The 67,096-nt window shown below is 40.2% G+C and overlaps 2 protein-coding genes across 5 annotated transcripts in view; one reads left to right on the forward strand and one right to left on the reverse strand.

The window, feature by feature from the left end:
- Positions 1–1,266: 1,266 nt before the first annotated feature.
- LOC146680770 (kalirin-like) lies at positions 1,267–60,351 on the reverse strand. 4 transcript variants are annotated; one of them, XM_085449889.1, is made up of 57 exons: positions 59,975–60,351; positions 50,210–50,284; positions 49,984–50,098; positions 48,335–48,527; positions 47,267–47,490; positions 46,705–47,029; positions 45,925–46,047; positions 45,644–45,835; positions 45,401–45,532; positions 45,182–45,316; positions 44,996–45,088; positions 44,602–44,724; positions 44,408–44,524; positions 44,244–44,318; positions 44,033–44,155; positions 43,857–43,909; positions 41,840–41,987; positions 41,565–41,761; positions 41,374–41,471; positions 39,195–39,358; positions 38,984–39,103; positions 38,314–38,393; positions 35,455–35,593; positions 35,075–35,209; positions 34,341–34,503; positions 34,073–34,188; positions 33,521–33,643; positions 32,691–32,873; positions 32,198–32,322; positions 32,041–32,107; positions 31,826–31,935; positions 31,557–31,626; positions 31,379–31,468; positions 29,557–29,649; positions 28,261–28,372; positions 27,067–27,257; positions 26,856–26,957; positions 26,611–26,765; positions 25,780–25,882; positions 23,501–23,662; positions 22,259–22,451; positions 16,380–16,436; positions 16,178–16,284; positions 14,953–15,084; positions 14,752–14,862; positions 13,453–13,523; positions 13,303–13,369; positions 13,090–13,193; positions 12,939–13,008; positions 11,659–11,745; positions 11,199–11,291; positions 9,005–9,055; positions 8,399–8,476; positions 7,679–7,864; positions 7,426–7,597; positions 6,705–6,850; positions 1,267–6,616 (listed from the first exon to the last, which is right to left on the reverse strand). In XM_085449889.1, exons 1-57 carry the CDS (start codon positions 60,027–60,029, stop codon positions 6,431–6,433), a joined length of 7,110 nt encoding a protein of 2,369 aa, XP_085306015.1. In that variant the 5' UTR covers positions 60,030–60,351; the 3' UTR covers positions 1,267–6,430. The 4 variants fall into 4 exon arrangements, with proteins under 4 accessions (XP_085306015.1, XP_085306014.1, XP_085306013.1 ...); XM_085449888.1 differs by having other exon boundaries at positions 14,752–14,865; XM_085449887.1 differs by having other exon boundaries at positions 14,752–14,865; positions 45,182–45,532.
- A 2,064-nt stretch (positions 60,352–62,415) lies between these two features.
- iqcb1 (IQ motif containing B1) overlaps positions 62,416–67,096 on the forward strand; it is a 9,854-nt gene continuing 5,173 nt past the window's right edge. Inside the window, exons 1-6 of the mRNA XM_085449933.1 lie at positions 62,416–62,624; positions 64,804–64,940; positions 65,034–65,202; positions 65,287–65,404; positions 65,488–65,563; positions 65,655–65,754. Coding sequence (XP_085306059.1) covers positions 64,817–64,940; positions 65,034–65,202; positions 65,287–65,404; positions 65,488–65,563; positions 65,655–65,754 — 587 coding nt within the window. The 5' untranslated portion in view covers positions 62,416–62,624; positions 64,804–64,816. The remainder of the gene's footprint in view (positions 62,625–64,803; positions 64,941–65,033; positions 65,203–65,286; positions 65,405–65,487; positions 65,564–65,654; positions 65,755–67,096) is intronic.

Here is a 67,096-nt window from a genome sequence, read left to right on the forward strand (position 1 = left end):
TTTGTTTTTGTTTCCAATGTCTCTGTAAACCACTTTGAACCACCTTGTTGTTGAATTGTGCTATACAAATAAACTTGCCTTGCCTTGCCTAGACGCCTTTGTTTGGTAACATCGATACACGAGCTGCTCATGTTGCTTCCAGGTTGGGAAAGAATGAAAAGATAAACCATTTTCAAGCTTATTCTCTTGCCGGTCGTGTGATCGAACATTGCAGCCGACCACACAGCAAATACGAACCATGGCTGTTGTGTGTGACTTCGCTCCCTTTTCACTTGCGCTAGACCCCCAAAATGGCGGATCGGGCCAAAATCCTTTCCACGCCCACCCCCGTGACATCACGCTCCAAAGCCCTATAGCGAGCCGGAGGCAAGGCTCACTAGAGCCCGTGAGAACACCGGACTCCCGGCAAATCGTTTTCAAACCCACCGCTGTCTTTCGCTGACTGTAGAAAACAGTCAATGGTCAGTACCACTAGGATGAAATTATTGTGTCACTAACATTTTAACGTTAGACATATAATTTTAACAGCCTCTGTAAACTAATAACCTGGCTTGCTCGAGGCTGCCGTTTTCTCTGATAGTTTCAATCAAAATTAAAAATGCTACTCTGGGAGACTGAGATAACTAATAGTGCTGCCTGTTGTGCAGTTAGTTTCCAAAACACGTTATTCATGGTTGCATACAGTTTTAGACTGATGTGGGCCAAAGCCTAGCATAGCCTGTAACGTTATTGTGACGGACACATTTTATGAGTGAACTTGACTTTAAGCGACTGACAGGTTTCTTTGAAAAAAACTTTCTTATATCCAGGATCTTCCTTTTTGCTGCCATCCTCCTCTCCTCCTCGCAGCGCAGGTTTGCCGCTGCTAAAACTAAACAGAGCTCCCTGAAAGGCACAGCCAATCACATTGGCCAGATTTGTCACATGACGTAGGACTCTAGTAGAGAACGTAATTTAACTCTTTCTGCACCGCTGGGTGAATGAGACGTTGACAGTTGTTTTTCTTTACTCGCAGAGATCAAATTATTGGTGGGGACAATTCAATAATCGCTGGATATTGATGGGGACACGTCCCTTCCGTCTATGCCAAATCTACGCCCTTGCTTGCGGGCCAATTAAAAATGGACCGCGGCCGGAGTTTGGACACCCCTGGGGTACATCCATTTTTTATATGCAAAATATAAATGGTTATAATGTATAAATGTAGTAATTGATCCATGTATTAAAAAAAAAAAAGAAGTCCAGATGAAGAAGCCACATACAGACTGTTTTGGATGAAAAATGACGTTTATTACAAACACAGAGAGCTGTTAGCAGTCAGTTAGCAGCTGTTAGTTCTGTACAAATAACACTGGTTGATTGGTTAGTTGAGTTTGCCAGTCGGCAACAAGGCTGGGTCTCAAACAGCACCCTATGCCTTTGTAGTGTACTATTTTTCATCCTAAACCTTAGTACACTACCTTTCACCTCAAACCATTCATAGTGCACTGATTTCTAAGCTGTGTGCTATTTCCAAACTTATAACACCTCTATAGTGCACAGTTATCCATCTTAAACCTTTAATCATGGTCCACATTTTATTTTAAGCTTTACTTTGTAGCACCTTCATTGTGAAATACTTTTAACTTTCAAACTCTTCATAATGCACAGCTTTCCACCTGTTGGAGTTCCTTTTGAAATGCTCGGCAATCAAATCGAAACCCTTCTGGTGCACTCCGAGTTCCAAAGTTGTGACCTTGCTCATGTTTTAAGCATTTTGAACACTATAATAATTTTTTTTTTTTTTTTTTTGCATTGACAGTTATCACACTGACACAAAATCCTTTGCCAGCTCTGTAAAAGGACCAAAGTGGCATCTGTTTTTAAGGGTCATTCACCTGACGAATGTCATGTTGATGTTAAGTAGCTTGAAGGTCTTTAAGGACTCGATATTAACTTATATTTTAGACAGTCATAATTTGTATTTGCATGTTTATGTGAAGAAGTGGATGTTGGTATTTATAATGACTATTACAAGACATTAACACTGTCTTTTTCTGCTTTTTCACTACAAACTTGGACATTTGTGTAATTTGTTTCCAGTTTCCTGAAAAGGCCTGCTGCTGTTTAGCTGCAAATTAACAAGGATTTTGAAGAAACCAGTTTATCCCCAATTATAAAGGAAAAAGAGTAACTAATCATCATATTCAACATTTTAATAATAATAATAGTAAAAGAAAATTCAGTATCAGGGAGTATGAGAAATAGTTTGTATACTGACATCTGTTTCCTTAAAAAGATGAGAAACAGTAGATTGGTCACACTATACTGTTTTGTTTTACTGTTTCTCTTGTGAGAAATCAGCACTATAGTGTTTTATCAGTCTAAAATACTAAAGAAAAGAATTTACACTGCTGAACGGAAGCTCAGATACAGCAGGGATAACCGCTAGCAAGGATGTTTGTTTTTTTTAGAGAACAGTTTATTAACTATTTATTAATAAACAGTTTATTAACTATTTTTCAGCCAGTATACAACAAGCAGACAGGAACGCTTCCCCTCATAATTACAGCCACGAATTACAAACTGTTCAACAAATGTGATAAAATGTTGTGTAATTTGCAGCTAAACGTTAGATTTTTAATATAATATTTAAGAGATTTAACACAAAATTACCCAGTAAAGTAAATGTTGCCAAACAGCGTAATATTTAACCCAAAGTACCATCTTGAACCAGAAAGTTATGGACAATCTGATGTCCACCATTCAGCTTAGAAAAATATTTGAAACAGACTGAATCAAAGCTATGCTGCCAAACATAGTTTGACATTTAGTAGAAAGCCAGGTTTGCAGTAGCTGGGACAAAAAGTCTAATGAATGTCATAGTCAAGTGCCATCGGTGTGTGTTGCCCTTTAAGAAAACATTAGGTTTCCTTCAAGTCTGTCTTAATATACTAGTCCCAATCACATTCCATATGCACATTAAGAGAAGCTTTAGTAACATATTTTCCTTTGAAACCTGCACAGGAATCAGGTGTTTCTTGGTTTCTGTTGTAGCTTTTTTTTTTTTTTTTTTTTTTTTTTTAAAACCAAAAAAGTTCCCAAACAAATTTAATAATCTGGAAATGCTACAAGCTACCTATTTCATTGGGCATTTATTGTTTACAAATGCAAATACAGTTTAAACAGCTAAATCATAGATGGTTAATAGTTTTGAGATTTGTATTCTGTATTTGATTTCTTGATCCTTAAAAAATGATCCAGAAAGGACAGACTGAGCTTAAGCTATATGCGTATATCACCATATGTTGATGATGTGATTCTGTTTTATTACCAAATTACACAAATCACTTCAAACCCACCCTAAAGGTCCAGCTAAGTGACTTCAAAATAACTAAGGTGAAACCTTGCAGACAGCTACACTATAGTCACCTGTCACTCAACAAGGCCCCACCCCTAATAACGCAAACATTAAGCCTTAATGCAGTTTAAACATGTGAGTTATGAACTAAATTCAGCCCCATACAGTTGTTACAAAGGGGGAAACTAGACCAAAACTGTTTTCTGTAGCAGGCTGAAGTTGGACATTTTAACATGGGAGACTAAGTATAGGGACTCATTTTTGCAGCATCAAGTGGACATTAGAGGAACTGAAAGTTTTGTTAGTGTTATTATAATTCTGCTAACAGAAACCAGAAAGCTGTTGCCAACAGGTTGTACATTTTTAGATCAGTTTAAAGAAGTTATATTAAGATAGACTTGAAAGAACTCAAACTTTTCCTTTAACACCAGTTAAATCATTCATAGTTTGCTTCATAGCTCACTATCCTCCACCCTAACCGCTCTTTAGTGCACCTGACAGGCTGCGCAGCTCCTTAAGGACCGGGGTGTTGTCTGAGAATGGCACCAGAGAAACAGAGAGAGAGAGAGAGGTAGAGAGAGAGAGAGACAGATAGAGAGAGACAGGTAGAGAGCGTGCTGAAGGTTACAGCTTCGGTTTTAGTAGAAACAGACAGTCACAGTAGGTTGGGCTGCTGAGAGACAGACCGGTTCAGTGTCCACAGTACATAGAGTAGCAGTTGGACGTCTGGTCTATATACAGGAACGAGAAATGCATAATCAGAATATCAAACTAACCAAAGCTGAGGCCACCTTGTTGACTGGAGAAAGACAGAGAAGGGGCGGGGCAGGAGGAGGGCGGCAGCAGCTCTGGTTTGCTATAAAAACCAACCAAACGAATAAACAAACAAAAAATGGTGTCACCGCAAACACAACGATTCGTCATGGCAACGCTACACCGGGACACCACCTAACTGTCGGTGGAAAAACACACACACACATAGGACGGCGTTACTAACACACGCACACACACGCTCTCCCTCGCTCTCATGCACACGCACGCAGTTATTAATATGACAAACATTTTCTCTCATTTTTTTTCTCTCTATTAAGGTGAAAAACAGATTCTATTATTCTTAATTATCTTCATAGTAATCTTCATCTGCATCTTCATCATAGCATTGGTGTGTGTATGAAGTGTGTGTGTGTGTGTGTCCTCAGTCTCTTTATACACACTATTAACAGAACGACGCGTAGAGAACTCAGTTCTGATTGGCTGATAGGTCTTTTTGCCTCTTCTCGTCCAGGAGGCTTTCATTTATTTATTTTTTTGACTGTCTTTTCTTCCTGGAGTCCCCGTCTGGATGGTGGTGATGATGACTGTAATGATGGTCATATGACCTCCCTTCCACTGACCCACGGAGAACAGTTTGTGAAGTCATAAGAGTGGGTTATTGGTTGCTTGGACCCTGACGGCAGCGTCTGATAGAACGAGGTGAAGAGCTGTGTTCTGGCTGAATGTTAAAGCACCAGGAATGAGGGAGGATACTAACAGTACCTGCTGCTGGGAGAGTGTATGTGTGTGTGTGTTTAAAGTCTAAAATGCTGAACAGTAATCAGGGTCTGAAACATGTCAGGAAACCTTCAGAGCATAAATGATGGCAGTGTCTACCTCTCCAGTTCCTAACCCTCTGATGGGTCATAGCACTGTTACATAAAGAGACAACAATGGAAAAAAATGTTAAGGTAGAGATTACTTTGTGAAAGAGAAAACTCTGAGCTGGTCCTGAAATCTGAGCAGGATGCCTGTTGAACTCCTCACCTTTGGGGTTTTTTTTAAGCCTAACTGAGGATGGACACCAAACTCTCTGGAGAGATTTGTTGTCTGTCGTAGGAAAACCTCAGGAGGCCCCCAATAAGAACTGGACCAGCCGAGATTAGTCCATTGACTCTGGAGTCTCTTGACACCATTGACAGTCAAAATGGAGGGAAATGTTACTACTGCTATTTGTGCTGTTTTGCTGAATCGATATGGTTCAACTTTATTACTGAAGAAAGTGATGGAGTCGGTTATGCTTTGGAAGGAAACAGTTTTCCTTATAGTTTCAAACACCGCAATCCACTCACTGTATTTGCATGAGAAACACGAGGCAAATCTTTGCTTTCCATTTGGATTGAGTTCACCACAAAGACCCACTTATATCCCCCACATGTTAACAAGATCCTGAGATTCTACATCAATCAACTACAACTCAAACACTATCTGTCCTTTTCTATTCATAGCCAACTGTGAATAGTGACCAAAGAGAGACCAAGGACCAATATTGGATACGAGGATTCAAGCAGAAGAAATTATAATAGCCCGAAGGGTCTGGACTGGATCAGGATCTTGGTCTTTTGGGACAGGCTCAAAGTAGAGCATCTATTCCACAATGAAAGGATCCACTTGTGGTTCATACATCCAACTAGGATCCCTGTTAAACACCTTCTAGGTGAGGTGTTTAGCAAGTTCAACCTTGCTACCTCTCTGGAGGTGATGCCTGAGGATATTAAGGTCTAGTTTATTCTGCTTAGTCTACTGCTATTGACTGAGAACAATCTTTAGGCATAATCACACCATTCTGGACTTCAAATAAGCTGCAATCAACTTTTTACAAAGATTGTTAGAAATTTTGAGTTAAAACCAAACAACCAACTAGAACACTAATTACACTTTAATTTGTTGATGTCAGGCAAGTATGCTCCAGCTCCACTGTTACACACTTTGAGGATCCATGAAGTTGCTATGGAGGGTTGCCCCTTGGACCCAGATGTAATATTAAGGATATTCTGCAATGCTTAAAACTTTCACATAATTCCTAATGATTGTTTCTGAAAAATCTCATCAGGTGAGAAAATGAGAAAGTGGAGGAGACATATTTTTGTCCAAAGTGTCAGACACGCAGACATTGCCATCGTCATGTTTACCTTTTTGCTGCACAAATATTTCCCAACATGCTTTTGACCCATTTTGCATTTAGTATTTGGAGTGCTGTCATTGTGTTTGTGTATGTACTAATAGTAAACCAGATTCTGACCCTGCTGCCAGTGTGTGTTTGTTCATGTGTAAATGTCAGTGTGTGTTGAGCACGCTGCGTGGCACCCAGCCCTCGGCGGCTGGCGAATCGCTGTTGGCCGGCCGATAGACCAGACTCTGACCCTGCTGGTTGGACGCCAGAATCTGAACCTTCTCCCCCCGAAACACAGAGATCTCATCCTCCCGCACCGCCACGAAGTCCTGCAGCACCAGAACCAGTTCCTGAAGGGTCAAAGGTCATATGGTCTGATGTAAGAAAGTTTTTCAAGAACTTATGGTACACAAGGAAAGTGAAAGGAGGGATTCAAACCTGATCTTCCTGTTCACTGTCAGGAGGGGGCTGAGTTGCGTGACCGTTGGGAGTTGGCGGTGCAGATGGCGGCCTTCCTGATGACAGTGGCCGTGTCACAGAGATCACGCCCTCCTTCCTCTGATACTCAATAGGAGACTGGAGAGCTGTGGGCACAGATTAGATGCAGCATGGATATGCATGAGCTGTTTCAGTGAGATTTAAGGTGATTCATAGAGATCTAGGAATGTTGTTCACAAAAATGATACTTTTGATTGATTCAAGGAGTTTTCAAGGAGGTTGTAAGGAAGACATTTTTGGGAAATTTGGAAATTGGATTCATTTGGCATTAAACAAAGATTGAACAGCTTGCAGAGGATTTGAGACTTCGAAAGGTATTCTAAGATTTCAAGGGTGACTTAAGGGGGGTTTACGTTAACACAAGCCCAACGTTACTAACATAACAGAGATGTTTAAGGGTGGTTTGGGGAAATTAAGGCTATTTAAATATGGTTTAAAGATATTTAGGGTAAAACAAAAAGTATTTGAGGAATATGAGAAAGATAATAAAAGATGTTCCATTGAGATTCAGTAGCATTTCAGTTGAATAAGAGATTTCAAAATCAGTGGTGATCCAATGACAATGAAAGGGAATTTTCCAAGGAGAATTAAGGATATTTTAGGACAGGTAACATAATGGATATTTCAGATATTTCAGGAATGTTTTTGACAAGGTTTTTACCTGACAGGAAGTTGTTCTGGGCATCCAGCAGGGAAGCAATGGTCTCTACCCAGGTCATCTTTATGCTGGCAGAAGATGCTTGGAGCGTGAAGCGCTCCGCCGACCCACGAGACCACAACACAAACTTACAGGGATCACCGTCCACGCTGTCCTGCATTGCCAGATAACTCACCTGAACACAAACAATAACACAATTACTCCTAATTCAGACCTCAAGACGGTGTCGAGTCTAAACAGTGCTGACCAGTCTGACCTTTATGCTGTTCTTGAACTGGTATCCTGGGTTGTTGGAGCCTTTGCGCAGCAGTTCGCTAAAGATGATGATCTGCTCGAACAGAAAAACTCTGCGCTCTTTGCTGCGAGACAGAACGCCTCCGTCCTGCTCCCAAACACAGAAAGTCTCCTGCTGCAGCAGCTTCCCCTGAGACGTTAGCTTTCCCTGGAAAGCACGAGGAGGTGAGTGAAGAAAGAAAGACCAATGGATAAGAGTCCAGGTACCCTGCAGCAAACTTTACATTTCCAGGAAATCAGCAAAAGTAAATTGTGTACATGCCTCATATATGTCATTGTTAATTGTTTGTATTGTGCTTTCTACACACATTTCTAATTTTTTTGAATTAATATGTGCCTGAAACAGGTAAATTGCACACAAACTACTTGAGAAGCTGTTGTTGTAGAGCTCGGTAGCAGCACCCACAACAACATTATTATGCCGTGTGTGCTGTTATCAATGTAATATGGTGTTCCTCTGGGTTCTGTTCATTGTCCTTCATCTCTGCGTGGCTCAGTTCTGCTTTTTGTCCATTTTGTGTTAGTAGACCAAAATGGAAACTTAAAATTTGAAATATTATCAAATTTCTTTCAGAGCTTTCAGTGTTAATTAGCATGAAATCAATTATGTTACTATGTTGTCCTAGTGACAACAAATTGCTAACAAAACAAATCAGCCGGACAGGTGGACAGACAGGTGTACCTCGTATCCCTGCAGGCGTCCCAGGTTCATCATGTCATTGCAGCGTTTTGGAACCAATGACATCAGCTCCACCGCTTTCTGTACACAGACCACACACACAGTTACTAAATATTACAAAAGTTTGTGTTAGTCCTCAGGGCGATGATTCACCATCTCGTGTAAATCATTTATAACGATCTTCACTATGCCAGAAGCAGCAGCAGCTCTTTGCTGTCTCCTGCTAGTTGGTTATGAGACAGAAACAGCTGTCTGCTGAAGAACAAAACTCATGTGTTTGTTGTCTTTTAGAGTTTTTTTTTACAACTCTTAGCAAAGCTTAAAAAATAAATATCTATTTTTTACAAAAAATTTAACAAAGTTTAAAGGTCACAAGAATTTGAATGAAAATATAATAAATTCAGTAAATAAACTGTTTCCCAGAATGCAGATCCTTTGTGCCTTTGTGTATTATCAGAACAGTTTGTGGCACAACACAACTGTTTTTATATTATCAAACTAAAACTGATCAATAACAAAAAACACGAACAAAGCTGTGGTTCAGTTGTTTGATGTTTCTGAAAGTTTATGAGATGATTTACAGAAAAGGAAAGCAAAGAAAAAACTTACCTCAATCTCCTCACAGTCCAGCCCTGCCTTCGACGTATACTTGAGGAAATCCTGATGAACAAACAGAAAAAATATAAGTGTTTGAATTTCAGCCAAAGTCATAGTGTGTCCTTAAAGTGTAACATCAGAAAATATCTTAAAATACACGCTGGTATGATGAACTGATGAGTTTATCTCTGATTTCTCACAAAAAGCTCTACCCAAAAGTACAAAATTTATGCCATTACTGTGATGTAGCATAACTTAAGCAGCAAGGAAGGTGATAAGTAAATAGCATTAGCAGACAATTGAAGTTCTTTTTAAGCATACTTTATTGCTAGCATCTCCCTTTTACCATAAAACAATCAATCAGGCATGCAAAAATCCCACTGGCTTTATACAAGACTTTGCCCATACCTGACCTCGTTAGTCCCTACCATTGAACAAAATAGGTCAAACCAAATAATACAATTCTAAACAAAGAACAGGAATAAAGTCATGCATGAAACTGACAAACTCATTTACTCAACTAAATGGTTTGTAAAGTAAAACACTGCATACAATATAACTCAAAAGGCTACTTTAAAGAAAACAAACAATACTATACAAAATGAAAACCCTCCATTTGGTTACACCCAGTGATCCAATCATTGACCTCATGACCCTATATAAACAGGAAGTAGTGGGCGGCCCTTCCCATACACCCGTCTCACATACAGGACCTGAATGCACAACATGGACACCATGGTAAGTATAACCAAAGCAACATAAAGAAACATAATTTACTAGACATGTGCCTGTAAACAGAAGAAAATTCAGATGATCTGATGGTTAGTAGTGTTTGCTTTAAAACACATGCATGGATGTAAAGAATGTAACTACTGCTACCACAAACAAAACCCGGGATATTGTGTGTTAAGAGAAGTTACACCAGCACTGTCTAAATTAAAGCATTATGGCTGACTGTAAAATAACAGAACACAGAATAACAATATACGCAAGTGACAAATGGCAAATGAATTCTGTCCTAGCCACTTTGTCACAGGTATGACGCACCTCCCTCATGTTTTAGTCAAGGCTATTACATATCTTAAATTTCAAACGGGTGCTAATGATGTGATTAGCCACTTTGTCACAATTACAAGGAAGGCTGTCATTGTAAACCAATCAGAGCGCACAGGTAATAACTGTTAAGGGAGTTAATAAAACAACCCACACATTTCTTGCCTGAGTTGAGTCCGAAATAATTTCTGAGTCTAATACTAAACCATGTCAAATCGTGGCTAATTTCAAAGACAACATTAGAATGAGTCAATTCAAGTCTTGAGGTCGGCTCCAACTCAAAAACAACAAATCCCAAGTTGCATCCCGAGTTGTGTCCTGAATCAAGTCCCTCAATAAAAGTTAAAAACTCCACCTGACCGAAGTTCTAATCCAAGCCTGGAGCAAGAGCCAATAGGTCTGTGCGATATGATCAAAATCTCATATCCCGATAGAAGACATTTCTCATCCCGATAACGATATAATTCACAAAATAGTGCATTTTCTGTAAATTCTGTGAATCTCTGGCACTCGACGCGTTTTCAGCTGGGCGTCCTGTACCTGGAGTGGAGTGTTTTGACCGATGTATGAAACTATATTTATTTTTAGTTGTATTTTAAGTTGTATAAGTTGTATTACATGACATGTTGCGAGGAAAAGCCTTTTCTAACGTTTGAGTCTAAGGTTTATTTTGAGCACCTGACGGCTCTTTTTTGCTTCTCATCTGTAAACTCTCTTCATACTTTTTCATGTAATTCTTGCACTGGTAGAAGAAAAAATTCACACTAGTGAAATTTAATTTCTTCATCCGATATATTTTGCCCTGAGAGCCAACCAGTCTATAATCAAGATCAGCACCTCCGGTCAAATTCCAAATTTAGCTTGGTTTTTAGTTTTATGCCATATTTGTCAGGGAAAATACACAAACCCTAATAACCCTAATAATAAAAGAACCTTTGTACCACATTTAGCTACTGGGTAATTGTCTTCTATGGTCTCTGGGCAGATGCATTTTTAAGCAGGATATAAAATACCCAAACTTACTCCACAGATACCAGCAATTCCATTGTAACATTCAGGTTCCACCAAAAATGCATTAAATATATTTTAAAATCAATGTTTCATTTAAGCAGTTAGTGTAAACACAAATCATGTTGACAGGTTCTTCACAGACCTTGAGCAGCAGCTGGTATTTGGTGATTCTCTGGATTGGTTTGATCAGATAATCACTGATGGACATCCTGCAGCTGATCTCATGCTGGATTTCCTACAGACAGACAGGCAGAGACAGAGATAGAAGGTCTGGTTCAGTTTCAGTTTTTGGCTGATTTTTACTATTGTAAGGTCCATTCAAGAACGTGCATTTTAGGAAAGCCTGCTCTTTCGATTTTTTTCCCCCTTTTTTAACTTTTAAGATAGTAATGTTTAAAAAAATCAGGAAAGGAAAAATAAAAGAAACTATTACGGGTTGATTTGATTATTTGTTTATGGCTTTGTGAACTGAAAACAACTTTCCATTGATGTGGATAATAAAGTTATTCGATTCTATTCTATAAGATAATCATTAAAAAAAAACAACAGAAAAGAATAGCCAAGTATAGAAATGAGAAAAAAAAAGAAAAGCGACGCATTACCTCGAAATAGGTCTCGTACTCAATGACGATGAACTCTGACCTCGGCTTATTCTGACAGTAAACCACATACATGTGTAGACGACGCTCCTGTAAAAAACAAGAAAGTAAAAAAGAAATAGTTGTATTAGGTCTTCAACACATCCTGAGTCAAGTCCCAAGCAAATAACAAGAAGTCCTGAGTTCTGTGATAACTCAAATCCTATGTGCAGACAACAACTCGAGCCAAGTTCAACCTCAGGAGCAAGTCATGAATTTAGAATTGAGCCCCATGTTGTTGTAGCTTCTGAGTTATTCAGCTCATGCTAGACCTTGACTCTCACCAGGTACTGGAACACAAACTTGTTTGGGACCAGCGAGGAGGTTCCCTCTAAGGCAGAAGGGAACAGGAACACACAGACGTAAACAAAGCTCTTAGAACATGTGGTTATCCTAACTGGGCCTTCATCAAATCAGTGAAAATGCAGAGGAAAGAATGCCAGACACCAACTAGGGAGAAACAGAATGACAACTTTTTCTGTTCCTGTATCATGTTTATTGGAAATTTTCTCCAAGCATGGCATCCCAGTGCACTTCAGACGTAGTAAATCTAGCAGACAAAAACTGGCTCATTGCAAGGACAAAACTCCTAAAAGCAAGATGAACATCATGGTATGCAGTGCAGTGCAGCAAGGAGGGCCTGGACCCTTTTATAGAAGAAACCAAACAGCCACTCTATAAATGTATGGTACAACATGGAGGAGTCATCTCAACAGGAAAAGACTCACCTGCATTTATAAAACATTGGTCACTCTTTCCAGGAAACCACTTTGGACTAGGAAGACATGTTCCCAGGCACGTCAACCCCCCGCTCACTTCAGTAGGTCACTGATGGTTTGAGGCAAGGTCTCACAGTGGTTTCAGTGGTAACCCCAGATCATGGTAATGATCCACATCTTTGTTCACATCTTAGATCATGTGAATATTCAAATAATCAATTGTGGGTCTAAGCCAGGACAAACAAGTCAAGTCCTAATGCAGGGACAAGCTGAGTCTTAAGTTGACAATTGAGTGAAACTTTGAACAAAGTTCTAAGCTAAGCCATAAAAAGTAATGAGCCAAGTCCTATTTGAATCCTGATTCCTATATCTTGAGACAAAAATAAATAAATTGAGCCCTGAATCTAGTTCTAAATGAAGCCCAAAGTCAAGACAAATGAGTTCTGAGTTGAGTCCCTGAGGTCTCAGGTCAGAGCCATGCTATATATTCTGTTTTGAACAAGTCATTTTGTTTGTAGAACTCACATGTCTGATGAAGAGGTCTGCGAGCAGGTCATGATTCTGAATACAACGCTCTAACTCCACCAGGAAGAAGCTGAAACAGAAAAACACCCAGTGAGCATCTTTGTGTATATAATGAAGTGTGTTTGTTCACGTGTGCATTTGTGGCACGGACTCGCGGTGCCAGTCGTAGATCTGCTGGATATTGCCGAAGACAATCTTGTCTTTTCCTCTCATCTCCTCTGGAATCCCTCTGACCTCCAGCCGGGACATGAAGCCCTGAGAAACGTCAGCAGAGAACATGTCGTACGTTTAGATTGACATTTGTAGAGTCTTTTGGGTGGAGCGTCAGTAGGTCCTTTCTTTCAGTGTGATGTTTGTGTCTCACCTCAACTATCACTCCCAGATCTTTTACATAGTCCTTCTCTGATTGGACCATCTCATTAACGACAAACCTGCACACAGAACCACAAAATTCATGTCTCCTTAAAAATGCATTCAAAACTTGGACTTTGTAATAAATTTGGGTTTGTCTTACATGCGTCCTCTTAGTGCTTTGTTTCTCTGCTCCGTGTCTGATTCATTTGATCCCTGATCTGAGTCTAGAGCCTGAAGAAATAGAAAAGGCTGAAATTAAAAGAGTTCTGTGTAACCTCAGAAAACTGTAATCTTTTATTGATGACAAGAAAACAGCGTGAATACTGTACACAGTTTGAAAGCTGAAGGCACCGCCTTGTACCTTTAAATACACTAGGAATCACAAGCAAGCCAGTAATCTGATAGTGTTCTATTGAGGCAATACGTTACTATGAGATCTTTCAGATAAGATGGGGCCTGATCAGTCAAGACCTTATATGTGACGAGAAAGATTTTTAAATATAATTGTGGATACAACAGAGAGCCAATGAAGAGAAGCCATTACAGGAGAAATATGGTCTCACAGTTTTCTTGCTGCAACATTGTGGATAAAATGAAGTCTTTTCAGGGATCTTTTAGGACAGCCTGATAATAATTGCAATAGTCCATCATAGAGGTAACACATATTGAACTAGTTGTTCAGCATCACTCTGAGACAGGATGTTTAGAAATGTAGAAATACAGCAAGAAAAAAAAACAGTCCGACATCTCTTACAGTGTGCCTTTACGGACATATCGGGTCAAGATTCCTAACAGGAAGCCATGGTAATGCCATCCAGAGTCAGTATCTGCTTAGACACCATGCTTCCAAGGTTTTTAAGACCAAGTTCAGTAACCTCCATTTTTCCAAATTTGGATAAAGGAATTATATGCCATGGAGGCTTTCAGGCCTTGAAGACATGCCTGTAGTTTAATTAATTGATTTGTGTCAACTAGTTTCATAGGTACCTACAGCTGGGTATCAACTCCAACAACGAAAATGTATGCTGTTTCCTAATAATATTACCTGTATGTATACAATGAAAAGTACTGATCCCAACACAAGAACCTACAGAACTCCATGAGTAACTCTCTTTAGTAACACGAAGAAACTGAAATGTACCAGATAGATATGACTCAAACCAGTGCAGGGTATTTATGTAACTATGAGGTCCACTGGCAGGAGACATATGAGGATCACTAGTATCTTCCACTAGTGCTCTATCTGTGCTGCATGCAACTCTGAATCAGGACTGAAAACTCTTCAAATAAACCACTCTTCTGTATAAAAACATTTAGTTTATTTTTGTAGTTATTCAAAAAGTTTTCTGAAGAGGTTTTTTACCTCGTGACTAAAGCAGCAAATACAATATTAAGAAATTTATGCCACATTCATCTTCAGCCATTAAACATTTCTAGCTTTAAACAGAGCCACTCTTACCTCAGGATTGTTAGGGTCTTTGATGATCTGCATTGGGGGTGGTAGAGGGGTGTGGCTTTCTTCCTCTGGCTCCTCCTCCCCACCACTATGCCCTGCCTCCTCCTTCCTCGCCTTCTACATAATTTAAGAAGCAATTAGTTTATGTTATCATTATTACTATTTTGTGTCTTTAACCCATCATTTGGATGGGTGTCTACACACCATTTGCGCATTTCCTGTGAGGGGTGTGGTCATCTCTGTCCTGTTGTCCCGCCTCCTCGTCCTGATTGGCGGTTTCTTCTGTCCATCGGCTTTTCCCTGACTCAGCCTCCGCACCGGACTAGTCAACCAGCGCTGCAGCAACAGTTAATGTAGTTACCGTTATTGATGCCACTGAGTATTGTATCACCAAGGCTACGGTTCATACAGCTGGTACAAATGGGACTAAAAACTCAGGAGTCCAGAGTTACCTGTGATACGAGCTTCATCAATGTCACCCAGCACGTTACAAATGTGGTCATCTGGTTTTAAACTACATTTTAGTTCATAGTGTGCTGATAGGATGTGCTGAGAACTGCATGAATCCAGTCCAAGTTTAAAATATGAAGAGCAATTTGTGGAGATTTTCTTGATCTACAGAAGGTTTTCCACTATCTGTTTTTTAAAAGAGCTTCTCTTAACTATTTAAAACACAACCTTAAAATAAATTTTGGCTCTTCACCAACAATTTTACTTTTCTTTTATATATTTTTTAACACTCATTTATGCACAAAACAAGATTCAGCTATGATTACACATCAACACTCATACAATTTAGACACAATGATAAAAACTGAGGAAACATTTCCTGTGAGCTAATGCTTCCAACTTTAATAATCCATTACATTTAAAGGGGAGCTATTTAAAGTTACAGTATCAAATGCTCATTTTAACCAAAGTTTCAGATTTCATGTAATGATGTGAACATATGCAAAAGTAAATATTATGAACCCAGAGCTCAATTCTTATGACTGCTCTGAATGCTGTGTTTCCAAAATGACACCTTGGCAGCTCTGGATGCTGCCCCCTCAGCAAGTTTTCAGAAAGACGCCCAAGTAGAAGTAAAAAAGTTTGTGGACTGATGGGAGACAGAAGCTAAAGTAGACTGTCTGAGACACAAATGAACTGCTTTTCTAAGACAAAGAAGGATTATTTTTAGCTGTGAATAATGCAAAGCCACTGGAGTGGAGTCCTAGAATAAAAACAAACACAATAACTCCTCTTTAGTATTTTTGACCATAAACCACAGCATTAACAAATCACAACAAACACACAAAGTGCATATCTGCATTTCCCTTTGAGAATACCAGAGAACCCACAATTAAGATAACTAAAGCCCTCCTCAAGCCGCTTTATGTTAACACATTTGACCCAAATTCTCCCATTTCAGTTCACAGCGAGCTGTTACCTTTAGAGTGTTCCCGGTTCCAGAGCCGCTCCGCTTCGCCCCCGGTGAGCCCACAGCGCCTCCTGCTGGAGCCCCTCCCACTCCAAACACTGTGGGAGAGGTGGCACCTGAGAGAAGAAAAGGCAGGGAGGGGTCAGAGGTGAGTTTTAGTGCTGTCTTTTCTGAGTGCAATGGGTGCTCAGAGTTATTACTGTGGTCTCACTTTGGCTAGTAGTCTGAGTCTGGAGGCCTGAACTTTCAGAGCTGTACAAACTCGACTCTGCAGACACAAAGAAAAACAGATTATCAGTCGAGCAGGGCGATATGACCAAAAATATTTATCACGATATACATTTGAAAATTTGTGATAATGATATAACTGACGATATAATTGACACTAGACAAAATACTTTACAACTCCACAACTTTATTAGTGGAAAAAAAAATCAATGTATTTTCACTAAACCAAGCAGCTGTTTTTTATGTGCATTAAAGTTATATATAAAAAACAATCAGTGAAAATGCAAATTCCTTGCTGACAGTTTAACCAAAAGGCGTTTTACCCATATTCTATCGCAATATTTCATTTTCTTATCGTAGCCCAACATTATACCAGTATTACCGTGAACGGTGTGCTATAGCCCAGCCCTAATTATCAGACTGTTAACAAGAAAAAACTGGACTGGAAATACCAGAAGGTGTGAGGTTAAATGAGAAAAACAGAAACTACTGTGAAGCCCGAAAGACACAAATAACACAGTTTCTTCTTCTTCTTTAGCAGAAGACTAAAAATTGTTGTATTAAGTTATATGAACACTTCTGGAAATCTAATTTCATGCTTTTTAAGCCCTCAACAAGGAAAATTTAACAACCTTAACTCAGCAAAAAAGCATGCACACCAGTCATGAAAGATAGTTGGTTTCTTTGAAGTAAGGAGGTATGAGGGACTTACTGATAGCTAGTTACCCTAGCTTAATTTAATTTTAATAGAATCTTTCGTTTAAACCTGAAGTTTAAAGTGATTCACAAGTAAAACCCTAAACCACACAGAAAAGTGAGCAAAATAACAAAAAGGCACAGAGACAGGACTCACAAAGAACCTGACGAATGAATGAATAAACTATTAGCATAAAACTACAAACACAAACAAAAAAATCTCAAAAATTACAACTACAGGCTGTAAAAAAAATCAAGTGCATTACAATATGATTTTGAAAACAGATCAATAAAATAATATTACATGTAAATATATGTGAGCATCTATGACTTAAAAGTTAATGCTTAACTTGTGAAAGTACAAAAACCTGCAAAATAAACAATAAATAAATATACAAACTGAGATTAAAAGAATCCAGTATGTTCAGCACACATGAAATAATGAATAAAAGTGATTAAAGATAACTCCATTAATAACAATTAATACATGCAGACACACTGATTATGATAGATTAGAACTGATATTTATTTTAATGACTTAAAATCAGCCGTAGAGTAGGTGTGTGGTATATTTAGATATACGCTGCCTTATTTGACCTCAGACAAGTTGTTACAACACTTTGCAGCCAGCAGAGCCCACTGACGGCAGCGTTTTACCTCAGAACAATTGAACTCCTGCTGCCTCCGCTTCGGTGAACCACTAAATAACAGTATTTAGTGCAAGTAGTTCTGACACATGAGATCTACTGGAATCAATATTTTACTGTAGAAAGAAGAGTTTGGGCACAAAGACTTCTTTGAGGGTGTTGTTTGAAGTTTTTCCTTTAGTTTATGTTTGAATGAGAATAATTAAATATTCAAAACGACCCTGGTGGAATTTTCCTTTCATAACTAAGAAGCAGCTTCATGTAGTTATCTTGCATTGTGTCTAAGACTAAAGTTTATTTAATTCTTACGTAATGGGACAATGTTCACTACATTTACTGTACCCCAAACTAAAGTCAATAGTTAATTATTTCTTTTTTATGGCCGTCACTGAGAGCAGACAACCTTCTGATGACATTTTTCAAGACTTCCCGTCAGTGTTTCCATGTTCTGATTCATGCACGTGTATCAGATAATAACAGCAGCCCACGTCAGGAGGTTGGTGGTGTCGGGGCAAATCATTTCAGATTTTCAGAGACCCGAGTTCGAATCATACACACAACAGATTTTTACAAATAATTTGTATTTTTGCAAGAATGTTATTTTGTTACATGTAACAAAATGTAAAATGTTACTTTTTAATGGAATCTGGTCAAATGAAATACATTCAGGTTACACTGAGCACATTTTCCTTAAAGAGTGAGCATTTGAATAAATAAATATTTGACTGATTTTGTGTATTTCAGTTGTGTTTTACCCAGAATTATTTTTTTTAAAGGTGTTATTACTTAAAAATATGACTTTCAGTCAGGTTTAGGCATTACAAACTCCTGTGTTGGATTTACAAAAAAACCCCGCTTGTTTGGGCTAAAATACAACTTCCAGATCTTTAAAGCTTTATTTCTTTGTTGCCGTGGTGATGCTTACCCGCTCTTTCTGGACAAAATCCACGCTTTTGACATTAAACTAGGTTTCTTATTGAAAGGTGACAATCGTCTCCATGCACACAAAATAAAAGACTTGAATCTGACAAATGGTTGAATGTTGCCCCTCGGCAAGCTTCCAGAAGTCCACCAATCAGAAGAAAGTGTGGAAGGGCGACATCAAAGATATAGGAACAGAAACATCTTGTTCTGGCACATCCTGATCAACAGTTTTGACCATACATTAGGAAACTTTGCTCAGTCAAAATTATATTAACCTGGCAGGTGTGGATGGAAACAGGCATTCATTTGCTTTTTCTCTCAAATTTGGTTTTATGTTGATGAAACTCTGCTGATTTCCTAACATTCATGTGGATTTAGTCTCAGTGTAAAATCATGCTTTACAAACTGTGACTGTCTGACATTTTTGTTGTTTGCCAGCTGAAAACAACAGCAAGAGATTCTTATTACGGACAGACCTCTGCTGATTATTGTGGATATGAATATGGCTGCTTAAAACTCAAACAAATCCACCAGTTAGTCAGTCTGATTATTGTAAAATAATCACTGAAGGACACACACACACGCACACCTACTGTCTGCACTGTGTTACTTTGTGTGTGTGTGAGGTCTTTCATACAAAAAAGGAAAACCTGCGTGTCCTGTTCACAACACACACACACACATGCATATTCACACATCGTTCACATTCTTGCAGCGCTGTTTGCTGTAAAGGCGCGCACACACACACACACACACACACACACACACACCTATTACTTATTAACCATTGCACACCCATATATTTTCTCCAACACCCGTCACTCTCTCTCTCTTTCTGTCTCTCTCTCACTCTCTCAGTGTGAACCCACCTCGCTCGTCCTCTCGCTCGTGCACAATCCATTCCCAAATGCCCGAACAATCCCAGCATGCACCTCTGCCCCGCCGCATGCTTCCACATCAGTCCATTCAGAGAGATATTAAGAAAGAGGCAGACTGACTGACAGAGGTGTTTCTCTGCTCTCAGCTGAATGACACTAAACAAGAGTCAGAGGTCTGGGGGGTGGAGCCACAGCATCTAAACCCACAGAGGGTGGGTTTAGATGCTGTGGGGGAGTGGCTTATAGAGTAATAGTAATAATAAACTAACACAAGTCAATTACAATGATAAATGTAATAAAATAAATAACCTATGAATGAAAAGAAAAAACCTTAAAATAATTTAAAATAATAAGCGAAGTAATAATAAAATGGTAGAGTAATAAAAGTACTACATAAAATCAAGTGAAGTATAAACAAAGTGAGAAAAAACACTACATAAAATGAATAAAATATAATAATAATAAAACCAAATTAAAAAATTATAAAAAATGTTTTTTTACAATAGGTAAAATGATATGAAAAATAAAACAAGTTTATTTGGAACAAAATATAAAATAAAACTCCATAAAACACAAAACAAAGCATGAATAAAAATAAACACGACTGCTAAAAAGGAGTTTATTTTTAACTAAAGCTTCTATTGTTTGTAACGAGGAAGAACACCCAGCGGGTCGCCACACACACACACACACACACACACACACACATACACAGTCAGGATGATAAACTGTAGATTCCTGTCTGTGTGAAACTCCTTCAGGTCAATGTTTAACCGTGTGTGTGTGTGTGTGTGTGTGTGTGTGTGTGTGTGCGCATTTCAAACACCTTGCCAAACCAGATTACAGATTAAAGTTGGGAAAAAGTTGCCACACAGGTCGAGGCCACACTCAGTGCTGTGGTCACTTTTCTGTTTCCACTGAAACTACATAGGCATTTTTGTTCTGTGTCATGTTACTCATAGTAAAAACGATTAAAAAGGCAATACGTGTTACTCGACATGACAAGTCTGTTTCTTGTTTTGTTATGTATTGAAACTTGTGTGAAGTATGATAGCTGCTTGGATTCATTTATTTTCCTTCTGTGGAGTACTACTTATGTTGAGAGAGTTGAAGACACACATATTTCTGTATTACACCTTCTTCCAGCTGTTTATTAGATTTATAGTGTGCAAATTACATATTAATGCAATTTGCACTGCTCTCTGGCACAATGACAGTTTTACTTTTTATTAATTTTTAACTTAAACTAATTTTATTTTGTTGTTTTCTTTGGGTTTTTTTTTTTTTTTTGGTATCTGTAAAACAGTAAAAGGCCCCACTATGCATCTGTGGTACTTTTATTTTTATTCATTGTAGACTCCATCAATAAAGCTACAATAGATGACTAGTCACTCCTGTTACAATGAAGTCTGTGTGTTGGCTAATCGTAAAAAATCTACACAGCCTGTGTTTGTTGTCTGATGACAAAATTCATGAAATTATAACACACTTATTAGAGAATACAGTGAATTTTCAAAATAAAATGTTCAGTACAGTGTCCCCTAGAGACAAAGCACGTATAAACTCCAAAACACGTACAAACTCCAAAACACGTACAAACTCCAAAACACGTACAAACTCCAAAACACAACGGAAGTGCTCCAGGACGCTAGGGGCAGTGTTTTGGAGTTTTGCAAAAAAAAAGGCAAGTTTGTTGCAAACACATGGAGTTGGATACCGGCAGAAAACACCAGCAAGGATAGAACAACCACGCTTTATAAGAAAGGTAATGTGAAAACTGTTGTTTGTTTCATTTGTTTTTAATTACTATGAACTAGAGATGGCACGATACCACTTTTGTATGTCCGATACCGATACCGATATCATAAATTTGGATATCTGCCGATTCCGATATGAATCCGATACAGTGTATTTTTTTAATCAATAAAACAGTTTTTTTTAATATCTTTCAGCTTTTTGTATAGGTTCATACTCAAGTTAAAAAAAACAAAACACTAAAGTTATTCTGTTATACCTGTATGCAAAAAATACACTGCACCCAAAATATTTCATAGTCAGGTTAATGTTCATATTTGCAATTTAGGTAAAAATGTTCTTTAAATATTTACATTTAAAAGAAAAAGGGGCTAATCAAACATCCTAAATTTGTCTTATTTAGATCAAAAAGATGGAAATATTTCATTGCAGACTTGTGTGATGATCAGAGTTATGATTAACAGTTCAGTTTCCCAGAAGCTTATAGCCAAAGCTGCATTTTGAGATGTTTCCTCATTACTGTGGACCATCTCCTTGAAGCTCATAAAGCTGTGATGTTAATGTGAAGCGGCAGAGTCTGACAGACACAAAGCGCATTTAATTTTTCATGCTCAGCTATGGGACAAGCACTCAAGGACTCAAGTGTGTTTACAACTTTACAAACATGGATTTAAATATTTAGGTGGCACAGAGAGAGAGCGAGGATGTGGGACACATACAGCGTGAGGATGTTTAAAATTGCCTCTGGCTAAACAGGAAGTGACATCGAGCAAACAAGGGATGTGCTGCAGCAGTTTAAAAATGACCACGCTGTTGTTTTAGAAGGTATGTTTTCTCAGGAATCACTTTTTTAGATTTTTTTTCCTGCAAATAGCAGTTAGAGCATCATTAATATCTGTGATTACAGTCAGGTCCCTTTGGGGCTGATGGGAACACAGGCAATAAGTTCTCTGGGTACTCACCCCTCCCGGCGCTCACAGTGGAGGAGTTAGAGGTGGAGGTGATGGTGGTAGAGGATGAGTTGCAGGAGGAGGAGGTGGTGGTGCTTGTAGAAGAGGTGCTGGAGGATGTGGTGGAGGCTGGGAGCAGTCCCTCCATATCGGCTGCACTGTGGGAGTGCGACAGGCAGAGGGTGCTCATGGGCAGTAGACCCTCCTGTGAGGAAACACAGCAGCGATGTTAGAGGGATGGTTGAGCATCAGAAAAACAAGGAAACCCTCTCACACACTTTAACGGTACTTATGGCTATAAGTTCTTGCCTTTGTTACACGTGGGGACCTTCATTGTATTTGTCACTTATGGGGATATTTGTTGCTAATCTGCTTAACAGCCCCCTTTGACTCAGTGAGTGTGTCACTGGTTTTAATGGTTAGATAGAAATCTGAGGTTCTTGTGTCTGAGATCATTCATTACATCAGTTGTCCAACCCATCATATAAAATAATCTGCTAATTTTCTAAGCTCAACCGGTTTGTTTCTTTCATCTAAAGTCCCTCAGTAAAAATCTGACTTTTACTGGCACACGATACTTTGGATCTATTAGTAGACCCTTTAGTGCTTTTCTCATTCCCTCAGCTGCTCTGGACCACAGCAGGGAACTTAATCCGGAAACTTTAAAGCTTTCTTACCAACTTCCTTTAATCCAAAAGGGACATTAAAAAGATCAGAACTTCTTAATGTATAACTTGAAGTAGAAAGAATTTTTTTAAAAAAAGAAAAGAAAAATGTTTCAGACCACAAGGACAGTCAAAGTTAATATGTTTAAAGATAAATTGGCATCATAGAAACAGATATCTTCTATCAGGAAGTCAAGTTTGCCAAACGCTGTGAAACAATGTGTAAGAAAAAAGTATGAATATAATTCTGCAGAGATAAATATTTTAATTCTGTTTTATTTATATAGCACCAAATCACAGCAACAGTTGCCTCAAGGTGCTTAATATTGCAAGGCAAAGACAATAATACAGGGAAAATCCCAATAATCAGACAACTCCCTATGAGTACGCACTTGGCAACAGTGGGAAGGAAAAACTCTGTTTTAACAGGAAGAAACCTCCAGCAGAACGAGGCTCAGGGAGGGGTGGCCATCTGTCACAACTGGTGGGGGTTGATGGGGCAAGACAGGAAGTTTTGCTACATGTGGGGACATTTAGTTTGTTTATTATTTGCTGGGATGTTTTGTTTTGTCTTCTGGATGCTAATTACCTGTTGAGGTGTTTGATCTGTGGTTCTGACCAGACACCACCCGGGCCGATCTGCTGAGCGCTCCACCAGCTCCACCGTCTGACCGCAGCGAACACTGATCTCTCCCGGTCCTCCGGCAGAGAAATCCAACAACACCACGACTAACTCGCAGCCTCCTGACAGCTGCACGCAGACAGGTAGGACAGATTATTTACAGGCGGAAGGTGTCACCGCCGTGTTGTTAAACGATAATAACAGCATCATTAGCATCAGTGCTCCAAGCTCTGAGAGAAGCAGACATTCATTCGCACTCAGTATGCAGAGAGGTGTCTCCTGGAGTCCATGACCTCACTCCCATGCAGCTCACTGGGAGCGTACAACCTCTATTTCTCCAAATGATAAAACCAGGAAAATTCAGAATAAAGTGAGGGAGCAGTCTGAGATATGACTTTATTCCCTGCAGACGGCTAAAAATAAGACTTAACGTGTTTCAAGCTGCAAGGCAGGAATGAGTTCCAGATTACAAAGACACTAAATACAATATAAACTATTAATAAAGAACAAAGTCTCAGATAACTTCAAGACTATGAGCTATGCCTATAAAGTTCAACAGTGTGGAGATGTTTGTCTTGATGCATGCTCAAACATCCAGGTGAGGAAATCCCAGAATGCTGATTCTGTTCATCTGAAAAAGGGTCAACTTTCTTTTCTCCTGAGAGCTAATAAGCTGCTTCTATATCTACGTAATCTATGGTCAATATGCAAACATATAGAAACATGGATCAAGCTTTTCTGGCTTCTCAGCCAACCAAAAAGCCGTCTGTTGGGTTTAAATGACTCGAACTGAGAGCTGATGAGTGAAAGTCACTTCAATTCAGCAGAAACATGACCAAACCACAAACCATGAAAGCCTCTCATATCATCCAAAAACAGCCTTTCTCTGATTGGCCCAGAGAGCAGCATAAAACATCATGTGATCTGGTCACCGTGGTTACCGCTGACTGTGAGCTCCAACACGTGGGCTGCAGCTGGAAGAGAAAACACTTGTAGCGTCCGCAGGGAATGAGACGGGTGTTCCCCAAAAAATCCAACACAGATGTGAATAGATGTGTGCGTTCAGGGAGGAAGCAAAGGTCTGTCAGAAAGGTCAGAGGTCGCTGTGTCAACTGTCACAGTGATCTCAAAGACTGACAGAGAGCCCAAAAAGTTGGACAGGACAGACGGATATATTTCCAATAAGGAACTAGGTTGCAGTACTCATATTATTTTATTCACACGTATACTGGTATTTATTAATTAATTAATTAATTTACATTCATTTAATTAGCTATAAAACAGGGATTTTTCAGAAATTTTCTAAATACTTTTATGTTATTTTATCTTTAAACATGAAAAAAAACTTTTCAGATAATTAATTTTTATATTTAATTTTTATTTTGTAAAAATTTAATTTTTAATTTTATCTTTTCTAAAACTGTAAAATTGTATTTTTTATCCAAAGATTTATTTTAAAATAAAAGGTTTATTTAAAATACTAATTTAAAAGTAGTGTTTTCAATGTTAACTTTGTGTATAACATAATATTTTGATTATAATTTACATTTTTTATCTTTATTGAAATAGTTGTATATAATTGTTTTAATATATCTAAAATGTTTATTTTGCATTTTTTTCCTGACATCTTATTAAGATTTACCTTTTTGGTGGATTTTATTTTTCATAAACATTTAATTTTTTTCTAGTAATCTTCTGAATACTCATATTCAGCACGATATATCATATCGTGCTGAACATTGTAAGGATAAATTCATGAAAATGCAGAAATGTTCCTTATTTAAATGTTTTCTTGCTCTGATGGATCAATTTAGACTCGTTATTATTGTCGCCACTTACATGCTGTCCCTTTAACTCCTCACAGTGACAAAAAAAGTGTATTTTTTCTTTTTCACCGTGTTATAGTCACCAACGCAGTAAAAAATAAAGTCGTCCACCTTCCTCTCTTAACTGTCTCACAAATCAGAGCACAAGCCAGCAGGGTCAGAGTTTCCAAGGTCAGAGGTCACTGCCACTGGCCCCACTAATGAGAAGCGGGTAAAATAAATGAAACGTACCTCATCAGGAGAGCAGAGCAGTGAAAGTTTCTTGAAGGAGTCCGACCATGAATAGTGGAAACTCCCTCAAGCACACCAAAAACACACACCCAGCCAGCTGCAGCAGCAGTGAGGTCATACGACTGCTCGACACACCCTCTCACAGCGTGTCTGTGAGTGTGCGTGCGACTGTGTGTGTGTGTGTGTTACCTTGTCGCTGTCTGCGGTGTTTTGTGACGTTCGGGAGGCGATGGAGACGGTGTCGGGTTGACTGCTGGCATCACCCAGACTGTCTGCGTCCTCGCTCGTCTCCCTGAAACAAACAAAAACATTCGGGTTGTGTTCTAGGGTTCAAAATACTCTCACAGGTCAAAAGTATGTGGACGCTATGTGCGATCTTTTAATCTAGTTTGTTTTCCTCGTCAGTCTGCGCTTCTTATTTCTTCTACTATAAGTCTGAAGCACTTTTTCCTTTATTGACTAAGACATCAACTATTTTCTTCCTCTTGGGTAGGAAAAGTCAGGAAATGATATAAAAGGTCTGTTAACATTTCTAAAAGCTTAAGAGGTTGTCCATAACTTTCCTGATTTATCCAACCAACAGCTCAAACCCAGGAGTAATAAAGGTTTCAGATTTAACTGGCTATGTTTAAAACGTTCGGTCACTTTTATGTATGGGCTCCTGTAATTTTAAAGTAATAAGGACATTCATAAACACAATTGGAAAAAACCTTTGACCCGATCCAACATGAGAAACTTATGAATATCCTTCATGAGCTGGGACTTCGTGGATGCCACATTCGATTGATTGGAAACCTGTAATGGTTTCAGAGACCAGGTGTACTCCAAGTGGAAGTAAACTTAAGTCTGACACAAACAGTTTTTATATATTAAGCACATAAATCTTAATAGCAGAAATAAAATAAGTGCTTTCTCACTGGAGTTTGGAGTTCAAATATTAGCAGCACTGAGAATTAGGGCTGTCGATATAACAGGTCAGGCGTCAGTATTACTGTTTAAAGGCCATCTGTGTGAGCTGACCTGCGGTTGATGCTGCGCTGTCGCCCCAGCGTGGGGTTGGGGGTCTTGGGGAGGGGGATGGGCTCCCTAAGTGCCCCCCGCAAGTGACCCCGCCTCTCCTGGATCACCTGCCGAATGCTACGAACCCACTCCTGCTTCAGCTCCAAAGATGATGCCTAAAAGTAAACAAAAAGAAGGATTATTCCTTAGATCGAACCATCACTGTATGAATGTTTACTCACTCATTCATTGACAGGAGCACACACCTTTAGGACTGTCTTGTTGTCTGAGGTTGGCGTTCGTCCAACCCACAGTGCAAACTTACAGGGGTCGCCCTCTATGTGCTCTGTTACACCGAGCTCAGAGGTCTGAGACAGAGACAAGAAGTAAGAGAAACTTTGTACAATATCTTCAGCCAAATTAGTTCCATTTGTACTTTTTTGATTTGAACGGAGCAAAGCTGGACGTTGTCCTTACCCTCAGCCTGCTCTTGTAGATGTATTTGGTCCGTCCAGATGAGTCTTTGATCTCCTTGCTGAAGATGAGTGACAACTCGAACAGGAAGAGGTGTCGGTCCCGCCCCTTTCTGATCAAAGACTTCGGCTCCCAAACCAGGAAGGAGTCCTGCAGCAGGAGCTCGCCCTGAACATCCAGACCATCCTCCACACCTGCAAGATACAAGACAGTGAGGAGCCTCCAAGACATTTCTGTCAAGTTTTGCTTTTAGTTTTAACCTTTTAAAGTTTATACATTACTTTACAAAAGTCTTGAGCGACTCCCCGTTGCTTTTTACTTACTAAAATGTGAAATAGGTGCAGTGATTTATTTGAACATGTCGAAACACACATGCAAATACAGCTTTTACTATTTTAACGAGCTTGAAAGTCAATATTTGGTGTGACCACCTTTATTCTCCAGCACAGACTGAACTCTCTTAGGCAGCTTTCTTGTCATTTCTTTAAGTCGTCTTCAGGAATAGGCTTCTTGAAGGACATTCAAAGCTCTTCTTTGGATGTTTCAGCCTTTCGCTCTGTTCTCTGTCAACATGATCCCACACTACTTCAATAATGTTGAAGTCCAGGCTCTGGGGAGGCCAATCTATTAATTAATTATTAATTAATTTCCTATCTGGGTCAGAATCTGATGGTATTTTCTGTGTTGATAATTTATCAATTTGAGCACTATCTCCAACACCACTGGCTCCAAACCATGACAGAGCCTCTACCGTGTTTTACAGATGACTGTAAACTGTTTTACCTCTCTGCTGCCAAACCGTGTTATCTTTTGGTGTTTTTCACAGATTCAGCTAAAGAAATGAGAGCAGATGTGGTTTTTTAACAAAGTGTTTAAAGACATAATTTAAAATTAGCTCTCTGCTAAGTTGTCACATGAGTTTGGTGCATTTTATGCTTGAATGATTCAAAGGTCACTGTTAAGTGTCTTAGCAAAGAAGAAATTCTTCTGAAAAGCCAGGTGAGACCTTCAGAAAGCCTGGAAAACTATTGATTAAGACCACTTAAAAATAACACAAGAAAGCTTCACTTCCTGGAAGCAGAATATAAAGAAATGAGGGGTGGCTCCTTGACAGTACTGTATGAAGTTCTTCATTAGATAACGACCGGAACAATTCATAATATGTCCTGACTTCATGTGAAAAATATTCTGTGTCACCTTCCAGCATGCTAACGTGCATAGCATCGTTTGCTCTCTTTGGGACGCTCAGCATCACATCCAGGCCTTCCTTTATCTCGCCTTTTCCCTCCTCACAGCACGCTAGCAGCTCCTGCATCACATTAACACATATACAGGTTCATCAGTGTTTTCCCTGGAAAATGAAGTGCTGAACTCTGTGAGAAATCTTCACAGTGATAAAAAGATGTTTGAGTTTTATATTATAATGGTTTGTGGGTGATTTTAATATTTTTTAAAAAGCTGCAAAGGAAGTTGTATAAAAGAGTAGCGCATTTCTCCATGTTTAAAATATATGATTGCAGATATTTTAGAGAATTAAGCCCAAACCTGCCCCCCAAAAAAGCCAGATATTCCCACAAACCTGCCAAAAAACAAAGAGCATGTCGCCATAAATACGCTAAGAAATAAACAAAATATCTCCTTATAACTGCCAAAAAACAAACAAACAACCAAGATGTCCTCATATGCCTGCCAGAAACAGTCATATGTCCCAATAAAGGCACCAAAAACAGGCCAAATATCCCCAGAAACCCGCCAGCAAGATGTTCTCCAAAGCTCACCAAAAAACAAGCAAGATGTTGCCATAAACCCACCAAACAAACAAGCCAAATATCTCAATAAACCTGTTCAAAAAGAAAAACACAATGTCCCCATAATCCCCCCCCTCCCCCCCCCCAAACACACACACACACACACACTGAGACAATTAGAGGTCAAGTGAGGAGTCATTTCCTCATAGACTTCCATAGAATCAGCCTTAGTTTTACAACAGAAGTCACCTCCCTCATGGCCATCAGCAAAAAAAATAGGGCAACCCTGCAGAAGCTTCACTTTGTATATTTCTTCACTGCTCTGGTTTGAAGTATTAAAGAGTTTGAAAAACAGTTAAAACATCACCCTGAACAGACAAAGTGGCAACATAAAGAAATGAAGCTCAGTCTAAAGGGGGTTACGTGTTCGGCACCTTCAGCCTCCTGCTGCTGCTGAGTTACAACAAAGTTTTCAAACTGACACGAAGCGCTTTTCATTCATTATTCCAGGCACACACGCTGTGTCCTCTGGGCTCCATATAAAGTATTCGGGATTGAAAGCTGTGCTCAGAAAAAATCCTCTGAGGCGCCGTGTTTTCCAAACAGCCAGAGGGATGAAACATTTCCGAGGCTTCCTCTAAATTTAACAGCCTTCTAAACAAAAACAGTTTGGAGCTCTGTGGGAAACACTTCGTTCTCGTGTGTTTTGAATGTGGGGGAAACGTAAAAGAAATTCAGGGCGTACCTTGAGCAGCAGCTGGTATTTGGTGATCCTCTGAACAGGCTTGATGAGAGCCGAAGAGATGGAGTTTGCTAGACCGTGTCTTCTCTGGACCTCCTGTACACACAAAATAAAATGTTAGAGATCATATAAAAGATCATTAATCAAGCTTTAAAGCAGTCCAATAAAATTCAAACCACATTTGTTGGTGACTCACACTTTGTTTTATGGTCCCATAAGCTCTTTTTTATCTTCTTGGTTATGTTTCCTATGGTTGCACTTATTTTTATTTATTTCTCTTATATTAGTATTACAGGGGAAACTGAACCAAGTAAATAGTAAACTGTACTGTAAACTCAAGAACTGATGTTTTGGGAGCTTGAAAAGTGGATTTGTTAAATTCCAAACACATCATGAAATAGCACAAACTTGGCCTATTTTTGCAGTTTTCTTTGGACCACAGTTAGCCTTGACTGGTGACCAGTTCAAGGTGAGTCTGGTTGTCTCAGTTCAACCACAGGTCCATGTTATTTGGGCCAGAAGTCACATGTGTTGTGGCATTTGGACGATAGATGGCTAAAAAACATTTAGCAGTGCTGTAATTTAGCCACAAATAGCCCAATGTGTATGCTATCTGTGATTTAAACATGGTTTCTAACAGTGTGTTACAGATGTGGCCTATGTTCATCCATCAATATCAGAATAAAGAACCAGACAAAAGTTGTAATGCTGTTTTATTTGTTCAACTCTTACAGTTTACAGTAGGCTAGATCACTCAAAGATGCTGAGGTTGATGACTTTTGTGGTGGAAACCCAGATATGCTAAACCAAATTTCCAGTTCCTTGTTTATTCGTTACTTAATTTAAGCCTCTAATTAGTCACTGGAGACTGGATGTCCATAAACTGAATTCATGTCAGGCTGTCGAGATGGTTCTCTGGATGGTGAAAATCTTGGATAATTTGCGTGTCCTTCCATCTGTGTTAATCTATTAACTTCCACCAGCTTGCTGGTGAACATTTTAGCAGTAGTGCTGGGTTGTGTTTTAGAAACATGCTCGAAGGTGTTAAATGTCAAATCAAGTCTCTTACAGGCATTTTGGCCTTGGAGTTCTTCTATTGTAAGATTTCCATTCAGCAAGAAGGAATTCTTCATAAAGAAGGGTAGATGTGAAACTAACTCTAAAGACACCGCCTGGATAATATTAGGAGGTTAACAAATGCTTTTACCAACATTTTTCCAAGATCTTTTTCTGTGATCCGACTTTTCACGGGAAACTGTATCTAGGGAAATCTAGACCATTTAGCTTTTCTTCTTTCTGTTGGCTCAGTGTCTAAACCTCATAGTCAAACATGGTGACTGACTGATGGAGTGTACTTCTGGTGTGATGGAACTAATCTCTGGGTTGGTTGATACTTTGTTTTGTCTCTTGGGGAACGGTAATGACAAAACTGCTAGAATCACAGATATCTGAATGTTGGGCTCTAAATGAGACAACTGATCCCAGGTAGATCTTATTTTTTTCCACAGTGAATTGAGGGACCTTGGTTTCGCCAGCTTAGTTTACATTTCTGTGGCATTAGGTGTCACATTCACAAATTTCCAACCTCAAAGTTTCAAAGTCTGCTGAAGAAGATGAAGCTGCCAGGTTTTGCTTGACATGAGTCCAGAAAACACAGGAAAGCCGTAAACATAGCTGTGTTTTAGTGAAATCCAAACTTTCATTGATGAAACTCTTATATATTTAAAAAATAATATTTGGAATGAAGATAAATAAAGTGCTACCCAACTAAACTACTGGCTAATATTAAGTTGTTAAGTTGATGTTTGTGGTGTTTGAAAAAGACCTCAAAGAACGCCACGCCATGTTGTTGGATGAGTAAACTGGAGTCTGGTTTGTTCCTGCAGTACGTCACGTACATGTGGAACTTATCAGCCTGATAGGGAAATAAACACAGATTAATCATTAGCTCTGTAGGTTTAAAATAAATAATCAACCTGACATCTAAAAAAAAAGGATTATACCCAGGTGACAAAGCAGTGTCCAACATCCTCAGGAAGTTGTTCATAGTTTTCCAGCTCCTTCAGGAAAATACTGCAAAAACACAGAGAAAATATTAATTTTCTCTAAATGCATTTTAATATTCTTTTAATCACAGTTATGGACCTATGATATCTAAACATGCAGTTTGGAGATGTTTAAAACTCATAGATGTCCTGGATGTTTCCTAATGTAATACATCCATTAGAATATTGCAGTGTTATCGCACATTTAGCAGGATATTTAGTGGTACCTGTTGTGGAACTCGTAGATATCCTGGATGTTTCCAAACACAATATCGTCCTTGTTTACAAGGCCAGGCGGGACGTCCTCTGAGCCGCTCGTCATCTCCCACAGGTATGTCTGCAGCAGGTAATCGTATTAACAGCAGAAAGTACAATTTAGTATTATGTAGTACTGTGTTGCGTCACATCCAGTAATCAGAACCCACGAATTCTGAAAATATACCTCAATACACTCCTGCAGATCTCTGACATAGACTCTTTCTGTCTGAAGGAGCTCAGCCATGATGTACCTGAGGACACACACAGGTGTTATCAGAGTACTGCAGTAGTACTGCTACCAGTAATATCTATACTAATATCAGTAATATCAGAGTACTCACTCTTTCTTGCGGGCGGAACGTCTCTTCTCATCACTGACTTGGTGGCTCGGATCGGACAGGTTGACTTCGGGGTCGGAGTCTGACAGACTGTTGGGGATCAGCTCGAGCTCCAAGTCCTTATTATCCTGAGAGGAAAACTATACAAAGTAAACTCACTAAAACACACATACATTTATATTTATTTTTAATATACATTTTCTAAATCTGAATAATCATAGAAGTACAGCAACAGATCTGCCTTCTAATTTCACACATTTGCAGCTTGTATGTTGCTAATAATTCAAAAAGCTGCATTTGTATCATATAGTCCTTCAAATTATTCAATCATAACCTGTTTTACATGGAAATAAACTTTAAATGCAAAGGTTCACACATAAGTAAATGTTGATGTGTTTATTGCAAAAACACTAAGAATCACATCTCACTCACTCACATGTTTTCGCTTTCAAATGTGGAGAGTTCCTGCTCCACAGTCAGTACTTGTGTCGTTTACCTGCGAGCAGCCTCCCAGTGCCGTCTCCAGCAGGTGCCGGTACTGCCCCATCCTGACGGTGAAGTCCCGGTAGCGTTTGTCAACCGTAGAAACACAACGACGGAGCTCAGTGCGGTGGGCGTGGCCTTTAGCCAGCATGCTCTCGGCCAGCTGTATTAGCAGGTGAACCTTTTCCTGCGTATGCTGACAGAAACAAGGTCATAGTTTAGTTAAATTCAACCTCACAACAACATGTGGCTTGCTAGCACTTTTCCTGATTTTAATCATATTCAGGACACAAAATGGAGCTGGGAAATACTTTAATATCCATAAAAATGGTTTGATTTTCTGAATTTTGTTGGGTTGTTCTACATCTCTCGTGGTCTCTTTGTAGCTGTTCAGTATCTCCTTGATCACAATACGTCTCTTAGCGTTTGTTTTGCATCTCATAATGGCCTTTTGTTTCTCTTTAAGGGATTTTCTGGCATCTTTCTCTGTGCACAAACAATCAACACTGAAGAGTAAAGTGCTCACCTATTAAGACTTAGTCTGCATTATGAGAGCATATGGTTTCTTTGACTGACACGTGGACTGGTACACAGATGGCCTTAGTTCATAGCTGTTTGCTGCTCTGCTTTTGTGAGTATCAAACAAAATATTAACAGTCTTTTCAAACAGATGCTTTGGCTAGAGGGTCATTGGCCCCTCAGCGTGTGCATCATAAGGCTGCTGAGCAATCCAAACATGAGCTCAGACTACATTAACTAATTAATTATCTTACTAGGAAGTACTGTTCATAGAAAGTGATAAAATATGATATACATTTCAATAAACTATGGAAAAAAACACACCTTGGCAGAAATGCAGAACTCCCTGTGTTGGATCTGCAGTTCTTGCGTCTCAGCCACTGTCGCCCCAGGTGATGTGTGTGTGGCCAGGTAGTGGTCCCCTGACTGTTGTAGCCAATCCAGAGCCTACAACAAAAGGACACATTAGACAGATGTCCGTTAATAACTCAAAGTCAGCATTTCCAAAATATGATGCGAACACCCAGAGAGTATGCGAGACTTTTCATGCAACACAATTACTGTGTTAACTGATTAGTATTTTGACCTACTCAACAGAAAACTGAAAAATGTATCATGCTGGACAAAACAACAGCACAATGTTTCAAATGACAAAATATTTAATTTACTATCATGTAAGATTGAAAAAGGAAGCAACTTTGTATGCTTGAGAATCCAAGTTGTTTGATACAGTAGCTTGTCTGTTGGAACAGACCACATGAGCCAGCTGTCAGTGGTCATAATGTTATGTTACACCCGATCAGTGTATATGATTTGCTGATTTTGTTGTTAATGAGCATGAATAACAGTGCTAATAATTTAGCAGACCGCATCTACCTGCTGAGCGTGACTCTGGAACATCAGATACTGCTGGCATTGATCCAGTCTACGTTTCTTTAAAGTCCAGAAATGAAGAACTCTGTTTTCTCTCTGGAGGAGCTCACTGAGGATACCTGAGTGCACAGACACATCTGGGTAAGTCAAATTACCACTATAGTTTGCCATTAAGTGTGGTGTTCCTCAAGAAGTGATCCCAGCTCCACTGTAATTCTGTATTTACACCAACAAATGCTTGAATATTTCTCATGTATATATTTTTGTTCACCTTTGACCTGTTGCTCGGGCACCCTGGAGTGCCCAGTGACCTCTGCAACCCCTGTTACCCCGGAGACGGTGACACTGTGGCCAGAGATGGTCGCCATGGTGACACTGTTACGGTGAATGTACTTGAGGAAAACTTCGGCGTTCCGTCTGGCCAGAGTGCAGGCCTGTCGATGACCAACACCACAGACATTATGAGAAAAAGACATGGCACTCGAATAAGCCCGAATATATCTATGATCGATCATTACTGCCGACAGTTTCAGCATTGTGGGAGGCTTGGCTCACTCCATCCAAAATCAAACTTTATTACCAGGTTTAGTAAAGTTTAACTTGCCATTTTCTCCACAAGCACTTACAAATAATTGCTCAAATAGTTACCAAGATGCATGCCAAGTAGAAAGACTTGATTAGGGAAGCACTTTGATAACACTTGTACGATTGGCCCAGATCGTACAACTTTCATAAATGCTCTGGTCAAAATAAACAAACTCATGCTGGATGTTTTGGGACTGCTAAATTTAATACAATGAGAACTTTCCATGACCATTGAACAAGAAAACTGTTCAAAATAAATAAATGTATTCAACTTTATTCAAGTATCCTATTAATAGGATATGTCACTAAAGCCTGACCATGACCGATTACAGCAGCTGATTGGACTCGTTTTCAGCGTAAAATATTAGCAATGCTCAGCTTCTATTTTGGAGTTTGTGGTGGTTTTCCAGAGCTCCTCACCTTCAGAAACGCCTCCTTCTGTTCCATGTGTTTGCTGATGAGTGGCACCAGTTGCTCTGGCTGTCTTTCTCCTCCTGCACACCAGTCCTCCTCCCTGCGGTACTCCTGCTCCAGACTCTCCAGGACACCACACACCTGGAAACAGGCAGGTACACACTTGAAAAAACACAGTATACTACGAATTTCCGGCTGACTGTAGTTTAAATTTTAAATATTTGCACAACCTAAAAAGTAAGTTTGTAAAAACAATGTGTTCTATAGTTAAAGTATTACAATTATTTTTCATTTAAGATAATTATAATATATTACGAGTTTGCTAACCACTCAGTTAAGTGCTTGGCACCGTTTATTTATCAGACGCAGTTACAGTCTCTCGTTACCTGCTGTGACGTCCTGTAGAAGGCAGCAGATGCGTTAACTAATTTAAGTCTGTCTTCAATCCTCAGCATCAGAGTCTGCCAGTGTAGCGCCACCGTCTGGGCACAAGACCTCACTGCATCTGGGTCATAATGACCTGACCTAAGGAGGAAAGCGCAGATGTCAGTTGTTAAACAGACTAATGGCTGGCCTTCCTGAAGAAATGTAACATTTTCATCATTTAACGTTAAATAATGAAAATGAATATTATAAAAATGATTCTTTTACAGTTTGGGAAATGTGAGCTCTCTCTAACACAGAACACCAGAAGGTGACAGATGATCAAAGCTTTTGCTTTGATTGATTCATTTCCGGAAATATTGTGAAGTATAATATAATTGTATGAATTACAATAACAGTTATGGGGTTATGTAACTTTTTCATCTGCCGTCCATGACCTTCCATCTATCCACTGCTCCTCAACCCCTCATGAACTCGTTTGTCATTATAATGTCAACCTTCATAACCTTCTTAACATATTTGCTCCCCTTAAACATCGAACTGTCTCATTTTCCCGTTCAGCTCCATGGTTTACCTCCGACCTGCGTCACCTTAAAGCTAAAGGACGCCAACTCGAACGTCTATTCAAGAAAACCGGACTTACTGTACATAAAGAAATGCACAATGATCATGTTTTGTTCTATAAGGACTGCATTGCCTCAGCCAAATCTGCTTACTACTCTGGTTTAATTAGTTCTAATGAAGGTAACTCCAGGTCCCTCTATTCATTGTTCAGTAAAATTACAAAACCTCCAGACACATTCCCCTCCCAGATGTATTCTGTTGATTTTTGCAATTCTCTTATCTCTTTTTTCACTTGTAAAATCTCAGACATTCACCGTCAACTTAACTCTTTAGGAGCTCCTGACTCTGAAGTAGACTTCCTGGTTACCCCACTGTCTTCCTGTCAGCTATTTTCAAGCTTTACTCTTCCCTCCATAACTGATGTATCTAATCTCATTAAAAAATCTAAGCCATCCACCTGTCAACTTGACCCTCTCCCTACTGTGTTAGTTAAAGCCTGTCTTCCCTCTTTAGCACCTCTCATAACCAATATTATTCATTCCTCCCTGAACACTGGGATTGTTCCTGAAGCACTGAAAAAGGCTTCTGTTATTCCAACTCTCAAAAAGCCTGGTGCAGACCCCAATAACTTTGATAATCTTCGCCCTATATCAAATCTCCCCTTTATTTCAAAAATTCTTGAAAAAGTTGTCGCCGCCCAGCTTCATTCACATCTCAATGACCATAATCTCTATGAACAATTTCAATCTGGTTTCCGCCCCAATCATAGCACAGAAACTGCTCTGTTAAGGATTACCAATGACCTTCTGATGGCAGCTGATTCTGGTCTCCTATCCATTCTCATCCTTCTTGATCTTAGTGCGGCGTTTGATACCATTTCTCACAATATTCTCCTGAACCGGTTAGCTTCCATTGGTATTAGTCATACCCCACTTACCTGGTTTACCTCCTATCTCTCAGACCGCACTCAGTTTATCCAACCTAAATCCCATTCTTCAGCTCTCTATCCTGTTTCTGCTGGTGTGCCCCAGGGTTCAGTATTGGGGCCTCTTTTATTCATTATTTATATGCTTCCTCTTGGTTATATATTCCGAAAATATAATATAAATTTTCACTGTTATGCCGATGACACCCAGCTCTACCTTTCTTCTAAACCCAATTCATCCCTCCCACCTACCTCCCTCTCAGACTGTCTTATTGAGATTAGATCCTGGTTCTCCTCCAATTTCCTCAAACTTAACAGTAATAAAACTGAAGTTTTACTTGTTGGTACACCATCTGTCTTAACCAAATCCCACAGCTTTTCCATTAACGTTGAAAATTCTCCCACCCTTCCCTCCCCTCAGGTTAAGAGTTTGGGTGTCATACTTGATAATACTCTTTCATTCCAGTCTCACATTAATTACATAACACGGTCTGCTTACTTCCATTTACGTAATATTCACCGACTCCGTCCCTTCCTTACTCCCCATGCTGCTGCCATCCTTGTCCATAGTCTTATTACATCCCGTATTGATTACTGTAATTCCCTCCTATTTGGTCTCCCTAAAAGGTCCCTTCATAAACTCCAACTTCTTCAAAATTCTGCAGCTCGGGTCATAACTTGCACTCCGTTAAGTGCTCATATTACCCCAGTTCTTCAGCAGCTTCACTGGTTGCCCATAGAAGCCAGGATAAATTTTAAAATCTTACTTCTTGCATACAAGTGTATCCATAAATCTGCTCCTTCATATTTGTGTGACCTGCTCCATATCACCACTGTTTCCCGCACTCTCAGATCATCATCTGCTATTCATCTTACTGCTCCGTCCTCACACCTTATCACTATGGGGAACAGAGCTTTCAGTCGCTCTGCTCCTCGGCTCTGGAACTCTCTTCCTCCTGCACTAAGAAATATTGACTCCCTCTCCGTATTTAAGACACAGCTCAAAACACATCTGTTTAAACTGGCTTACTCGCTTTAATGCTGATTTTATCTGTTGTCACGCTCTGTTTTGTAATTTTAACTTATTTTATGTATTTTATGACTATTGTTCCTTTTATTAATTGTGTTTTTTGTAAGGTGACCTTGGGTTTCTGAAAGGCGCCCTCAAATAAAATGTATTATTATTATTATTATTATTATTATTATTATTTGTACAAAGGGTTACTATGTACTTGATAAAGCATTGCTATGTCTGTATTTAAGACTTTATAAAAATGTTTTTAAGCCAGATTTTACTGGAAATTAATGAGACCAGTGGTTAATAATTTGATATTTGCAGCTAATTAGCATTAATAATAATAGATTAACTAACCTGACCAAGAGCTCTGCTCTCTGCTGCAGAGCCAGGGCCACCTGGTGGGTCCTCTGCAGGGAGTCAGCATGAAGGAGAGACTGGAGAAAAAGACAAGGCACAGCACATTCACTTCATTTCCGTTAATCCGTCGGGAGGACTTTGTGTGTGAGAGTCCCTGTTGTTGTGGTAACCTCTAAAGCTGACTGCTGTGATGGACTGCAAACACATCAGACTCATCCTCTGCATGAGGGCAGGGTCATTTATTCGCTGTCATGCAGGGTTTCCCACAGGAATCCATTTAGCTGAGCTGGTAAGCTGCTCAGATTTTGATGCATTTCATGTTGTGATAACCTGAAGTCTGAAGAACAGTCACACATATTTACATCTATACATCTATATGTAAATTACTCAGAAAGGGCAATGTTATGGTAAGGCTATAAATACTTTCTTCTTAAAATACTGAACAGATATTTTTTTAGTGTTTGTTACTGTCTTGTGTTTTTTTTTTAGAAAAACTGTTAAGAGATGTTTCTATATTTTTTTCTGTAGAGTGGAGAAAATCCATATTTATATGCTGTTTAGAAACCTGATATCTTAGCATAGTTTTGATGTAGAAGCCATTTAATAATTCTCCTTTTTATTACTTCTTCTAATTGGAGTGTACAGTTTGCATTGTGTGTGCAATAACCTCTATGGCCTGTTGGAGGCGCTCATGCTCCCTTTGCAGTTGCTCAGCTTCAGACAAACAGCTGGAATTCAACATGCAGGAAGATAACATGACCTCCCCCTCAGAGATCCAACCCAGCACCTGAGACAGATACACAGGGACGGATACAGGTCAGCATCATCACCTTTAGTCCCCACTTGGCAGCTGGCACATGTTCATCTGTGTGTGTTACCTGTTTAACCTGGCTCTGCAGGTGTCTCAGCTGCAGATTCTGTTCCAGATGTGTGTGTATGAGATCTGCAATCTGCTGCAGCTCCTTCTGTTTGTCCTGCAGGAGGTGCTGCAGCTCCTCCACCTGAGAGGAGATTCCTCCTTCTGCCTCGGACAGCTCGATACCTGACACACACACACACACACACATACATAGAGATACACATTTTAGACCTAGACGGCGTTTTGGCTGCTAACATCCCCACAAGTACATTAAGACAGCTGTTTGTGTATATCTCTGTTCATATGTGTATGGATGCATGAACCGATGCAAGGTTTTGTCTGTGTGTCTCCATGGCAAATTCAATACGCTGGTTTCTATGGGGACCAGCTGTGTGCTTCAGAGAACAGTTTCCATGGCAACCCCATCCCCCTTTCCCCCCTCCCCCATTATCCTCGGTGCCCCCCCCCTTTCTCCCTCCTAATATCATCACTGTGTTACTGAAGTGGTCAGACGGAGGCTACGCAGGAGCATGAAATGTGCTGACTGATTTCTATTTTATTCTGCTGCATTCAATTCTCTTCTATTCTGTGGAGGTTAAACATAATCAACATGCCATTGTATTGCAACTGTCCTGCACTATTCTGCTTCGTGCCCGTTCGGCCTTTTGCCAGCTTTGCTGTTTGACGCCATCAAAGCCCTCATTAGCCCCTCAAGGAAAGCCAAAACCCCCTCAAGTACAGCTACAAGCCCTGGATTGAAACCAGAAAACCTGGAAGCACTTCAAGGACCACATAGCCTGTTTCAGTATCATCACTACCCCTTCAGTTGTCTCTGCAAACCAACCAGTCCAACAGAACCTTTTAAAGACAAGATTCTCAAAGTGTGACTGGAAACAACTTCTTCGGTCCTTGACTAAATGAAAAATGAAATACCTAAATTTAATTCAGTCACACTGCATTTCATACTCAGCAGCAGCAGTACTTTATTGCAGACATTACAGAACATGCTAAAGTTTTTTTTAACCACTTAATATTCTCGCAGTGAACAGCGACCCATATAGAGTTAGGCTTATTGTTTGGGTTTGGTGAACGTCCACACAAACTATAAAACATTTGAAATGTCTGAAATGTTATAAAACAATTGAAATGTAACATCTATTTGGCTAAAACCAACCCCAACCCTGACCCTAGACAGGTCAGTACTGAGCTGGTTAAGTTAATATATAAAGCTCGTGTAAACAAATATAATATCCACCTTGCTGGTTAAAGAAATTATAATCCAGGTCAAATATTAGAATTATCATAATAAATCATAAAGCAACCTCTGAACTGGCACATTTCAAAAATTAATACTTGTACTTGGAAACCTATTCGGGTACATAACTGTCAGGGATCTCTGGAACCTCGAGTACCTTCAAATGATCACCAGACGCCCAAGATATCTGGAGCCCCCCATGGAAATGTTAAAAATCACAACCCACAATTACTTCAGAAACTACTGAGCCCCACAGGGTGACACTAACTAAAACACTGAGGGCATGATTAACAGAAATGTCTCAAGGTCCTTTCTTTGAGGGAATATCCCCAGCCACTAGCAATCTTCTTTAGAAATCCCTTAAAGAATAATTAAATAAATAAGCAAAATCCAATTAAGGGATTTCCACAATCCCCTAAGTAACTTCTAAACACACTCAAGGATCACTAGAAAACACTTTAAGACACCTGGAGCACATCAGTGATACACTATCAGAAATCAGTACCACTTACTTATAACTATGGGGAGCTCATGAGGGCTTTGGTCTACCGTGGCATTATTCATGGTGTCCATACACAGATCTTAGAATCTCTTAGGTATTGTAAACCACATTACCCGGATTTTATTAAATACCTTTATGTCCCCAAACCCTATCTCTGGAAACTATAGAGAAAACCTCTCAGCTGCTAACAATAAAACCCCACTAATGACTGAAGAGCCCCTAAACTAAAGTATTTACTGCAGCCCATTAATAACCTCTTAAATTCAAAATTCATGTCACCTTTCATTTCTTGTGCCTTACCACAGGACTCAATCTTGGGTCCCCTTTTCAAAGCCGACATTACGTCACTGAAGAACATGATGTATGTTTCTGTCGATATGTTTCAGTTTAATTGACTGCCTCAGCCAGCAAAAGTAAACTACATGAGAGTGAATTTCTTACCTGATGCCACAACCTCTGTGATGTACTGTTGAAGGTCATGGCCTTGCTGGATGACCTCATAAATCATGTTGTTCATAGCCAGCCTTCGTTCCATGTGCCTGCAATTCAATCACCAATCTATGAATCAAAGCCTGCGTCAAGAGTTATCATTGTGTCGAGTGAGGGCGATGACATCATCTTGGCCCGCTTACCTGTGAATGCGCTGCTGTGCTAATGTTAGTGCCTCGGGGGTCGTCTCCACTAGACGTGACTGACCCAGTGCTAACTTATCCTGGGCCAGCTTGTCCTGGTTTGCATCTGCTAGCCTTGTTGATGCTATTTTCTCGGTGGAGAAGTCCTGGGACTGTTTCTGCAGGTCTTGTTTCCAGGCGTCCATTTCCCCAGTAACCTGGAAAACACAATCATGAAGTTCACCTTTCCAACCTCACGCAAGGAGGGAAAATTTGTATGGAAAAGTAGAATGAACCTCCAGCGTGCACTGCTGCAATATGCGCAGCTGTAAGTAAACATCAAGTCGGATCTTCCTCTGATGGAAAAGTTCCTCCAACTGAACGTGAGACTCCTCCAGCTGTTGCAGCACTGACTCCACATGGGCCACCGAGCTGCCCTGGGGCCTGAAACAAACCCACCCACTCGTTATAGGAATATGTAAACATTCAAAAAGCTACAAATAAAAATGCCCTGACCTGAAAATAGATACATTCTTTCAGGATATACAAATCGAAAAACAAATGCACCTACACACATTAGTCAAATCTTACACAAAGGCACCCACCAACACCCAGTGCAGGGCTCTGAGTTTGCATGAACACTGAAACAAATACACAGGCTGCAAAACGCCATAAAGAACAAACACAAAGTCTATGTAAACCTGAAAACAAACAACTATAATTATAATAGAAATCAGCATGACACAGGCCTCTTAACTGCCCTGTCTAGTGAAAACAAATGCCAACACAACAATTAAATCCACAAACAAACACAAGAGTGTAAGGGTCATATATAGATCATTATATACTGTACTCATGGAACATTTGGACTCTTTATTATTGTTTATTAGTTCTGTGTGTAGTAATAAACATTTTCATCCATACGTTTTTTACCCAGTCACGCAGGACTGGCTAGTTAGGACATCAATTTAAGCAGAGACTCAAAAACCCAGCTACCTCCTCCAGCACCTAGATTCTGCCCCAGGGTCTGCTCCTAATTGGACATGCACCTTAAAGGCATCCAGGAGGTGTCCTAGTGAAGTACCAGAACCATTTCAACTGGTTCTTTTAATAAAAAGGAGTAGTGAGTCTCTTCTGAGCTCCTCTCTAATTACCTCACCCTATTTCAAAGGGAGAGCCCAGACACACTCATTCTCATCTCATTATTTCGATCACTGCCCACAGCTGGTGGTCACAGGTGAGCGTAGGAATGCAGATCAAACAGTAAATCAACAGCTTTACCTTTATGGTCAACTGTGTTTTTACCACAGAGACCAGTTCATTTTCAATTCATGAATTTCTTAATTTCTCCCAAACACAGAATTCGTCTTGCAATCAATTCTACACAAACTTAACATAATCTACCTCCGTGGTTTTCAGACTTTTTGTTTTCAATGCACACCAAGGGGCAAGCGAAATTTCAAAGCTAAGATGTACTTATACCCATAAACAACTGATCCATATGATCAATTCTTCTGACTTCACTATTTAATCAAAACAGTCTTGGGCATTATACATATTTTGTAGTGAACTCTACAAGCGTGCATACACATCCTTATCACACAGTTTCAGATAAAGCAACAAACAAGCAGTCTTACTGCCTCAGGTTTTGATACAGCGAACTTTAGAAGTGGGTAAAGTTTCTCTTTGAAGAATGTTTGGTTTCCAGTTGCCTCTTAGGCTCACTCAGCACCATGTCGGCATTTGTTAACACCTCCCAGCAAATAATCCACTTCGGGTGAAGGCTGTTCTTGTGATTTTAAGCACAATATTGTGTTTTACCTCATCAGAAAATAGTTCTTCTCACTATCAATTGGGGCCTTTGATATACTAATACAGTCTTCATTTTCATGCATCACTTCTTGTACAGATACGGTAATCACTTTGTTTGATACAAATTCCTAAGGTGCACATTAACATTCTTTATAATCCAGAAAATAAAAGCACCTGCGTAATCCACATAGAAGAGAAAACAAACAAACCCATACATTTCACAAAACTCGAAAAACAAACACACACACATTCCCCATAATCCAGAGAAAACCCACACACGTTCTACGTGACCCGAAAAACACAACATTTGGTTCACAAAGTTGGTGCATATGGACTTTCTAAATAATCAAGTAAAACAAACAAAGCCACACAGACCAGACCAGACAGGCTCAGAGAGCTGTTTGCAGAACACATCTAGATCTTCAATAATGACATGCACTAGTAAGCAGTGCAGCACTGTGGCTTAAAACAAACACACCCACTGTGTATGTGTGTGTGTACCTCAGTTGCAGGATGAGGTCTTCTCCCTCTCGGATGACACTCATCGCAGCTTCCTGTAGGTCAGGGTTAGAGCTCGGGTTAGTGTGAGGGTTAGAGGTGATCAGGGGTCAGGTGCGGGTGTTAGGTTGTTATGACAGGGTTAGACTTAAGGTCAGAGGTCACAGCTGGGCTGTTACCTGTGTGTTGGCCTGTTGCTGCTGCTGCTGGCTTATGAGAGTCTGAAGAGCCTCCACAGTGTCTGGGCAGACGAGGACATCTGAGGAGAGCTGTTTCTGGAGTCCATCCATCCACGCTGAGAGCTGGAGGAGAAGAAGAGAGGAAGACCAGCTACTGTTAATAATATTACCTCTGACGAGTGGTTACAAAGTGTGTGTCAATGTGTATTACCTCCTTTGTATGCGTGTAGAAAGACACAGCGAGATCCAGCAGCAGCTTCCTCTGTTCAACACGCTGGATAAAGGCCTGTGATATGTAAAAAGTGTAAACCACACATTCACAGCATATAAACTACAACACAGCCCCGCCTTCTCCCCTCCCTTCAACAGACACACTTGCATGCGGAGCTCCAGGTCTCGGGCCGCCTGGTAAATCTCCTCCTCTTCACACTCTCCAGACTGAGCCAGCTGGTCTGCTGCCTCCAGAAGCTTCTCCGCGTTGGTGTATGTGTTCTAAGAAAGAGGAAGAAATTAGGATGCTGCAGCTGCACTTAAAGATCAACTATATGTGGGTCTTGAGCCTATGGTACCTGTGCGACCTGCTGGAAGTCGTCGTGGCGTTTCTGCAACGCTCGTGCTCGGTGCAGAGATTTCCCCACGCCAGTGTGTTTGTTCAGGAAAACCTCACCATGCTGCTCCACCCAGTCCAACACCTGGGAGACAGACATGTGGAGGTTAACCTCAATCTCAGATCTTTTTTCTCCTGAGCTCAGAATTTTTGAATGGTACACAACTTTGATTATACAAATGCACAAAAATATCTAAGATTTTAGATAATTTATAAAACAAAGAAACCCTAACAGTTAATATAATGTGTGGCTATAAGAATTTTAGTTTGGACATTGAAGTGGATTCTTCAGAATCTGGCTCTGAATATACATCCATATTCCAAACTGGATCAGCATCTACATTTTTTGGTCATACCTGTTTAACATCCTGCTGAAACACACACAGCTGCAGGCGCTGATGGAGGCGGAGCTTGCGGTGTTGCCATGCCCTCTCCACTTCATGGTGACCCTGCAAAACAGAAGACAGTCTGTATCACTCCACGTATCTTGCTGTCTGCACATTGGATGTGGAGGATGTGAGACAGGTCACGGAGGGACATACCTGCATCACTTGGTGGAGAACTCCCATGATGCTGTGTGTGGCGGCAGTGAAGTCAGGTTTGGGCACTGATTCGTCAGAATCTGATGCTGGGCAGCGCTGGAGGACATCCAGTAATGCTTTACCGCTCTCGCTGACCTGAAGAAGGACAGGTGTTGATAAACAATGAGAAAGACAGCTGTCTAGCACACACAGGATTTGAGAGCACAGACAGGCATGTACCTGTGTGTAGTTTGCAGAGATCTCTTCATTGAGCTCCTGGTGTTTTTTTACAGCAGCTTCCAGCTCTGCTGTCGCCGATGGCAGTGACCCTTCAGAGCACACTTGAACCCAGCCCTCCACCCGATGCAGGAACTAAACAGGGAGAGACAGACAAGTAGGTTTTTTGACATGAGAACATCACCTGACTGTTGCAGTGTCATATAAGAGGAGACAAGTATGGTAATATAAATCAATATGGGTCACCTGTTCTGCCCCCTGGTGGAAGCCGGTTGCCATGGCGAGCGTGTTGCTGCGCTCTTCCAGTGCCGTGGTCAGGGACTTCCAGTCTTCCTGTAATTTTGATGAAACCATGGCGATCCGTTCTGCACCATAATGACCAGCCTCTGCGAGCCTCGCCGCCACAGTGACAACACTGTCCACGTTCACGCTGCCATTCTGCACAAACACAAACATGTTGATTCAGCTCATTAAAATCACTCTGTACATAAACACACACACAAATACATGTGCACTCGCTGACTGACCATGCAGTTGGCGGTGAAGTGCTGGTGTTGTGTCTGGAGGTCTACAGCGTGCTGGTGGTTCTGACCGACCTCCACCAGGCTCTGCATGAACAGCTCTTTACTGTGACCGATCCACTCGGACATCTAAGACAGAGGGAGACAGAAAGGTTAGCATCAAGCTATCTGTCCAGGATGCTAAGGTTGATGTGAATAAAACAAAAGATTAAGAAGCGTTAATGTAAGGGACATCAAACTGAAAGTGAGAGATTGAAAACTTAAATTTGATGGACACAATACATAATACAATGAAATGCAGAGCATCATAAAAGATGGCAAACTTGGTGCAAAAGTTATTGCATTTAATTTAAGCACCATGAAACTCATTACAAACTTAATGTAAAGGATGCCAAACAATGTGTGAAAAAGCGAGGTTAGGCAATGCAAAAGTAGCTCAAAAAACCATTTCCAGTGTTACCATCCAGAGGCTCAACAGACATTAACTCTGCGAGAAGGATCGTTATAAAATCTTTATTCATTTTTGTACTTTACTCTAAGGGCTGACATCTTCTCCTGCCTGAAACACATGTCACCTAATTTGCAACCTGTCAACTGTGATTTGCAGCTTTGTTCTCATGAAAACAAACATGATGTTTGTCGACACATGGGAGAACCCCCCAGAACTTAAGTCAGTCTTTCGAGAAATGTGACAGCACGTACATTAACAGAGCAAACAAATTTTTTTTTTCATTCTGCTTCCAACCCGTTAGGTTTCATACTTGCTTATCACAACATAAACCTCACCTTGGTGGCGTCCTGCTCAAAGAGGTGCAGCTGCAGCGCCTGGTCCAGGTGCAGCTTCTTGTCACTCCAGCTCTGCAGGAGGTGGGTGCGAGCCGCCTGCAGTCGGTCCAGCAGGGACGAAACCTTTGGAGCCACGCTCTGGAAGTCCGCCCCACCTGAGAGCCAGCTGCCATGGCTGCCGCCACCCCCACCACCTTCATTAGAGGTGTCACCGTGTGAAGGGCCAAGGCGCATACGTTGGAGTAAACACCGGCCTTCTCGGTCAAGTGCATCAACTGGTGCTGTGGCAATAGTATTACGGAGACGACCATGTTCCTCAAGAAGTCTAGAGAGAGAAACATGGAGGGAGACTTGGCTTTAATGACCTTTGAAAGAGCTAATTTGCCAAGAAGGTTTGCAGTTTTAAAGGAAGTGTTCCAGATCCACACCAAAATCTAATGGGTGCTTTCTTTGCCTGTGCGCCAACTCGGAAGATTCATGAAATCTCACTGGAATTGTGTGTAATTTTGTAGGTAAGCGGTTAAGATTATATGGTAAACACGAGAGAAAAAAAAACACTCACTTGCGGGCCTCATCAACATCCTGCGGCTCTGGTATGCGGTTCAGTCCGGCCTCTAGCTGTTCCAGCTGGGCCAGCAGCTGTGTGGCGGCCCCTGAGAACTCCTCCAGGCCCAGGCGTAGCTCAGTCCACTCTACATGGTCATACTCCAATGAGCCGCCGAGGTCAGAGGTCAACTGGGAGGGGTCGACAAGCCGGGACAGACCCTCCACGGACACCAGGCTTGTCTGGAGACAGAAACAGGTTACTGCATACTGCAGGGGAATGTCAAGAACTGAGTAGTTGTACTATAGACAGGAGAACGGTGGCTAAGCTGTCATCCCTGATGGACAACATCTCCCACCCCATGCAGGAGACTCTGACAGCACTGAGCAGCTCCTTCAGTGGCTGCGGCACCCACGGTGTGGGACGGAGAGATTTCGCAGGTCTTTCCTCCCCACTGCTGTTAGACTCCACAACAAAGACTCCAACTGATCAAACACACACATCCACACGTGTGCAATGACACTAAGTGCAATACTCTTTTTCTGACAAAGTTGTATTTTTACTCAGTTGTATAAAGCATTTGTATTCTATTTTTATGCTATTGTATATTTTATTCTATTTATTCAACGGTATATAGTATTATTCTATTCTGTACAGTTGTGTACAGTATTTTATTCTTATTATTTTCAAATTTTTGCTATATAACTTTTGCACTGTCCACTTCCTGCTGTGACAAAAAAAATTTCCCACGTGTGGGACTGATAAAGGTAATCTTATCTTATCTTATCTTATAGTACACACAGGTTGTAAGTAGTAGCAGTAACTTCTGTAACATGAGCACTTCATTTAGGTGTAGTGTTAGTATGTGATAAAGGGGTAATTTTAGAAGAACATCTAACATTAGTGGTTTTTCACTTGGGCACAGTAGTCAGTGGAGCAGTACTCTTCTTAGCTGTAGTAATACTTCATTTAAAAGTCAGTACACTCAGTTTAACAGTACTGCCTGTAGAAGCGCTTCAGGTGGCATCAGCAGGAGAACTGGCACTTAAGGTAATGACAGCTGATCTTCACTGTGCAGTAACGCACCTCGAAGCTGAGCTTGGCACTGCCCAGGTTGGTCTTGTGTTTCTGCCAGAAGGTGTCAGGTTTGATGAGCAGCGCTGTGTGGATGTTGGAGGAAAATGACTCCTGCAGCGTTCGCAGTACTGGCTTCACACTGTCCCACTTACTGCCGCGCATGTCCACCACCACGGTGAAGCCACGAGCACGCACATCCTCACTGACAGAAAGACACACAGATGCAAAAGCTGGTAATACGATCCAGGTACTATTTTTTCTACAAAGATTTGACCCATGTTAGTTAGTAGTAGTAGCTCCTCCAAGTCTTGGCTGGTTAAGACATTTCTTTAAAGATAGCTTAAGTCAAAGATGCTAAATACTATTTGAGGATATGACTTGATAACTGGAATTTCCTGAACAGGAATTTACACTGTTATTTTTTGGCATTTTACTGGATTTTTTCCTGATAGTGCATTAAAATTTAAAAAAATACAAAATACAAAAGGTTTTACACAGTGCTTCAACAAACAATCAAAAAACAAAATACTCAAACAAAAAGAAAAGGAGAATAAACAAACGCCAGTGACGACTGAGGGAACATATGTAATAAACAGCACATCTGAAAGATGACAACCAGACAAGGGACATAAAAGACAATATCATTTTCAATGACAAAAACCAACTCTATAAAAGTTTTAAGCAAATTAAAGTCGTTGACTGTTTCTGTGAGGCCATTCTAGGTGGAGGGGTCCTGCAAAAGCACAATTTTAAAAGGACCCACCCGAGGCTATCAGGCCACAAGCTGGCTCATTTAGTCTCAGCGTTTCTGCTATAAGGCTCGGGGCTAGACATGCTTTAAAAGTGATGAGGAAAATCTTGAAATCAAATCTATAACATGTGGGAAGACAAAAGAGAGAAGCCAGGATCCGGGAGACGTGATGCCATCTGCTAATACATGCCAAGCTGCTGCATTTCAAACTAGAGAGGACAGAACTGCCACGGTCAAGCCTGTAACACTATAAAGGCTTGGATGTGTTTTTCCAGGTGTGGATTTAAAAGCCTTAGTTTAATTTTGAAAACAGGTCTTAATTCGACAACCGTGGGTCGGGTCAAACCGAGCTCGTAAATTTCTGGTATTTGTAAACATGGTTTCAAAGAAACTTTCATTTGAGCACTACAGTTTGTAGGATTAAACAATAAGACTGAACTATCTGATTTTCAATTATTCAGCTAAAGAAAACTTTGTATCATCCAACAGTTTTAAACTACAGCTAGGCTTTTGCACAGTTCACCTGTGTGTTGTCTACATAGCAATGAAATTTAGCTGAATAGAAGCTTATAAATACAAAATAAAATAGCACCTAAAATGGAACCTTGTGTTACTCCACAGTAATTGTAACCTGTAGATGACCTTTAGTTGACTATGTTGACATAAAAGGGTTTTTCTATAAGACTGAAAGCAGCCAACACTTGCTTAAGCCCCTAAGAGCCTTTTGGCCTTCAAAACAGTGAAGGCAGTGAGTCATTACAGAAATCAATGTTTTTATGATCTATAATGGTAAAATTAACAATCCCAATTCACAAAACTGTGTCTATTCATAACATTTTGACAAAGTATATATACTACGTACCCCAGGCTAACTAATATCTAGGTAAGCTCTGCAAAACAGCTCTACCTGGGTATCGTGGACAGGTAAGTGACCAGCCGACTGAGGTCCTCCTGTTTTATTCGATCATGATTGGTCCTCGCAGGGAAGGTCAGGATTGGTCCACCTCGTTTGTCCCGTCCACCTGGAAAACACATAGAGCAGTTACTCAAACTGAGTTACATGAAGACCAAGCTGGGATAAAACCTGCAGCAGTATTAGTGTTTTTCTATTTTCTTTGCTTGTTTGTTTTTACCCGATACGAAGGCCACTTTCTCTCTGAGCACCGTCAGGACATCGACTGCCCGGACACACTCGGCTTTACCAGAACCTGAAAGACAGATAGAGGAAATCTTGAGCTGCTGGCTTTTGTCTAGTCCAGCTAGAGATCTACCACCATAGGAACCCCAAATCAAAGGTGAAACACAAACACTCTTCAAGCCCCCTTTATCAACGGCCTACTTTTTTTCTGATTGGCCAACATGTCTATTGTTGAAATATTTCTAATCACATTATTTTCAGCAGCTTTCTTCACTTCACCACCAACTTTCTATCAGTGGGGCATTGTGAAACTGGCATGAATACTGTGTCACCCACACTACCGACCACACTGGGATGCCGTCATGTAAAAATATTACTAAGAGTGGTCAAAAACTCCACACTGACTTATCGTTCCAGCTCAAGATATTTGAGTGGGACCAGTGTGGTGAAAAACACCTACAGGCTGAAAGTTAGGAAATAAAGGACAAGGAAACATCAAACTACTTCCTCTCATCTACCAAAATCAGGCTTCAGCACGAGGAGCTGACAGACATTTCAATTAAAAAGCTCCTGCAGCTCAGGGAGCATGTCTTTGTGTACTTGTATGCCTATATTTGTGAGGACTGTGCTGAATTTAAGACCCTGTGAGGACATTATCTCTAAAAACCCCCCACAAAGGTCTGTTTTCAGGGGTTGAGATGTGCTTTTAACATTTGATCAGGTTTAGGTTTGTCATGGTGTAGGAGCCTGAAAACACATTTTGTCATTGGCGGTCCCCACAAAGCTAGGAGTACAAACATAAGTGTGTGTTGCAGACGGCCTCCCATGTGCGTCAGATCATCCTCCACAGCGGGGAGAAAGCTAATCCAACACACACACACACACACACACACACACACACACACACACACACACACACACACACAATGAAGGCATTAAACGTCTCACATTAGCAGCTCAACGAGCAGCAATAACCCTCAGAGAGAAAACCTAAAAACAGGAAGGAGAAGAGAAACACTTCTGCAACTTAAGCTCCCTGCTTGCAGCACCCTATTTCTCCTTCTCCATCCGTGTCTGTCAGACTGACCCAGACTGACTTATTAACTAATCAGCTTCAGACCCCTGATAATCCATCAAGGGTTTTAGTCAGGCCACACCCATGTGTGATAATAACCCAAATAACCTACACATAAATTCACTGTGATAAGAATATTTACTTCAAACAGAAAGTAGAAAAGCCCCAAAAGACTATGGGAATGACTGAAGACTAAATGTGATTTAAACCATAGGCTGTTACAAAAATAAACCATCCAAATTATGGAGTTCATTTTCAATATTTTCTGCAAAAAAATCAACCAACAACAATAACAGAAGTCAAACTGTGTTCTACCTTCAGATGACTAATGAGCTGCACTGTTTTGCATCCGGTCCCCATGTGGAAAAATACCCTGATTTGGTCAATGAATCTGTAAGCAGGCCTCTTCATTTTAGCTTTCACCAACAGCTATTTTTTACCAAAGGAAGGACAAACATCAACAGCACTGTACCTCCTTTCTCTTCCTTTATGGTTAGAACTCCCTAATCTTCACCTAACGGTGCGGGGTACCTGTAGTATATCTGCTGATTTCCATGTTTGCATCCATGAGCCCTACATGGCCTGTGTAGGTTTTTGGTCATCCAGGTCATGGAAGTCTTATGCTCTTGAGTTGACAGCAACTAGACATATTTTTTGATTCTTGATTCTCATTCAGAGGGCTTCTTCAGTTCGAAAGGCTCACGGCGAGTCCTAGGTATTTAAGCTCTAGTGGGATTAGAAAAGTCCCTAATTACCTATATACTTTGCTTCACAACTTTGCTCATATATTTATTAAACAACTAAGCTAAAGACAGGGTGGGTGAACGGTTATTAGGACCACCTCCAGGGTCACAACTCCACTACTGTTCTACTGGGTTTTTTTTCTTTTCAATTCTTTTTTTTTTTTATTACTTTGTACTTGAATGTGTGGTGAGGCATAGGGCTGCTTTACTGGGTCCAGCGCTGATTTAATTTTTGTGATGTTAATTAACTGCTTATCAGTTAATTATACCTGGGATTCCTCACCAGCTGTTAGAGCTGAAAAAAACAAAAACAAAACACTTGGATGAGAAATGAAATATTTTGATGAATCTAAAAACAAGTTACAGTTTCCTTCAGTTCAAGTACTTAAAGTCTTGCTTTATCATTAAACAATCCCTTTAAGACTCTTTTTATATGTGAATAACCATGAAGAAAAACATCTTGGAAAATATAAAATTTCCCAGTGCTTAGACCCTGCAGGAGTAATTTGTAGACTTGCAGTGAATTACTGAAGACTTTACTAACTGTCTTTTGGAAATGGGAAGATGCATGTTTAATGACAATTGGGTTTAGAATAACTGTTTCTCTTGGTGATTAAACTCAGCCTTGCTGCTTTCAGATGACTGCTGAGCTACACTGTTTTAATCCTTTTCCCATGTGGCAAAATACCCAGACTTCTTCTGTTCCATAAGTCGAGTCTTATAATAGAAAGTCAAAAGAACTTGATTGTTTTCTCCATATTTGAAAGAATGCTAGGTTCTGCTTGGGTCTGAGTAACTGTAAATTTTATAATTAGATGCTGAGTGGAAGGGTCCATGTGGACGCCCACATGCCTGCCAGTTTTTGTGACTGTACAAACTCATCTGCAGAGACTTTGAATTACTATGCACCGACTATGCTTGTGCCCCAGGCAGCAGACTTCAAGTGGACTTCAAAAGAAATATAACAGGAGTGACTACTCAACTGTGGCATCTCCAGCTGTCCGTGTTCTCGACAGAGTATAATAAGGGCTAGCTTCTCACCTTCAGTCAGGAGCCCTTGGTGCCACATTGTACCTCTGCAGTGTAACTGTTCAACGTGCAAGGTTACCAAAGCAAACTAGAATAGTTAACACAAACCATCATCTTTACTTACATCTCTACAAGAAAATGGTCTGCACTTCATGATCCGGCAAAAACGAAGAACCTAAACAAGCAACATGCTAAAACAAAGCTGCCTGGTGTCCAGGCTAACAATCAGTCTTTCAAGTAGGTGTTTGCTCTCATCTGAGAGTTTGAATGGATTGGACCGGACATCAAAGGCTATAATGCGCTATGAAGACAACTTTCCACTGTTCTTTGGTCAAAGTAGCTAAAGGTCATTTGCTCAAGAAAGAAACTTGAGATTGAGATCAGGGGTATAGTTGCAGCTCAGTAAAAGCAAGCGGTGGTGAGCCATCTTCACTGAATCAATCAATAGTATTAATATTTTAAGGAAACCCCACCTACTGAATAATAAAATAAGATATAAAAGTCCATTTAAACATTAATTGACTATATCCACTGTATCCTACAGAGGGCAGTGGTGGGCTTGAGACTGTCTCAGCTGATGTTGGGCACAAAAGACTTCAGCCTTCAATAGATCTGCAGCAATTACGCTTGGTTAATGATTACTGGAACCAGCTAATGGACAGAAAATCAATCAGCATCTAGTTTAACATTCTGATAAGTAGTTTTTCAAAGATTTCATAGTTTGTGCTTCCCATACAGGAGAACTGGCCACTGTTCCTCAGCTGACATGATAGCAAATTACTTTTGAGTGTTAAACTCAGAAAGCAGATATTTGTTGATGTGATTTTGAGCTCTGTGAGAATCTCTGTATGGTTAATCAATCAGTCGATTAGTAAATTAATCTGCGCTGAAAATCATGGTTAGTTGCAGTGGTGGGCTTCAAGCTGTGGATCAAATACATTTGGGAATCAGTGTCCAATGTTTAAATTAAAATGCAAAATCATTCAATTTGAATTTAGTTGCATCCCATTAAAAAAACCTAAACTCCAGTTCCTGCTCTGATTTCTTTAGCCTGAGATGAGCTTCCCAATGTGCTGCAACTGATGGGTTTTTTTCTGTGATAAATCATCAATAAGAACACTGAGAGCAGGCAGTTCTTTATCGCTACCGAGTTAAACTCCACACTCCTGCTCTTCACTTGCTGCTGTTTGTCGTGAATTAGCCGAATTTGAAAAAAAAGATGATGAATGTGTTGGAGTGGGTGGACCTGTTGTTAATATATGGCAGCTCTGAGAGCAGAAGCTAACAGCCTGCAGACGCTAATGAGTCGCTGGTGGGTGTTTGAGGTCTGTTCGAGTGTAAATACAACTGAACCTGGCACGTTCCGCCACATCTGATTGATCCTCGATCGGTTGTCAATCAAGGTGACACCATCGAGATTTGGAGGAGGGATTTCCACTCTGATAAAGCTGTCTGACACCAATAAAACACTCACTCTCTGAGTCAGTCACAAGCTGAAAATAGCGGCTGTGCAGAGCACATGAAAAGCCTTCAGAGGAACTTGCTGTCAGTCTGTCAGGACTCATCACACTGATTACACAACAAAAACTAATGAATATATTTCCCCGCAGTGTCCTCTGAATCTCTAAAATGTCAGCCTCGTGGATTTGAAGACATCGCAGTCCGAGGCCAAAAATACAACATTACTTTCTTTTTCTGAGTGACCCTGGTGCCATTTCTCTGCTTGTAAAAACAGCCTCGAGACATCCAGTTTTTATGTTGCCCAAAATGAACTACACTGACATATAGCCTGATCTGAGAAAGAGCTACAAACAGTGTTACTCACAGCCGTTCCATCGTGAATGCAGCTTCATTCACAGAAAAATCACACAAACTGCTTTACAGTTTAACCATCAGCTGCTCCACAATAAAAGTCTGCCAAATACTTCACAATAAAAGTCTGTCAGCTTCTTCACAATAAAAGTCTGTAAGATGCTTTACAAAAAAATCTGTCAGCTGTTTCACAATCAAAATTAATCAAGTACTTTAAAGTAAGTCTTTCCGCTGCTTCACAATAAAAATCTGTCAAATACTTCACAATAAAAGTCTCCCAGCTGTTTCACAATCCAAATCTGTCAAAGACTTTACAATAAAGGTCTGTCAGCTGCTTCACAATAAAAGTCTGTAAGATGCTTTACAATAAAAATGTGTCAAATACTTCACAATAAAAGTCTGTCAGCTGCTTCCCAATGAAATGCCATCAATACTTCACATTAAAAGTCTGTATACTGCTTCATGCTCCTATGTGAAATAATGAAATTCTTTTAGCCTCAGTGTTTCTACTTTCCATTAGTTGCATTGTGTAACTTGCTGTTACTGACAGTGCTGTCAGTGGTTTTGCTAAAATATCTTCTTCCATAATGTTCACAGCAGCTGATTACTGTACATTTAAACCTACACTTGTTCTACTCAAACACCATTTAGCTGATTTCTTGTTACTGTAAGCTATTTGACTTCTGCAAGTTATTATTATTCCTACTTTGTCTTACAGCTATAACCTTCCTGGAACACGACACAGCCCCACGTTGGTTGCTTGCCAGTTAAAATGTGATAATGTGTGACTGAACACAGCGTAAAAGCATAAAATCAACTGATAGAGAGCCCTGAGATCATTAAAGATCATCTGGATTGTTTGTATGTAACTGAAAGCAGAGATGCTGTAATTCATAATGACGCTGATGAGATGCAGTTTTCCTTCATGGTCAATTGCCTGATAACAGTCTAGCAGAAAAGATAAGTACATCACATCCATTTAGCAGCGCTTTTGTCCAAAACATGAAGAGGCTGCTGGGACTGAGCAACCAACCCTGTGAACGATGGCCAACCTGCTCTAAACCACTGAGCTACAGCTGTGGCAAATATTTAAATTACCACAGGGAGCTTGCCAAACAGACACCACAGGTCCCTTTGGGGACCCGTGGGGCTGTGTCCCACTTTTCCCTGCTGGTAATCCAGCTTTTCCTATATCCATATGTTAGGTTTGTAGTCATTTTAACCCATGGCTGGGTTATTTTATTTTTTTATTTATCCAACACTTTATTTTTAGGTTTTTAATATGCAACGGAAGAAATCAGAAGAAATTTCTAATTCTGCTTTCTGTCAGAAATGTTTCCCATAACCCTCAAAATTCAGGTCAGTTTGCCTGCTGAGCACATGTCCTGAACCATATCTGACTGGTGCTGCTCTTTACATCTTCACATAGATTTTCTTGCTACTATCAGCAAAACATTAGCAAGGTTGTCGAGCTATATCCTTGTAAAGCCTCCTCAGTGTTCCTTATATTCTGTACATCCCAGCATATTTAATTGGAACAACAAAGCCTTTAATGCCTTTTGACATTTGTGTGGTTCTAAAAACACAGTCTGGTTTGTCTCATGGATGGTCTGCTTGGTTAATGCATGCCTCTGTGCAACAGCCACTTTTTGCAGTTCTGTTTTATTTTCTTCTGGTTTCTAGTTTTATTGGTTGTGTTTATTATCATTAGCTGCCATTAGAAATTATTATATGTTTTATTCCTTTGAGGCACTGATTTCAGGAATTCTACTTCTTCCTAGATTCCTTGCTGGCCTAATTTTGCTCTTTTGAAGAGATTTCGTGAAGAAACAAGTTTCACTCTTGTAGCTGAACAATATTTGGCTCTTACTATGCTATGTTTGATTCAGCAGTGAAATTTGTGAAGCTAATAAGGCTGTTTGGTCCACTAGCCTTAGGCTTTATTATGCTTATTCATAGTCATATCATACCACAGTTTGTGAACTGTAGACTAAGGTCGCATTTCACTATATTAAATAATCTTCGGATTGGTTTTTCAACTATCTCTTCAATCTTTCGGTAAGTAAACGTTTAGAAAATATTTTTTTCAAGTTCACTGTGATGTCCTGTTTTCTCAGACCAACAGTCTGAGATTCAATAAAGGAAAGCTGCAAGTATATCCGAGAAGCTTTTATTAATTTTTTTTTTTTTAAGTGTCATTATGCAGCTCCTAATTACCTCTGCCAAGGTCATGAAAATAGTTGTATGTTCAAATATGAGAAGCTGATTAACTGATCATCAAAAAAAGCTTCTGATTACTTTCATTATTCAGTACACATTCTGAAATTACCTCCGCCAAGGTTAAGTCCTCTGAAGAATTAAACAAAATCTACGGTGCCAGCTCACAGAAATGTTTGTGGAGACGTAAAGCGTGCTAAATTTTGGCGTATAAGCCTCAGTCAGACAGCCATGTGTAGCCTTTATCCACTAGTACCTACTCAGAAAAATAGAGACCAGTCGATAAACACAGAGTTTATTCCATCACTGGTGGGCAAGTGGTTGTTGGTTTACGGTACCTCTCAAAAGGTATACGGTGCTACACTAAAAACACTGATTGTGATTGATTTGGTCGCTAATAGATTGAGATGGTGGCCTACAATTTGCATGGAAAACACTGACTTGTCTGCAAAAACTCACCATTTACTCTCTGAGTGCTTTTAAAACTGTACAAAGTGAAGTACAAATCGTATCTTCAAAGTAAAAGTCTTACTGTCGCAACCAACATGTTTCAAAAAGGTGAACATTCTCAATCACAGTCAAACATTTCACAGCTTCAGTGCTTCTTGGCAAGTAGTTGGCAAGTGTTTGCAAACAAGATGGTGTTCAATGACAAACAATGGGCAACTGCAGTAATCTTAGAGCACCTAAAACAATCACAAAAAGGTTTTTGATGCACCACCATATACCGCTTTGCAACCAACCAATTGCCAGCAACCACCAACTAGTTCTCTAATGACCAGTGTTTATTGGGTCTTTAGCCGATCTCTAGGATTAAAGCTGGAGGTGTGTTTAGACAAGTAACTTCTGAATCATCTATCCATTTTCGTCATGGGGTATGCTGAATTCCTTAGATCAAGGTGAGTTCAAAGAAAAAGTTCAAACTTTTCCTGAGGCCACAATTTTTTTTTCCAGCTGGCACTAAATTTGGCACAGATGATCTTCAGACCAATCCTGACAGAAGTTATCAGATGGATTTGGGATATCAAAAGCACCAGTCAATCACAGACAATCAAAGGGTCATATCACAGCAAGACATTACACTATCGTAACCAGCTTTAACTGGTGGACCATTTTTAGGAAGCGCAACCAATTCACCAATTATACCCCCCAAAACCCTAAAAGATGACACTAGAGAACTTAATGTCTGGTTTCACTATAAATGAATCTGTTAACTCTGGTTTTATTTCATTATTTAGCCCATAAAGCAACAAGAAACCAAACCAGTTGCAGAGAAAAGCAGTAAATCTTTCAAAATGACAATAAGTCTTCCGGGCTTCATTTGCCTTAATATCACTTTTTCATTATATTAAGAAAAATTAAGACTAATATGTGCTGTATTAAACCCATCCACCTACTATACATAGTTCAGATGGACACCGTGCTGTAGTGCAGATTTGTGGTACTTGTACTTCAAGTATTTCCTTTTCATGTTAACTCGTCCCTCTACTGCAGCTTTATTTAGATCAAGCACATTTTCATCCTCTGTAGTACGAGGATTCGCTGCTTCTCCTTTTTCCCTTTTTGCTTTTTCTCAGCCACTTCACACAGCCGAAGAGGAAATCATCAGCGGATTGATCAGCGGGGAAAATAATTAGCTGCAGTCCTGATCATTAAAATAAATAAGAAACAATCACACGTTCATCTCAGAAAAGCTTCAGGAAAGACAGAAAATCCATTACATTTGCTAAGTGATGGATCATTTTTTGTGTCATTTTTAATTAAACATTTTCAGGCAGCAGCTTCTTAAATGTGGATGTTGAACATTCTCCAATTTCTGTGATATTATGTCAAATTTGGGTTTTTTTGTTTTTAACAGCTTATCCAGCTTAAGGAGATGGAAGTTGGAGGGGTGAAAGGTGACCCAACAGTCATAATAACTGTTATGACTGCTGGGTGATAACAGCCTCTGTTTTACTGTATGTCCAGATATATACACTAAAATAGTTGATTATTCCCAGATTCCCAGATGGGCTGGTAGTAGTTACCACTGGTTGGAGCCTCTCAAATATGTCCTTCGATGTTTTCTGTCTGCAGGTTTATATAAAAATTTACAGCCTGATTGCACAGCAGCCAAAAGCACAAACATGGTCCAGATGTCCTGTTCGGGGACTCCATTTAGCTGCTTTGCTGAGCTGGGCTGCCTGGGTCGCCATCTACCTGTCAGTCAAAGAGGCCACACCCCTCACAATGCAAACTTTAAGCCTCTACAGCAGCTGCAACCATGTGTATTTCTGTTGTACAGGTAGATATTTTAACATGGGAGTCTATGAGGACTGACTCACTGCTGGAGCCTGCCTCCAGTGGACATTTGGGGAACTGCAGTTTTTGGTGCTCTATCTGCATTTGCCTGGAAAGACGATTGTTTGACGATTGTTTGAGCAAACTTTGTAAAAAAAAAAAAAAGAAAGAAAGAAAGAAAGAAAGAAAGAGACAGAGAGAGATCAAAACGAGCTGGAGGAGCAGCTTGCCTCCAACATATAGACCTCAGTGTGTTCGTGGGGTCGGTTGGGGGGGCTGGAGGTTTCGGGGGCTCCTGCACAGCTCCTGCTGCCTCCACCTCTAGATACAGTGTTTCAGTGTTAGAATATAAAATACACACACACTACATTACATCACACACATGTTCAATAAGCAAGGAGGCCTTCCCATAATCCTCCTTGGTGGGACCCCCTACACACACACATCTGAGCGACAGGACAGAGAGATGCTGACACACACACACATTCATGGTATGTAGCATATAGGGCACACACACACTGAGTCAATGGGCGGATGTGGAGGCATCATGGCGACAGCAGCTCTCTCTCTCACACACACTCACTCACACACACACACACCCTACCTGCCGTCGCCAGGCCGTCCGGGCCCGCTTCTCCTCCTCCATCCACCGGATTCATCCTCCCTCCTCCTCCTCGCGCTGCTCCGCCGCCCTCCTCCTCCTCGCGCTCTCTCCTCCGTTATGTACCGTCGCTCGCTCCGCTCCTCGCGCCTCCTCCCTGCCTACCCGTCCATCCCTGCTGCTTTACATCAGATCGGGTCGGTGCAGGCTCGGTCGGATGTGTTCCCCTCCTCCCGGTACCGATCACTACTGCATCCTCCCCGGCTCAGCCTCGACTGTCCTCCTCCTCCTCTTCCTCCTCCTCTTGCTGCTGCTGCTGTTCTTACGTTACCGTGATCCCGCGCGGCATCGCATCACATCACGTCACCGTTACTGCCTCCGTTACCGTTACTGCCCCCGGTATCCCCCCCTCAGTCTCTCTCTCTCTCTCCTCCTGTCGGTCCAGGCGGACGGACGTTCTGTGTCGGTGTGTGTCTCAGCACGCAGGCGCACCGGAGAGATGGAGGGGGGCGCTATGCACGAGGGCTGCAGCATCTGCTGCACCGCTCCCCACCCCCTGCTCACCCCCCGTTACTATAACGTTAAGGCTGCCGTCGGTACTACGAGCGCGGCTCCCGTTAACGTGACGGAGGCTGACGCCATCGGCTTACTCAGCCTCCACTTTATTATATTATATTAAATTATATTAATTATAATATATTTATTATATTATCCTCTTATTTAACATATTTATTTTAAACTCTATTATATTTAGAGTATTTCATATCATTTTTAACATTATTTTAAATATATAATAATTTTAGCACACATTTTTATTTTTTAATTATATTAATTTTTTTATTTTCACTTTATAATATGTCGTATTAGATTAATTGTTTTTTCTTGTTTATATTTTCTAGATACTTTTTATTATTGCAGATTATTTTAGATTTAGGTTAAAATTTTTATATCATAATTAAAAAATATATATTGTTTTGTGTGTATTACTTTTTAAATTACGTTATGTTTACATTAAATTAATCGTATAACTTTTATCGCATTTTTTAATTATATTAGAATTTAATTTTAAAACATATATTATATGCTAATATCAATTTATTATTGTAGGCATATTTAATATTTTCTAGATTTTTCTAGATTATGTATTATTCTCATATTATAGACGTTTTCCATCATATACTTTCTTATATATTATTTTATATTATATTAACATATATTTTTTATCCATCCATATTCTTATTTATAAATTCAGGGTCCAGGGGAGACTGAAGCCGTTCCCAGCAGCCATAGAACTGGTATATACCCTGGAGAGAACCCACAGTGGGACAACACTCCACACAGACAAAACACAGTCGGTCCTGGACTCAAACCCAAAACTTTCTTGATGTGGGCCAACAATGCTAAACACTGTACTGCTCTGCTGTTTTCATTCTTTAGATTATATTCTTGTCATACTGAATGCTGTTAGCAATGAAATCCCTTTATTAATGTGCAAATAATACATCGTTAAATCATAAATGAATTAACATAAGCAATTATAATAATGATAATAACACACTTGTGAGATGTTCTCCAACAAATCAGAAAGTTAAAGATTTATTTCACATGACTCAGAAAACGCAAAGAAGTCACACACAGCTGCAAACGTCTGAAGGGAAAAGATAGCAAACCTCCTCAGAAATGAAGAGAAAATAAAGTGCGAAGAAATGTACAATAATATGTTTGAAGTGAAGCTGAGCAGCAGAGGAACCTACACAGCTGAATGAATAAAGCTGCAGCGCCACCTGCAGGGGAGAGAAGCAAACAGCAGACTGACCTCAAACTGCGGAATTAAAACCAAACAGGATAAAAGAGCTGTGATTAACAGCAACAGGGTTTCACCTTTAAATCAGTTTAGTTTCACATTTTTAATCTCCTTTTACTCGGAAAATAAATTGTTATTCTATTCATTAAGCTGCACAAGTACTTTCTTATTTTAATATCTGACCATCTTTGTGAAATTTTTAGAATATATTTCATGCACTTCTAATATTTTTCTACTCATTTAATAAATTTTTGTATTTTTAACTGTGCTTTATTTTTTCCACAATATTATAATTATATATCTTATATTATAATATAATTTTTTTTAATTTTTCACATATATTAAAATACTAATAATTATATATCTTGAAAGTATAGCAGAAGTTTTTGATGATTACTTGATTTTTACAACACATAAATTGTGTTAAAATATTTCACTAATTTCACCAAATGCCACTTGCAATATTTAAAATTATTTTTAAGACATGAAAAAAAAATATTTTCACTTTAATTTTCTATTTATATTTTTGTTATTTTAACATGTTTAAACGTTTAAATAAAGATTTTCATTAAAGTTGTTTTTTTCCTGAATGAAACTTTACTGCAGAGGGGTGTGTGCCGTCGCTGCGTCATGACGTCATGTTACCGTAGTAACAGAGGAGTCGTTTGCTTACTCTGTGCTAACAGCTAACAGAACTAGCTCGTTAGATAATAGTCGCCGTTTCTTGAGTTTTTAAGTGAAGGTTTGTAACTCAGCGAGTGACCATAAGTGCTATGTAGACGGCTAATGTAACCGCTTGAGTCACTCAGTGGTATCAAACTGTTAGCTGAGACGACAAACACGAGTCAGGTGAGGCTCTGCAGACACACCGGAAACACTTCTGTCTGTATTAGCTTTAGCGGGGCTTTACTTTGTGTACCTGTACTTTAAAGCCACTTTACCTGAGAGCGTGTTGCACCATCACACAGAATTTCAGATGGAAATGAGAGCACTTTTTTTATAGTGCACTGATTTCCTGCATTATGAATTTTCTCTCTACAGAGACCGAAGAGGGTCATTTCGAGACGTTCTAAGACTATAATATTTATACCCTTTATATGAACTCCTAAATAGATTTTTTTCACACTTTGGGACTTTTTTAACTCTTAAAAGTTTAACCCAAGTGCTTCTGTCAACATTTTTAATATTATTTTGTAATTTGTGGAACTTTTAAAAGGTTTAACGGTTTGGAAATATTTAAACACATTAGGAATAGTTGAACTAATATATTAAAAAACTATTTTTGGTGTCTAAGATTTAGGTATGTTAATTCTTGTAATTAGAAGTTTTAATTCTATTTTACAGTTTTTTCTGATTGCTTAAGCACATTTTTTGTAACTATTGGCTAATTTTGCAAAACTCTTCACACAAATAAGAAAACCTGTCACCCAATAATCAAAATATTGTAGTTCTCTTGCAAAAGCAAACACAGCTAGATTAACTCTTCACACCTTCGTAAAAATGGTGTTTCCGTATCAAACAGTACACACAAGCCATCATCTACTAAGCACACAATGCGCCAACTGCACACTGATGGTATGAATACAAAACACATCTGGCTTTTGCTTTCTCTGTGCACAAGGTAGGCTATGTCAGTTTGAGCTCATACTTCTGTCATAGATCCATAAGCATAGAGGGATCCAAACTTCAAGTTCTGGTGTTTATTCAAACACATCAAAACAAACACAAGTGTTTATTTCCAAGTCTAGGATTATTTGCAATCGCCATAATGACTATATGGGTTACTTGGTCTGCAGTGAACATGCTTCTTCTGCCCCCAGCATCTGGTCATCTAGCAATTCTGTAAAGTAACAATTTCAGTATTTTTACATCAATGGTATCGGTGTGTTTCTCATTGGCATATGGCAGTGCTACAAATCTTTGTGACTGTACTAACCGATTCTCATTTCAAGATGTCCTTATGGTACTTGCTACAGTGTAGCGGCTCGAGTTAGGCTGGACCCGTTGGCCAGCTACCCTCAGGGTCATTCCACGGTTGATTACATGGTCCACTATCATAGCTCTGATGTCATCAGCAATTCTATTTCTTACTCTTCCTACCCTTCCTCTCCCCCCTTCTCATCTTCCTCTCCCCCCTCCTCGTCTTCCTCTTGCTCCTCCTTGTCCTTGTCGTCCTCTTCATCCTACTTCTTCACCTCCACATCCTCTTCCTCGGCCTCCTCTACTTCTCACTCTTTCTGCTCCCTCCATTGTACTCCGCACACACAGCTTACCTGTATTATAGTGCTTAGGCTGATTGCAAAGTGAACTAATTATCTAAAAAAGTTTTCACATGTGAAAGTGTGCCAGACAGTTGGCAAATTAGTGTTAATGATAGCCATACATGTGTATACTTTTGCTAGGAGTGTGTTGGAAATTTGGTAATTGAGTGTTGTGCAGTGAATTGTGCCTACAGTTTTGCAAAGTGTGTGTTACAAAATTGCAAACTGAGTGCAAAGCAGTTTTTGTGCTTTTAGTTTTGCAAACTCAGTGAGTGGTTTTGCTATAAGTCTGGATAGTTTTAGAGATTGTGCTACAGGAATCACAGTTAGGGTTTAAGCATTCAGAAAAAACTGTAATCACTTTAATCAATTTAGCTGCTAGAGCGCCCCCTCCCCCCAAAAAAGTGACAAATTCAATGTGCTGTATATATAAATGAAATATAAGTTAATAAAAATGCTAACAAATTTAAATGAACAGAAATGATTGTAATCTTTTAAACGGTTATAGTTTATTTTACCATTTCTATCTGCAATAAAAGGTAAAGAACTCCCTTTTATTTTTAGCTTAATTTAACATCTAATGTTTTGAAAAATTTAATACAGACTTAATGTTTCAAATAAAATTACTGTATTTTTTAAAATATAATTGAAATGCTATCAAATTGCTATTTTAATGTTTTTATTATTTATCATTCTTTTTAAAAACAAAATTATGGTATTTATGTTTTGTATCAGATATTTTGGAAATTATTGTTTTGTGTTTACAGGAAGTTGGAGGTGATGGAGATGAAGAAGAAGCCCGAGGAAGAGGAGAATGAGCTGGTGTTGGAGCTGAAGGGGCAGCTGGAGAATGAACACCTGACCCCGGTGGAAAAACTCAGACTGCTGAATGATAGCTTAAACAGTGAGAGGCTCACTTCCTGTCAGTTCCTCTGTCAAACAAAATTTCAGAATAAGAGCATGTACAACTCTTTTTATCTTACATTTCCTGTGTTAGATGCTCTGAACTCGGCAGCTGTCCACGTGAACAGTGGCGAGCTGACTCGGCTGAAGTCTCAGCTGTATCTGAGCGGCGTGCTGATCCACTGCGTCCGTGTTCTGTCTCTGCATCCCAGCAGCCTGTGGGGCGACCTGAGTGCCGCTGCTACACTGGCCCACCTCACCAGGTAACCTGAGATCACAGCTTCACTTTAAACTGAGGATTTATTTGAAGGAGGATGGCGATCCCACACCTGTCTGTCTGTCTGCAGCTCCTGCTGTGTGGGGGTGGAGCCTGGCCCACACTCTGAGACCTTTCATCGGCTCTTCCTGCCGTCAGTCGTGGATGCTCTGCTGTCATTGGCTGCTCAGCTGGTGAACCGAACGGAGGTGAGAAGCTTGATTTGGTGGATGTTTGAGCTGAGCTGCAGTCAGATTGAGGATGTAAATCTTTCTGTGTGTGTGTGTGTCAGAATGTGTCTCTCCTCAGGAAGGTGATGGACTCTGTCGGCTGGCTGCTCGCCGCTCACACTCACCTCACAGAGAAAGGTCAGTTGACTACTAAACCTGCAGCTTTCAGTACTAAAAAGACCCACGGGAACTGTGTTTAACCTTACTGTGTTTGTGTGTGTGTGTCTAGTCCTCAGCTCCATCCACTATGAGCAGATCCAGGTGTGTGATGATGTCACTGTGTCTCTGCTCTGTGTCCAGATGTGGATTCAAACCTGCACGGCCAACAGGTAACACACCACCTCCTGTCTGTGACTGTGTTGATAAAGTTTATTCAGACGGACCCCGTCTGTCACATCACTGACCTGTAAGAAAGAAGCATCTGAAAACTTTAGATTAAAATGTTGTCACTACTGAGCTTGTCTGTGAAGGTTCTCAGTCATCCAGGTCATCGTAGTCAAAGGAGCTTGCAAAGAAAAGCATCTGGACTTCTTTAAGTTACTTGAAGACGTTTCACCTCTCATTTGAGAAGCTTCTTCAGTTCTAAGGTCAAATGGTGGGGAGTCCCAGATTTAAACCTAGTGGGAGTATCCCCCCACAGAGGGACAAGAGGACCCCCTGATGATCCTCCAATCGCCTGAGCCAAGGTGTGAAACTGGGTGTGGGTCCGAATCAGCCAGAGTTTCGGGTGAGTTCATTGTGAAACCTGGCCCCACCTTATCATGCGAATTCCTGAGGTCAGATGGCCCAGGATGTGAGTGGGCGTTAAGGCGTCTGGGGAGGGAACTCAAAACTGGATTATAGATGGCAGAGAGTTGGTGTCGTAAACCACCGCCTCTGTTCAAAGATGGTCGCTCACAGTGGACATAGATGGCTTCTTTCACTCCTCTTTCAAACCATCTGTCCTCTCTGTCCAAAATGTGAACATTGGCATCCTCGAAAGACTGTCCTTTATCCTTAAGATGCAGATGGACTGCTGAGTCTTGTCCTGTGGAGGTGGCTCTTCTGTGTTGTGCCATACGCTTGTGAAGTGGCTGTTTGGTCTCTCTAATGTAGAGGTCTGGGCATTCCTCGCTGCACTGTACAGCATACGCCACATTGTTAAGTCTGTGTTTTGGCGTTTTGTCTTTCGGGTGAACCAGTTTTTGTCTGAGCGTGTTGCTGGGTCTGAAATACACTGGGATGTTGTGCTTGGAGAAAACTCTCCTGAGTTTTTCTGATACACCGGCTACATAGGGGATGACAATGTTTTTGCGTCTGTCTTTCTTATCCTCCCTCGCTGGTGTCTGATCTTCTTTTCTGTGCCTTTTTGCTGACTTTAAGAACGCCCATTTAGGATAGCCGCACGTTTTGAGTGCTTCCTTTATGTGTGTGTCATGGGCCGTGGTGCGCGGGCACGAAAGGATCCAGGCGCAGACTCCGAGCTAACAGAAAGACACTTTATTGAAACAACGAAAGGCGACCCGGGGAAATTAGAGAGCAAAACAGAAACTAAAAACCCGGGGAAACAATGACACGAGGAAGCCGGGATCGGGACGGCGGGGGGCTGCAATAGAAAGGGGAGATGATTACTAGGGAGCCAGGAAGCGGGGAAAACATATCAGGACTGAGTTAGAGTAGGGGCTTACGATA

The sequence above is a fragment of the Copadichromis virginalis genome, linkage group LG23, assembly GCF_057382275.1.
Source record: "Copadichromis virginalis isolate Kocher_CV1m ecotype Utaka linkage group LG23, C_Virginalis_male_GT1.1, whole genome shotgun sequence".
Classification (NCBI taxonomy): Eukaryota; Metazoa; Chordata; class Actinopteri; order Cichliformes; family Cichlidae; genus Copadichromis; species Copadichromis virginalis.

What these genes read in the sequence shown, in the direction of transcription:
- LOC146680770 (XM_085449887.1), bottom strand. Translation starts at nt 60,029, where the DNA reads ATGAATCCGGTGGATGGAGGAGGAGAAGCGGGCCCGGACGGCCTGGCG. An exon ending in GGACGGCCTGGCGACGGCAG is followed by an intron (nt 50,285 to 59,974) that starts GTAGGGTGTGTG and finishes TCTGTCTTTCAG; the next exon opens with GTTCTGGTAAAGCCGAGTGT. An exon ending in GCCCGAGCAACAGGTCAAAG is followed by an intron (nt 34,189 to 34,340) that starts GTGAACAAAAAT and finishes CTGTGCACTCAG; the next exon opens with GTATCCTCAGTGAGCTCCTC.